The sequence below is a fragment of the Capricornis sumatraensis genome, chromosome 6 (assembly GCF_032405125.1).
Source record: "Capricornis sumatraensis isolate serow.1 chromosome 6, serow.2, whole genome shotgun sequence".
NCBI classification, from domain to species: Eukaryota; Metazoa; Chordata; class Mammalia; order Artiodactyla; family Bovidae; genus Capricornis; species Capricornis sumatraensis.
In genome coordinates, this window is record NC_091074.1 from 72058047 (window position 1) to 72130135 (window position 72089).

The 72089-nt window shown below is 39.6% G+C and overlaps 1 protein-coding gene across 8 annotated transcripts; it reads left to right on the forward strand.

Moving 5' to 3' along the window:
• The first annotated feature begins 7643 nt into the window (after positions 1–7643).
• Positions 7644–41209, forward strand: TGFBR1 (transforming growth factor beta receptor 1). 8 transcript variants are annotated; one of them, XM_068974296.1, is made up of 9 exons: positions 7644–7788; positions 9148–9159; positions 11098–11340; positions 16324–16554; positions 21408–21575; positions 24484–24640; positions 34855–34979; positions 35970–36100; positions 41084–41209. In XM_068974296.1, the coding sequence occupies exons 1-9, from the start codon at positions 7659–7661 to the stop codon at positions 41207–41209; spliced, it is 1323 nt and encodes a 440-aa protein (XP_068830397.1). In that variant the 5' UTR covers positions 7644–7658. The 8 variants fall into 8 exon arrangements, with proteins under 8 accessions (XP_068830397.1, XP_068830390.1, XP_068830391.1 ...); XM_068974289.1 differs by lacking the exon at positions 9148–9159; XM_068974290.1 differs by lacking the exon at positions 9148–9159 and having other exon boundaries at positions 11110–11340.
• Positions 41210–72089: the final 30880 nt, after the last annotated feature.

Consider the following 72089-nt stretch of genomic DNA (forward strand, 5'->3'; position numbering starts at 1 on the left):
TTGAGTGTTACCTTCCATGCATAGCCAGGTTTGCACAGGCATAGCTCTGTCATGTCTTATCTTTCTTCCTAGAGACTGGAATTTTGTGGGGTTTTTCTGACCTTGATTGTGACATGGTATGTAGATTCACACGATGTTAAAAGTGTGGGAAAATGTGCATCTTATAATTGAGGAAGCTGTGGCTACTAATAGAGATTGGGGCACAGAAGCAAAGGGCCAAGGTAGCAGAAGGGCACTCACCAAGGAGTTTAGTTCTTCCCTTTGCTGTCAAGTAGAAAAGTCAGCAAGAAGCTATACTACTGAAAGATTGGAGTTACTTACATACAGATACCAGTATAGAGAAGAACCACACATACTTATTCCTGTTCATGATGATAATTTACTGGGGTTGCGAAGAGTCAGAGGCAACTTAGCGACTGAACATTGTCTAGAGACATTTTCTTATTGAAAAACTCTTTAATAAGAGAATCCCCTTTTTAGCACAGACTGTCTTCAAATTTGCAATACTTTTAAGAGAAAAATACAAGTGTATTTTTCACAGTGTTGAAAGTTGTATAGGCCTGAAAGTAGATATAAAATCTTTGTTCTTGGCTCATTGACAACTATAAACCAAGTCTGCAAATTAAATATAAAGAGAGCTACAAAACCAACAAAATTCAAATTAATACAATTATTCAGTGTGACAGATGATACTTAGGTTTCACAGTAGAAAAAATAGCCTTGGGTCTGATTCCATTTTAAATTTGTATCTATATATTTTAAGTTCAGTGATACTAAAAGCTTGCAAGTGCCGATTCTCAGAGGTAATGTTGTGCAAGGGGGATATGTGTTAATTTCTTCATGGCTTTGTAAGTCCAGGTTTATCAGACCTCATACCTCATCAAACACTTGCCAGCATGCAGTCCTCAAAGGCCAGTTTTAATGAGATGTCAGCTGTCACAGTCACTTGCAGGTGAGGTTAACATTGAAATCTTTAAATGGCTCTCTAGAACAATGCTGGAAGTGAGAATGGAAAAAATGTCATTACAACCACAGTTACTGCTAATGAACTTTTGCAGATTGTACTACAAAGATAGGACCCATGTAATTCTTGTAATGTGTATACGGTATTGGCTTTTGAAAATACAGTAAATATACTGTGATGATTCACGTTCCCTGTACTTTTCACTCTTTCAGTTACAATTACCATTTCAATTACAAAAACCTCTCGCTCACAGTGTTTCTTGAGGACATCTGACCTGAAAGAGATCTTCACCCAGCTGAAAAGCAGCAGTGAAAGCCAACTGACTGGCAGTACTTGTGTAGATATGTATGTATATGTGTTCATTTGCCTACTTGTGTCTAGACTGTTTGCAGCTCTAAGGACTGTAGCCCACCAGGCTCCTCTGTCCATGGGATTTTCTTGGCAAGAATACTGGAGTGGGTTGCCATTTCCTCCTCCAGGGGATCTTCACAACCCAGGGATTGAACCTGCATTTCCTATGTCTCCTGCAGGGGGACTCTTTACTGCTGAGCCACCAAGAGTGGTTACTCATGATCCAGAATGGTTATCATCATCTTTGTTGCTGTTGTTCAGTCGCTGTCATGTCCAACTCTTTGTGAACCCCCAAATTGCAGCACTCCAGGCTTCCCTGTCTTTCACTGTCCCCTGGAGTTTGCTCAGACTCATGTCCATTGAGTCAGTGATGCCATCTAACCATCTCATTCTGTCATCCCTTTCTTCTGCCCTCAATCTTTCCCAGCATCAGGGTCTTTTCCAGTCAGTCAGCTCTTTGCATCAGGTGGCCAAAGTACTGGAACTTCAGCTTCAGCACCAGCCCTTCAATGAATATTCAGGGTTGATTTCCTTTAGGATCGACTGGTTTGATTGTGCTGTCCAAGAGACTCTCAAGAGTCTTCTCCAGCACCAGAGTTTGAAAGCATCAATTCTTTGGCACTCAGTCTTCTTTGTGGTCCATCCCTCACATCCATACATGACTGCTGGGAAAACCATAGCTTTGACTATATGGACCTCTTTCAGCAAAGTGGTATCTCTGCTTTTTAATACACTGTCTAGGTTTGTCATAGCTATTCTTCCAAGGAGCAAGTGTCTTTTAATTTTGTGGCTGCAGTCACTATCCGCATTGATTTTTTAGCCCAAGACAATGAAATCTGATACTGTTTCCACATTTTCCCCATCTATTTGCCATCAAGTGATAGGACCAGGTGCCATGATCTTCGTTTTTTGAATGTTGAGTTTTAAGCCAGCTTTTTAGTCTCCTCTTTCACCTTCATCAAGAGGCTCTTTAGTTCCTCATCACTTTCTGCCATTAAAGTGGTATCATCTGCATATTTGAGGTGGTTGATGGTTCTCCCGGCAATCTTGATTCCAGCTTATGATTCATCTGGTCTGGCATTTCACATGGTATACTTTGCATATAAGTTAAATAAGCAGGGTGACAATATACAGTCTTGATGTGCTCCTTTCCCAATTTTGAACCAGTCTGTTGTTCCATGTCCAGTTCTGCTGCTGCTTGTCTTGCATACAGGTTTCTCAGGAGGCAGGTGATGTGGTCTGGTACTCCCATCTCATTAAGAATATTCCACACTTTGTTGTGATCCACACAATCAAAGGCTTTGGCATAGTCAATGAAACAGTAGATTTTTTTGGAGTGGAATTCCCTTGCTTTTTCTGTGATCCAGTGTCTGTTGGCAATTTGATCTCTGGTTTATCTGCCTGTTCTAAATCCAGCTTGTACATCTGGAAGTTCTCAGTTCACGTACTGCTGAAGTCCTAGCCTGAAGGATTTTGAGCATAATCTTGCTGGCATGTGAAATGAGTGCAATTGTATGGTAATTTGAACATTCTTTGGCATTGCTTTTCTTTGGGATTGGAATGAAGACTAACCTGTGGCCACTGCTGAGTTTTCCAAATTTCCTGGTATATTGAGTGCAGCTCTTTAATAGCATCATCTTTCAGGAGTTGAAATAGCTCAGCTGGAATTCCATCACCTCCACTAGCTTTGTTCATAGTAATGCTTCCTAAGGCCCACTTGACTTCACACTCCAGTATGTCTGGCTCTAAATGAGTGATCACACCATTGTTGTTATCTGGGTCATGAAGATCTTTTTTGTATAGTTCTTCTGTGTATTCTTGCCACCTCTTAATCTCTCCTGCTTCTGTTAGGTCCTTGCTGTTTTTGTCCTTTACTGTGCCTATCTTTGCCTGAAATGTTCCCTTAGTATCTCCAGCTTTCTTAAAGAGCTCTCTAGCCTTTCCCATTCTGTTGTTTTCCTCCATCTCTTTGCATCGATCACTGAGGAAGGCTCTCTTACCTCTCCCTGCTGTTCTCTGGAACTCTGCATTCAGTTGGGTGTATCTTTCTCTTTCCCTTTTGCCTTCCTCTTCTCTTCTTTTCACAGCTATTTGTAAGGCCTCAGACAACCACTTTGTCTTCTTGCATTTTCTTTTTCTTGGGGATGGTTTCGGTCACCACCTTCTGTACAGTGTTATGAACTTCTGTCCACAGTTCTTCAGGCAGTCTCTCTCCCAGATCTAGTCCCTTGAATCCATTCATCACCTCCACTGTATAATGATAAGGGATTCGATTTAGGTCATACCTGAATGGCCTAGTGGTTTTCTGTACTTTCTTCAATTTGAGCGTGAATTTAGCAGTAAGGAGCTGATGATCTGAGCCACAGTCAGTTCCAGGACTTGTTTTTGGTGACTGTGTAGAGCTTCTCCATCTTCGGCTGTGAAGAAAATAATCAGTCTGATTTTGCTATTGACCACCAGGTGATGTCCATGTGTAGAGTTGTCCCTTGTGTTGTTGGAAGAGAGTGTTAGCTATGACCAGTGTGTTCTCTTGGCAAAACTCTGTTAGCCTTTGCCCTGCTTCATTTTGTACTCCAAGGCCAAACTTGCCTGATATTCCAGGTATCTCTTGACTTCCTACTTTTCATTCCAGATGAAAAGAACATCTTTTTTTTGGTGTTAGTTCTAGGAGGTCTTGTTGGTCTTCATAGACTCGTTCAGCTTCTTCAGCCTTAGCAGTTGGGGCATAGACTTGGTTTACTATGATACTAAATGATTTGCCTTGATTGACAGAGATTATTCTGTCATTTTTGAGATTGCAACCAAGTACTGCATTTTGGACTCTCTTTGTTGACTCTGAGGGCTACTCCAAAGGAATTCTTGCCCACAGTTGTGGATGTAATGGTCATCTGAATTTAATTAGCCTATTCCCATCTATTTTAGTTCACTGATTCCTAAAATGTTGATGTTCACTCTTGCCATCTCCTGTTTGACCACGTCTAGTTTACCTTAATTCATGGACCTAACATTCCAGGTTCCTGTGAAGAATTATTCTTACAGCATCAGACTTTACTTTCACCACCAGATACAACCACAACTGAGCTTCGTTTCCGCTTTGGCTCAGCCTCTTCATTCTTTCTGTAGCTATTTTTCCATTCTTCCCCAGTATTGTACTGGATAGCTACTGACTTCGGGCATTCATCTTTCAGTGTCATATCTTATTTGCCTTTCCATACTGATTATTCATTATTCATCTTAGAGTAGGTTTTAAATAAATATACTTAAATTTTTGTACACTATTTTAGACTCTCCTCCTTCTCTCAACATATTTTGACCTCCTGTTTGGGAAACATTTCTTTGGCCAAAAAAACCACCAAAACATATATATATATATTTGGCTGTGTAGAATAGCATGTGGAATCTTAGTTCCTTGACCAGGGATCGAACCTGTAGCCCCTCTATGGCAGCGCTGAGTCTTAACCACTGGACCATCAGGGAAGTCCCTGGCAAATGTTTTTCTGATTGCTGTCATGAGTTCAGAATTCAAAGATGGGAAAAATTTAAAAACCTGGCCATTCCTAATTTAACGAGAGACACTTTAACAGCAAACTGTAAATAGACTGATTTGTGCTAACCTAAACGTATGTAAAGAGAGCTATGAAAAAAAATTGAAAGGAGTCACCCAGTTGTTTTATGGGTAGAGGAGAGATTTAGAGCAAGCACATCATGGAAAAGATCTTGTTTGAATAGGGTCGTAAAATATGAGAGGGGGTTTAAACTAGGCAGAGAGATAGGATCTGTAAAGATCAAGGTCATGAAGTATGACCTTCAGTGAAGTTCATATTTCATTGACTCATGTTTCATGTTCATGAAATATGAACATCATAATGATGAGAAGTGTGTGACTCTGGATAGCATTTGTAATGTGAACAATAAGTTGGAACCCCACAGTAGAAGTTAGACCTACTGTTTCGCTCTTATTTCATACACGCTAAGGGAGCCATGAAGCTACTAGAACAGGGCGATTCTTCATGGCAGTATTTTTATACAGCAATTACCACACTGTATTGTAATGTTTTCCCTCACTGATGATTGGAGCTCTTCAAGGGCTATGACCATGAATTATTAATCTTTGAATACTAAACTTCTGGTGGAGTAACTGATAAAGCTATGCTTAGAAAACATTGGTTGAATGGCTAATCATGAGTAAACACGATTCAGAAGAATAATGACAGTCTTCTGTGGTGGTGGTTTTAAATTTTTGTGGGTGATGGACCACTTTGTAGTTCTGTTGAAAGCTATAAACCTTCTCTTTGAAAATGTAAATACATACAACATTTGGCCTACAGTTTCATAGGATTCGTGTATCCCTGAAGCCAGTCCGTGGATTCCTGGTTCAGAATCCTTCCTTAGGAAATTATACCCAGGGAACCTACAATCGCCACCAAACGACTCTTTCAACAGTCTTTAAATGTTAGAACTTTCTTATACTTTTCTTGAATTATCTTCATGCTTGGGAGGATTTAATTCAAAGAGCTGAACTATCTATGGAGAAAGAAAAGAATTTTTATAATGATTAAGTTAAAACTTTGCTGGTCTTTAAAGATAATAAAGCGTGCTTAATTAAGCCAGCAACCAAGAAGCAGCTGCTAGAGGTGATGCTGATGGTCCCTAAGTTTGGATTTAACAAGTGAGTTGGAGGTCCACATGACCTTCCTCAGGCTTGATGATTTACTAGGAGGACTCATAGGACCCAGAAAAGCTGTTAATACTCATGGTTTTCATTTATTACAATAGAAAGACATGTATTAAAATCATCAAAAGGAAAAGGGAAGGCACACGGGGCAAAGTCCAGGAGAAACCCAGTGCCAGCTTCCAGACGTCCTATCCCAGTGCAGCATCATAGGTGTCCGCGTAACTTAGCAGTCAGGGATGACAGCACGTGGGAAGTGTTGCCAGCGGAGTTCACTGGAGCCTTGGTGTCCAGGGGCTCAGTCACACAGCACTCTTTTCAGGGTGTCAGAGCTCATCTCGCAGGAACTGGCCAAGGACCAGTCCTGAAGACAAGCGTTTCTTGAGGATGTGCAAGGTTTGAGCAGCTTGGACTTGCTGAGTGAACCCTTTCCTGCACACCAAATTAGCTGTTCAGAGTAGCTAGTTTTCTCCTGGCCTGCCTGTCTGCCTAGCCACTGTTTCTAGTTACAGTAGACCTCCCTGGTCTCATTGCAAATGGCCATTCTGCAAACCTGGACACTTCCCTTTTCCTTTACTGATGTGCAGTTGGACTCAAGGATATATCTGTGCTTTTCATGCAATCACAGTGATCTCCCATTCATTTCACAGTTTTTTTAATGTTATGTACCAAGCTTAGTTCTAGATGTGGATTTACAGAATCTGCCCTCAAGAACCTTAGAGTTTCATGAGGGAAAGGAGATAATTCCGGTAAGCAGTGTTTGTTTGCTTTGGGGAACACTTAACCCTTGTTGGCGAGCTTAGTGAAGTTCTGTGTGTATGGGAAGGTGTTGATTATAATTAGAAGACTTCCCTTACGGAATTACTCTTCAAGTTGAGCCATAAAAATCAAATAGATAAAAGTGGGCATGGAGCAAGTGTTTCTCCAGTTATTTCTATAGCCAGTTGCCTTTGTGGTTGGAGTACATATGTCTTGTTACCTTGCTTATGAGAAAGTACTCTAATCCTGATTAGAAGATACATGTCTTTTTTGGAGTTTGCACAGGAGAAGGGAATGTCTGGCTCAATACAAGTCTATTCCCATTACTCTATTACCATAAGCTTACCCTGAGATTTCCAACCTATAGTGAGGAGGAGGTAGGATTTTCACACTGCATTCCCCAGTGGAGGGAGTATATGAGTCCCTAATTTTGGACTGATAAGAATAAGTATAACCTTTGTAAATTTCAGTGTACTGCATTTTAAATGGGAGGACAAATGCTTGCCTTGCACAGATAAAATTGCATGTAACAGTTTTTCTCTACTTGGAAGCCAGAAAGGTTTAGGAAAAAAATCTGGGTCCAAATTTCAACATGTTTGACTCCTACATATATGTGCTTCTTAATAGAATTTGGAACTTCTCAGAATAACAAGAGTTTTGTTTTTTGAACAGTGTAAAAAAAACTGTATAATTATAATATAATCAGGAATGTGTCAATATTAGTACAGACACTATGGGATAATTTAAAATTGTTAACCTTGATAATTTTCTCTGATAGGATCTTTTTTTCTTTTTTTTCCAGCATTACAGTGTTTCTGCCAACTTTGTACAAAAGACAATTTTACTTGTGTCACAGATGGGCTTTGCTTTGTCTCTGTCACAGAGACCACAGACAAAGTTATACATAACAGCATGTGTATAGCTGAAATTGACCTAATTCCACGAGACAGGCCATTCGTATGTGCACCATCTTCAAAAACTGGGTCTACAACATATTGCTGCAACCAGGACCACTGCAATAAAATAGAACTTCCAACTGTTGGTAAGTTGTATAAGATTTTTTTCTTGATACTATAAGAAAAGCTCTTAGACTATCCCAGTTTATTCAGTTTAGAGGCAAAAAGTAACTAGTCCATACTAGTAGAGTCATAAGAGTAGCCAAAATTCTTACTCCTGGGTGTGTGTTGCTTGAGAAGGTGGTACCAAGACAGACTTTCTCTGAGGTCTGTTGTGCCTAAAAGGGTAGGCACATGTAGAGAATCCTGATACAGGCCACCACAGCAGTATATCCTGAGAGTGTCCCTGCTTGTATAATGCTCCAGCCTTTGAAAGCAGTCAGTAATGGATGGGGAATGGAGAGCAACACTTAACAATCCAGACGCCTTCACTTTGTAATTTCACCTTGCTTTATAATCTTCATGTATAAATTGTTACATATGATTCTAGGTTTTTGGTCCTTCACCATAGTTTACATTTTAAAATGTCCTAGGAGAGACAGAAATTTGAAAACTTCATAAACAGTTAGGATTAGATTAAAGATTCTGGTTAAAGATGTTGGTCTGAGCTCATGTATTTAACTCTGCTGTCACTTTTCCCTGGTGGGCTCCCCGGTGGCTCAGATGGTAAAGAATCTGCCTGCAGTGTGGGATTCCCAGGTTTGATCCCTGGGTTGAGAAGATCCCCTGGTGAAGGAACTGGCAACCCACTCCAGTCCTCTGGCCTGGAGAATCCCATGGACAGAGGAGCCTGGCAGACCATGAGGTCACAAGGAATCAGACATGACTGAGCGACTGCATGATGTGATGTGATGATCTGTCACTTTCCCCAAATACCTACTATAATAAAGGAATACAAAAATGAGGAAAAGCTATATTAATGCTAGGAGAATTAATGGAAGAAGTGCCATCTACATGCATGCAGAGTTGTCATACATGCATGTACCCTGCAGTTTATAGTGCAGATGATAATTGTCTAGTGAAGAATTGACTAACTGTAGGAAAAGAAGTAGGTGAAAGAGCTTCTTGCAGAATCCCATCAATACTTTAAGCTGAGAGGCTGGGCGTGAGACTGGGCTACAGGGGCAGACTCTCTCTCTCTCTTTTTTAATATAAATTTATTTATTTTAATTGGAGGCTAGTTACTTTACAATATTGTATTGGTTTTGCCATACATTGACATGAATCTGCCACGGGTGTACATGTGTTCCCCATCCTGAACCCCCCTTCCCTCCCTATCCCATCCTTCTGAATCATCCCAGTGCACCCGCCCCGAGCACCCTGTATCATGCATCGCACCTGGACTGGCGATTCGTTTCACATATGATGATATACGTTTCAATGCCATTCTCCCAGGGGCAGACTCTCAATTCTCCTTTAGGAAGCACAGCTTTCATTGCTCAGAGGGACAGACCCCAGTGCTCAGTTTCCACTCAGAGTTGGTCTAGGCATCATAATAGTTAAAGTAGAAAACTGCTGGAGCTCAGAATAAAAGGGCCAGTCCTGCCAGTTACAGAAGGCAGGCAATCTTCCACCTAGTTCACCTGATGACAGCAAAGTAAAACCAGATCTTCAACATAAAGAAGGTCCTTGTGGCAAAGCTCTGTCAGACTGTAATTTTTCTGACTTTTATATAGTTACTTGCAATTCTAATATGACGAAGAGAATAATAATTTCGGAATTTCCCATTTTTGTTGTTTGAAATGGTTTGAAATATCAGAATGGAGACTCACAAAATCTTATGAAGAACTCAGTTTATTTCTAATGCTAAAATACACAGATCCCTTATTCCCAGGTCCCTGATAATCAGACAGCAAATGATTTTATCAAATGGAAAGATTCCATGGTTTAAAAGAAGTGAACTGAACTGGATAAATGAGAGTAGATGTCATCCTATGAAACAGACTTACCATATGATAGGGAAGAACTTTCAGAGAGTCCAAGGTCTGTTGTCAGTTGTTCACAGTGAAATGAGAACATTTCACAGTTGTTAAAGATTGCTTTCAGATGAAAAGCTCAATTGATAAATTATTTTAAAAAATGCAGTATTGAAAGTGAACAGCAGACTGGATACTGTAATTTTATAATCAAGTGTGAGACAAGCTTAAGGCAAGACAAGCTTGAGAAACTGTTACAATTCAGAAAAAAGACAGTTGGTGAGCAAATTAAGAGATAGAGGACAGATCTAGGTGATCCAGTGTGCTTACTGTAAAACCAGAAAAAGGCAAAAGGATGGACAGAAAAGAGAATACTATGTAAAATTAATGAAGACTTACTTAACCAAATATATATAATGAAAAATCCATCAATTTTCAAGAATAAAGGAAAACTGTGTACACATTCAGCACAAGTGAACACTGGTTCCTTTTATAGGAAAGGAAAAAGTTCAAATTATTTTGCTTTAAAAAAAAAAAACAAAAAAAAATACCAGAAGGCAATGAAATATCATATATTGCTTGTTACCCAAAATTCTTTAGATGAGCCAAGATTTTTCATATGTAAAGGCAACAGCTAACTTTAGATAATCAAGTATTCAGTGTGTACGCACTCATGTACTCCTGAAAGATAGGATTCGTTCTAAGAAATCAGTCCAATAAAGATCTCAATATGATAAAGATGTGATGTGAAGGAAATGGTGGTGGGCTATGAACCAGCAAGTGTCAGAATGAATGCCTAAATAGTCATAATTAATGTGTTTCTGAAGCAATGCAAATTGTTGTTAAATTATAAAAAAATGATCTTGAATTAAAAGGCTCAGTGATTAAAATAAACTGGAAAGTATACACGTGCAAACTCTATTAAAAAAACAGGGTATATTTTTGCATGGAAAAAAAATTGATGGAGGTATATAGATACACAGAACATGCAAATGAATTTTAGCGGGATTGTGAGGCTGTAGATAAATTTAACTTTTGCTTATCTGTATATATACTTCTTAATTTTTTTCTTGCTATGAGTATATACTGGCCTTGGAATAAGATAAGCCAAACTGCTTTTTTAAGAAAAGACAGTGACTCAAGAAATATTTAATGAGAGTTGTTCCAGATTATTGGTTCTTTTTTTAGTAATCTGAGAGTGATGGAAGGCGGGGAGTGGGTGTACAATGTTTGCAGTACCTGGCCTTGTTATTTAGGCTCAAGACTACAGGAAGACTAAGTGGATGTTGACAGAGCTAGTGATCATAAAAGGAGAGCCAGTGGGAGAGGATGAAGTGCTTCACTGGTTATGGGCTTGAGCCCCAGGAGCTGCTGTAATGAGGCTGGGACTAATGGTAGTGACCAACTGCAGGAAGTGTGGAGGATGAGGAAACTGTGGATGCCGCCTATAGTGTTATTGTGTTGTTTATTCCATTTGAGGCCCTTTTACAGGAAAGCCGTCATCTGGCCTCGGTCCTGTTGAACTGGCAGCTGTCATTGCTGGACCAGTCTGCTTTGTCTGTATCTCACTCATGTTGATGGTCTATATCTGCCATAACCGCACTGTCATTCACCATCGAGTGCCAAATGAAGAGGATCCCTCGTTAGATCGCCCTTTTATTTCAGAGGGTACAACGTTAAAAGATTTGATTTACGACATGACAACATCAGGTTCTGGATCAGGTAATGTATTTCTTTCTTTTTCCTAAAATGTCTTTTTAAACTTAACTGTATTTATTAGTTGGCTAAGCCAGTTGGCTAAGTTTGTAAAAATTTGGGCTAGCATCAATACTACCCCAGGTTTGAACCTTAATATAGGTTTTTAAGCTAGGTTTATATATGACTGTGGCTAGTTTAGGAAGGACAAATTAGAAGTGACTGACTTGTCAACATTTCATCAGTAAGTCACTTTCACATTTGCGGAAATTTCAAAGCATTCTCACCTTCTCATGACTGTGTAAGATAAAAAGGATAAGGACAGTTATTCTTCTGTAGCTGAGGCTGAAGTTCAGAGATGTTCAAATAATCTGCAGTTACCCATTCTCTTCAGGACTGTTTAGCAGCTTTATTTTTATATTTGAAAGCAGGTATGACAGAGAGTGTTATGACAGACATAGTTAAAAAAGCTATTTGCTTTTTTAACATGAAATTGCTCTTTGGCTCAGGCCTAGTTCTTGTTGTTTTTATTAAAGTAATGAATTTTTTGTCATTTTCTCCCTTAAGAAAATACCTGACCACCTTTTTATTTAATACAGCTTTACGGATCCATGGCCCTTCTGATATTTGCTTTCCTCAGTTTGTTGATTTATGTGGGATCAGAAATAGATTACCAAATTGCCTGAAGCAAATTAACTTCAAATAAGGGCTAGATTCATGGATACAAAGATTTAAATATATATATGTAATGAAAATTTCACAAATTATATATCAAGTGATTAAAGGAACTTTAAAACAGAAATTATGACTAGGGGAAGCATATGGTTCTGAAGCATAAAATCACACATACACAAAGTTCACATAATGAAAAATGCTTTATTTTAAGAGAATGAAGGTATATTTTATGGGATGTATATGTATATATGTTCATTCATTTAAGTATGAGCAAACTGATTTCATGACCTGAAGTTTTCTTCTATAGAGTTTGACCGTAGATATTCCATGAGTTCTGTCCATGACTACTAGGATGCATACAGGCTTACGAAGGAGCCCACGTCTCTTAAGGCAGCCTTGTAGGGATGCCTGAGACTCCCATGAGGAGGGAGGCAATTAGAAGTTGGATTAGAAGGAGCGGGCTTAGTTCTGAAGATGTGGCACTCTGGGCAGAAATGGTGGAGGAGTGGCGAGAGATTATTTTACGCTTCCCTGGGGTTCCCCTTTGATTCTGAGTTAAAGGGTTCTCAAAGAATATCTGGCTCATTCCAGGAGTTATCCTGGAACAAAAAAATATCTTAAGCAAGGACCAAAGTCACGGAAAATTAGAGTGGTTTTAAATCATTTGGAATTATTCCCTTGGACCTGCTCTCTTGTGGCCAAACTTAAACCCAAGGAAATCAAAGCAGCTCATGCCACCTGGCACAGTGTTATGTATCTGGCTTCCTAAAGGATTAAAAGAAATTGCTGTCTGGATGGCAGTTGATTTCTAAATAAGAATATATTTACCTTTTAAGATACAAATATGAAGTAAAGAATTCTACATTTCTAGATCTGTCAGGGACCCAGCTCCATTGTCTGAAAGCTTCTCTCCTTTTTATGCCTCCTTTTACCATGTAAAAACTTGTCTGCATTGTTTCTCAGCTCTGTGGCTTTGGGCAGTTAGCTGATGTCTCATGCTGGAGTTATTTCATCTTTAAAATGAAAATCATGAACCCTGCCTTGTGTACATCATTGAATTTGTTGTGAGATTCAAATGAAATGATACGTTTATGTGAAATCATTTTAAGCACTTGGTAGATTGTAAAGTTATATCCAAATGACAAGTGTTATTACTCTTATTGAAAAGGTATTTGGGGAAAAAATCTGACATACAGTTATGAATTTGCTGCATTTTTACAAAAAAGCTTAGTTTAAGGCCTCTTTCCCTGTCATAGTTTATTCTGTGCTGAATGACTTCCAGATTTTTCCAGACAGAAGCTATCTTCTGTTGAATGATAGCAGAAAAGTGCTTTTCCTCCTATTTATTATAAAGCCTGAATGCCACTTCATGAATGGAACTCATGCCTCTGAGTAAGTCAGATGTCTATGAATAATACCTTTTTAGTTCTTTCAGTCATTGAGGAAGAGGTAAAACAACATTTTGTTATGAATTCAAATGTTTATTACTCAGTACCATATATGAGGAAGGGCCCTATCTCTCTCTTTCAAAGACTGTACTTTTTAACTTAGGAATTGTGGGAGCCAGCAGAGAGCTGGGTTCTGGTACCCGCCTCTAAACTTAAAGCTAACCTTTTCCCTGTTGCATGAATCTGAACGGCAGGTTGCGTATGTGCCTATTTTTAAGCGTATGCCTCTAAGCAGCCATCAGATTGAAAAGTGTGTGTGGACATGCACATGGGTGTCTCAGTTTTTGAGAATGTGAATCTCTTAGCCCAGTGTTTATTGTGTCTTGTTCATGCTTATGATCTCTTTAATGTATGCATATTGTTCTGGTCTTATTTCCATTGTTCACTGCATGTGAAGGTGCTTGGACCACGCATTTTTCCCTATTGTAGCTTCCTCTCAAGCAGTTCTAAAAGGTACAGAAGCAGAAAACATTGAGATCTAACTTAGGCCTGCTAATTTTTGTCTTTACAAGAAAACTTTTTTTTTTTTTTAAATGCTCAGATACTCATGTGGGTTGTGGTAACCAAATACAGAAAATATGATAAATCTTGACTTTCCCTGATAGCCCAGTTGGTAAAGAATCTGCCTGCAATGCAGGAGACCCTGGTTCAATCCATGGGTTGGAAAAGATCCCCTGGAGAAGGAAAAGGCTACTCACTCCAGTATTCTGGCCTAGAGAATTTGCAGAGTTGGATACGACCCAGGGACTTTCACACTTGACTTTGAATTCTAGTTCTCCATCTATCAGTGGTGAAGGGGAAGACAGACTTTTCCTTGTCCTCTTAGCCTTTCTTGACTGTACCATTTACAAGAGTCTTGAACGTGTCGGGTGTTTCCAGACTTTTCATTTGCTATTCCCTTTCTTTTTTATTTCTTGTCGTTCTAACTTCAAGATCAGCCTCCTGAAAGGAACCTTTTTTTCCTGTGTTTTTAATATTTATTTATTAATACATAAATAAATATAACCCTGGTGGCTCAGACGGTAAAGAATCTGCCTGCAATGCGGGAAACCTGGGTTTGATCCCTAGATCCTGGAGGAGGGCATGGCAACCCACTCCAGTATTCTTGCCTAGATAGTCTCCATGGACAGAGGAGCTACATTCCATGCGGGCTACAGTCCATGTAGTCGCAAAGAGTCAGACACGACTGAGCGACTAAGCACAGCTCATTTAGTTATGGCTGCACTGGGTCTTCACTGCTGCAAGCTGGTTTTCTCTAGTTGCAGCTAGTGGGGCTCCTCTTCATTGCAGTGGCATCTCTTATTGCAAGCACAGGCTCTAGGTGCACGGGCTTCAGTTGTTGTGGCGCATGGGCCTAGCTGCCTAGCAGCATCTGGAATCTTCCTGGACCAGCGGATCAAGCTTGTGTCTCCTGCATTGGCAGGCGGATTCTTAACTGCTGGACCACCAGTCAAGTCCCTGAAATGAACTCTTAGGTATACTTTACACCTTTTTAAGTATGTGGTGTGGCCCTGTTCAGAGGCTTTAGTGTCTACTGTATGTACTGTCGATATGTTAAGTGTCTGCTGTAAACAACATAATTAGGAATTGGTTAGTCATAATACAAATGAGCTCCTTCATTTAATTTCTACAGGTTTATTTTTAACTAGCAGTCTCCTTGTAAAAACAACTGTTTACAGTTAGACTGCTACTTTGCAGGAAGTGGCGGGGGGGCCGTGGATGGCTAGAGCAAGGGAAAGGAAAGACCTATTTGAGAAGCTTAAAGATGAAAAGAGACAAAGATTTAATGTTTGTATTTATAAGCATTTCACACTAGAAACCAAAGAGAGCAGATAATTTTATTTACCCTGTTGGGTTAATTTGATCTGTAGTAGGCAACTCAATATAGATTACATGTGACACGGATTTATGCATATTAGACTATATAAACAGTGTAGAACATGGTGTACACTGATATTTTAATTGTCAGTGCCAGTATAATTTAAGGTGACAGTTCTTAGTCCATGAAATATTAAGTGAATTAGAATAGTAAAAAATACAGTGTTACTTAAATTTTATAGGTAGTTAAATACTTTTATATAAATGAAGTGTGGTAAAATATTGAAAACTCTGTATGTTATAATCAAGCAAGTTCATTTGGTGAGAAAACTGCCAAGATCTCATCACCAGGGTAAGTTACTTGGCATCATTCTTTAAGATATTAGTGTAATGGAAGCCAGTTCCTAGCACATAAATTAGTAAATTGCTTGTCTGAGATGGTTTTTGTGGTCATTTTTAAAGTTAGACCAGAAGTCACTTCTCTTGTTTCTGGTGTTTACATATTTTTTCCCTCCCATTCTTAAAACTTACCAGACTCATCTTTCTGAAATAAGATTTTTAAATCATTTCTTCCCATTCATGGCCCCTTTTCTGCAATGTTTACCGGTTCCTCTTTCCCCTACAGCTCTTCACTGGTCACCTTGAGCTTGGCACTCAGTACGCCTCACATTCGGACGCAGCTTCCCTCCTGTTCTACTGTTTTACTACACACGTCCCCGTTCTGCTTATCTAAGCTGGCTCCCTAAACATGTATCATCCATTTCCTTCCTTCTACTTTTGCTTGTATATTCCTCCGACCTAAACACCTTACCTTCTCTTCTTCTTTAGTCCTATCCCTTCTGTAAACCCAGTCTAAATTCAGCTTATCTTTTAAAGCCTACCTTGACTCTTAGGCAGGAGTTTCTGGATCCTTTTATTAGTTTCCTTTTTATCATGAATTACTGATTTCGCAAATTTACTCTGTATTTCCTCAGTGAGATTTTAAGTTTCTGGGTCATTCTTTAACACCTATCCTGGTTTAGAAACAGACTAATATTTTGTATTGAATACTGTTTATTTTTATCCTTAGGTTTACCATTGCTTGTTCAGAGAACAATTGCGAGAACTATTGTGTTACAAGAAAGTATTGGCAAAGGTCGTTTTGGAGAAGTTTGGCGAGGAAAATGGAGAGGAGAAGAAGTTGCTGTTAAAATATTCTCCTCTAGAGAAGAACGTTCATGGTTCCGTGAAGCAGAGATTTATCAGACTGTCATGTTACGTCACGAAAACATCTTGGGATTTATAGCAGCGGACAATAAAGGTCAGTGACATTTGCTTCTCCTGAGTGTAACAAAATATATTTTAATTCCTTCAACAAATAAGACTATTAAACACTGTCATATTTGATGAGAAATGGATATTTGTCATATTGATTAGACCTATTAAGTAAAACAATACATTAGAAGCCTTTAGAAACAGGAACTTCTAAAAGATTTTTTTGATTCTTGACATGTTCCTATACCTCTAATTACTTCATAAAGTATAAAGAGCTATTTAAAAAAACAAAAAATGAAACTATATACTTTTGTTAATTTGGTTCTGGGAAGTTAGATATCGAATATAGTCATAAGCTCTAGTTGCCCAGAGTTCTGAGATAGACTAGAGCTCAGATATGTTTCCTTTTAATCTCCTCCTGACCATTAGGGCATTCTAGTATTTCCTAATGAGCTTATTTATAGGGAGAATAAAAATAACTTCTCAAGTGTATTCTGTGTTTAAATTTCTAGGGCTAAATAGATTAGTCTTTTAAATAAACTCACTTAGAGAAATGGTTTCTCTAAAACCACCTAGATCTTGGTAACCATGTGGATGAACCCTTTCTTGCCTGTGGTACACAGGTGATTGAGGCCAGGGGTCAGAAGCAAGTGAGGAAGCCATGTGCATAGACAGTCAGGATGAGCGGTGACTGAAAAGTCACTTCAGACTGTACTTACTTTTTTCGCTTCAGTTGTTATAGCAGTGCCCACAATCCCACCTTTATAGCTTTTGTCAGAGACTTATATTAAACTCAACTCTCATCATACTTGCTTTGAATCAGATTTATTCCCCAGCATTGCTATTTGTTTTTTTGGAAAAATGCTTTCATTCTTTTTTAAAGGCCATAACCACAGTCATATTTTTACTCTTGTCCCTTCCCATTTTCTTCAACAATATTTATTTCTTCAGAATGTTAATAGTGTTTAACCTTAGTTGATATTCATGGGTGATTTTGATTTTTCTTGTGGTTTCTCTGTATTTTCAAATTTATTTACAATGAACATTACTTGTTTTTTTAAACTTTTATTTATAGAAAATTTCCAGTATACACAGAAGTCGAGAATAGGATAGTGGATTCCCATTACCCAGCTTCAAAAATTATCAGCTCATTGCAAATCATACTTGAGTTCTGATTCCATCTACTCTGCTCCTTTGAATTATTTGAAGCTAATCCCAGCAATACACCTTTTCACTATTAATATTTCAGTTTGCATCTTTAGATTATAGGGAATCTTTTTTATGAAACATAACCATACTACCATTATCAATTTAAAGGATGCCATCAAATATCTAGTCCATTTCATATTTCTGCAATTGTCTACTTATTGGTTATTCACTTTAGGATCCACTGCATTCGGTTGATATTTATCTTAAATCCTTTAAAAACACTAGGGTTTTAAAAAACACTAACAGTAGGGTGCCCCCCTGCCCTTTTTTTCCTTCTTGCAGTTTATTTGTTAAAGAAACTGGATTGTTTCTCATATAGAGCTTATCATATTCTAGATTTGCTAATTGAATTCGTACAGTATCTCTGAACTTGCTCCTTGTATAATCTGAAAACTGGTAGTTACAATTAGAAACTGAATCTGATTATTTTATTGGTTTTCTGACTGAAAATATATACTTTCTACATATTGTATTCTTTCTATTGCACCTCATCAGGGGGCATATATAATGTGATTATCTACTTTTTGTGACCTAGGGGTGATGATGGATGTAAGCAGCTGTTACCAATAGATACTACCAAATTGGTAGTATTTAAAAATAAAACAAATAAAACTAGTACTTATAGTCTGACCAAGTCCTTAGTTTTCATTTTCTTCTTTCTTAGACACCATTTTTCTTCTTCCCCAATGCTTTAAAACAGTCTTTATTATTAATATATTCTGTGACTATGGAGGTTTTTAAAAAGTTTTTTTATTGAGGGATAATTGCTTTACAGAATTTTGTTTTCTGTCAAACCTCAAGATGAATCAGTCACAGGTATACATATATCCCCTCCCTTTTATCCCACCCTTCTAGATTGATACAGAGCCGTTTGCGTTTCCTGAGCCATACAGCAAATTTCCACTGGCTATCTATTTTACATATGGTAATATAAGTTTCCATGTTACTCTTTCCATACATCTCACCCTCTCCTTCCCTCTCCCCACGTCCATAAGTCTATTCTGTTTCTCAACTGTTGCCCTATAAATAAATTCTTCAGTACCATTTTCTAGATTCTGTATATATGCATTAGAATATGATCTTTTCTCTGACTTACTTCACTCTGTATGATAGGTTTTAGGTTTATCCACCTCATCAGAACTGACTCAAATGCATTCCTTTTTATGGCTGAGTAATATTCCATCGTGTATATGTGCCACAACTTCTTTATCCATTCATCTGCTGATGGACGTCTAGGTTGCTTCCATGTTCTAGCTATTGTAAATAGTGCTGCACTGAACAATGGGATTCATGTGTCTTTCAGTTTTGGTTTCCTCAGCGTATATGCCTAGGAGTGGGATTGCTGGGTCGTATGGTGGTTTTATTCTTAGTTTTTTAAGGAATCCCCATACCGTCTTCCATAGTGCCTGTATCAATTTACATTCCCACCAACAGTGCAAGAGCGTTCCCTTTTCTCCACACCCTCTCCAGCATTTATTGTTTGTAGACTTTTTGATGATGGCCATTCTGACTGGTGTGAGGTGATACCTCATTGTAGTTTTGATTTGCATTTCTCTAATAATGAGTGATGTTGAGCATCTTTTCACGTTTGTTAGCCATCTGTATGTCTTCTTTGGAGAAATGTCTGTTTAGGTCTTTTTCCCACTTTCTGATTGATTAGGTGAGTTTATTTCTTAATAGGTGCTTTTGTTTTCTGAAACCCTTCTTAACTCATATGAAGGCTCTAATTCTACAAACAGTAATTTCTCCCTCAAAGAAGTCACCCACATTTTTGGTTTCAAATTCAGTGGTGGCAGTGACTTTGAAAACTGCAGTTTGAGGCTCTTGGCGGGCCCAGCATGTTTTAGGCTTGTTCTAAGTTGTTAACATGCTGACTGACAAAACACGCTCCTGCTACTGTGCCCTGAGCTCTTCTTTCGCTCAAGCAGCAGCCAAGCTAGTGCTGTCACCTAGTGGTCACTGTGGGAACTGGTGACCCTGCCGCCTCGTCCTACTCTTTCTTCTCTGTCAGGGTCAATGGACTCTGCCTAGAATCTAGATCTGCCCCTCCCCCACCACCTTCACCTCCAGCCCGCTATTCCCTTTTCCTTTGTTTTCCTCCTAATTTAGTTAATTCCAACTCAGACAACCCTTTATGTGGGCATAGCCTCTAGTATATCCTTCCACCTCTCTTGTCAATTACCTTAGAAAATCTCCCAGTCTTCCATCTTCCTGTGTTCCGAATTTATTTCTTATTGTGAACCTTCCAGAATTCAGCTATGGTTAATCATGCAGATGTACTTAGTGATATACCTGTATCAAGGAAAAGGAAAGGCACAAGTCTGAACAGAATCAGTTTATAAAGTTTATGAATGAATTTATAAAGAACTAGTATCGTGAATATCTAAATCCTTTCAAAAATACTCAGCAACCTCCTCCAGAATCTTCTGAAAACATTTCATTCTTTAATTTCTTCTAATCAGGGGTGCTTTCTTTCAAGTAACAACTTTCAAAATAAAATGTTTTGTCACTTTGAGTTTCTTTCATTTTACAACAGGGAAGGAAACAGCACATTTTAGTTCTTGTGTGCCATGCTAAATCCTTTTTAAAAACCTGTTATCTTATTTTTAAAATCTTCTTTGTGGTCTTGAAAAGTTAAGGTATTCTTGTAGTGTAAAAGAGGAAACAAAGGCTCACTGGTTTCTTAACTAGTCTAAGGTCACGTAGTTAGTAACAGCCAGGCCCTGGATTCCAACCTGGGTCAGAATGACTCCAAGTAAAGCATCTTTTACTGAAATGCCCTGCCTCCTAGTATTGTTGTAATACTGCTTTGCTATCATGATTTTGTGAAATATATGGTTCTCCAGCTACTTCTAGGTTAAATGGACTCTTGTGGACCAGCCTAGCCTAGAAGCCCAGCCAGAACCTTTACCATGGTTCCTGAGGGAAAATACATTTTCATTTCACATATTGGTTTACAGTTAATAGAACTTTTGAAAAAAGGCACATTCTTAGCTAGTGAGGTTTAAAACTACCTTGTGTCAAATTAAATTCAGTCCCAGCCTTTTCCCCTCCTGACATTTTTAGTTCCTATCTCAGCTTCCCCATGTGTCAGTGATACTACTGTTTATATATTTTTCTAAGCTGTAAACCTTGGAATTGTAATAATCTTACTTGGCTTCCTGTTGAACTATATACACAGTTTGTCATTAAAGCTTGCATTTCTCATTTAAGGTCTCGCTTGGTTTGTCCCATAATATTCCATTCCCACTGTGGCTGTGCTAGGTTCCAGGTATTTCTCTTCTTCCTCCTCCCTTGTTTCTCTCCCAGCTTCCAGGAACAATCACTGAGCACCTCACCTGGACCAGGCTTTGTTCTGTGTATTAAACAGTCCCATCCCTGCTACTGTTCGTGTGGACGCGAGATCACCGTCTTTACACTGTGATTCTTTGTCTCTTGAATGGACTAGTTGTCTTTGCCTCAATTTCAAGGATAGGGGACTTAATTAAAGGATATAAACATAAACGTATAAGAAAACTGAAAATATATGAACAAGAAAAACAAGAAAATATGAAAGAAATCTGTACAAATGTACGGTACCAACGTGTTGCAGTTGTGTGATTCAGGACTGAGTAAAAAGTGATAATGTTTGAACAGATAAATCATAAATGTTCTATAGCCTATCTGAAATATTGTTTTTCTACTTGGCAGACAATGGCACATGGACTCAGCTCTGGTTGGTGTCAGATTATCATGAGCACGGATCCCTTTTTGATTATTTGAACAGATACACAGTTACTGTGGAAGGAATGATAAAACTTGCTCTGTCCACAGCAAGTGGACTCGCCCATCTTCACATGGAGATAGTCGGTACCCAAGGTAACTCAAAGCAGTCCTGTTATTTAAGCTTTAAATTCCTATGGGTCTAATGTCTATTCAGAAAATTTTTGCAAGAAGTCAGCCAAAGTGGAAATGTTTAAAATGAGTTTTTATATGAGAACATTTTAACTTTCTGTTGAAAATCTAACATAGAGTTAGGAATCTAGGAATTTGATTAGAGATTCTCTAGTTGTTATAACAATACTGATATTTTGGTAAGTTCTTAAAAGTAGTGTTTAGTCTTGTGATTTTGAGGATCTTGATTTCGGCATTTATGTATAGTACCAAATGAAATGTGAAGATGCTCTGTAAACATCCAACATGCTACATAAATGTTACCTGACCATCTGATAATTGTGTTTGATCCTAGGATAAGGAGATTGCACGAGTTAGTATTGTGCTATATAAGATATCAGATGCCAGTGTAGTCTCTGCTCTAATGATTATCCACTTGCTAACCCCATTACCAGCTTTACTATATACGTCACACATGCTGTTTTAGTAGTTCAGTCAGCCCCATCTTTGCAAAATCAATTGTTGATTATAATAGCTTTATTGAGTTATAATTCATACTATGTCACATACAATAAACTGGAAAATTCTGAAAAAGATGGGAATACCAGACCACCTTACCTATCTCCCTAGAAACCTGTATGCAGATCAAGAAGCAACAGTTAGAACTGGACATGAAACAAAATAGACTTCAAAAACAACAGGTTCAAAATTGGGAAAGGAGTACAGCAAGGCTGTATATTGTCACCCTGCTTATTTATATGCAGAATACATCATGTGAGATACCAGGCTGGGTGAATCACAGCTGGAATCAAGACTGCTAGAAGAAATATCAACAACCTCAGAATGATGGTAATGACAGAAAGTGAAGAGTAACTAAAGAGCCTCTTGATGAAGGTGAAAGACGAGGGTGAAAAAGCTGGCTTAAAAGTCAACATTCAAAAACAGAAGATTGTGGCATCCAGTTACATCACTTTATGACAAATAGAAAGGGAAAAAGTGAAAGCAGTGACAGATTTTCTTTTCTTGGGCTCCAAAATCACTGTGGACGGTGACTGCAGCCATGAAATTAAGACACTTGCTCCTTGGAAGGAAAGCTATGACAGGCCTAGATAGCGTATTAAAAAGCAGAGACGTCACTCTGCCGAGAGAGGTCTGTGTAGTCAAAGCTGTGTTTTCCAGTAGTCATGTATGAATATGAGAGCTGGACCATAAAGAAGGCTGAGTGCCAAAGAATTGATGGTTTCAATATGTAGCACTGGAGAAGATTCTTGAGAATTCCTAGGACTGCAAGGTGATCAAACCAGTCAGTCCTAAAAGAAAACCCAGAATATTCATTGGAAGGACTGATGCTGAAGCTCCAATACTTTGGCCACCTGGTACAAAGAGCCAACTCACTGCGAAAGACCCTGGTGCTGGGAAAAATAGAAGGCAAAAGGGAAAGGGGGTGGCAGGGGATGAGATGGTTAGACAGCACCACCAACTCAATGGACATGAGTTTGAGCAAACTCCAGGAGACAGTGAAGGATAGGGGAGCCTGGCCTGCTCCAGTCCATAGGGTCGTAAAGAGTCAGATATGACTTGGTGACTGAACAACAACAAATTGAGTTGTAATTCACATACTATAATTTACCCATTTGGTGTACAAATCAGTGGTTTTTAGTATAATCAGTTTTGTATAGCTATCACCACATTTTAAGAACATTTAAGAACATTTTCATCACCTCAAAAGAACCCTGTAGTTCTCAGCAGTCACTTTCCATTTCGCTCTAAACTCTCTAGCCCTAGGCAACCTCTGATTTATTTTCCATATATTGTTCAGTCACTAAGTTGTATCTGACTCTTTATGACCATCTATAGATTTGCTTATTCTGGACATAGCATATGGAATCATACAATATATATCTTTTATGACTAGCTGCTTTCTCTTAGTATAGGTTCAAGGTTAAATAATGCAGCATTATCAGAAACTCATTCCCTTTTATGTCCAAGCAATATTTCATTATATGGATTTAGCACATTTTGGGTATCCATTCATCAGTGATGGACATTTGTTTCCACTTTGGGTTATTATGAATAATGCTGCTATGAACATTGATGTACAAGTTTTAGTGTGGATACATTTCCATTATCTTGGGTATATGCCTAGAGGTGAAGTTACTGGATCAGACAGTAACTAATGATTTGTGAAACTTGCCAGACTTTTTTTTTTTTCCTAAGAGCCTGTACTATTTTATTGTACATTCCCACCAGCAGCCTCTGAGGGTTCCAAGTTTTACACACTATAATTATTTTATAATAGCACTTTTTCTACTAGTTAGTATTAAAGGCTGCAGTCCATAGGGTCGCTAAGAGTCTTCCCTTTCACTTTGCACTTTCATGCACTGGAGAACGAAATGGCAACCCACTCCAGTGTTCTTGCCTGGAGAATCCCAGGGACGGCAGAGCCTGGTGGGCTGCCGTCTTATCGGGTTGCACAGAGTCGGACACGACTGAAGCAACTTAGCAGCAGCAGGAGTATTAAAGGTACTATACATTTAATGAATATATTCCAGTTGATAGGCAAAAGAGGTGATCTAGATTTTTGGCTCTTGGATTGGAATATGAGTACCTAGGAGTCCTATAAAAAAAGATTCATAGGGTATCAACAAACTAGTATCTTTAACCTCCTGGTTTTTGAGTGTTAGACTTATATTTTTTTAACATCATCTATTTTCTTTGAAATGTAATTTCATCAACTTTTTGTGCACTGATTCATGTAAGTTGGTTTAGTAAGGGCCCAGATATTGCAGTGATGGGGATAAAATGCTTTTGACACTGGGATGGGAGGACCTAGGTGAGATTTGTGATTGGTATTACCCTTTAAGCAACCATGTTTAACTTTCTTTTTCTTTAGGAAAACCAGCCATAGCTCATAGGGATTTGAAATCAAAGAATATCTTGGTAAAGAAGAATGGAACTTGCTGTATTGCAGACTTAGGACTGGCAGTAAGGCATGATTCGGCCACAGATACAATTGACATTGCTCCAAACCACAGAGTGGGAACAAAAAGGTATACTTATCACAGAGTGAACACAGTTATTTTTATGTTCTGAAGTTGACTTCTTTTCCTTCTCATTTCTAGATACGTAACTTTTATGAAGCTCAACCTTGTTCTTTATTAGATTGCTCACAGGTAGAAGATCTCATGGTCTTGCCTGCTCTGAAATCATGGTTGCTGCTAAGTCGCTTCAGTCGTGTCCGACTCTGTGCGACCCCATAGACGGCAGCCCACGAGGCTCCCCCGTCCCTGGGATTCCCCAGGCAAAAACACTGGAATGGGTTGCCATTTCCTTCTCCAGTGCATGAAAGTGAAAAGGGAAAGTGAAGTTGCTCAGTCGTGTCCAACTCTTCATGACCCCATGGACTGCAGCCTACCAGGCTCCTCTGCCCATGGGATTTTCCAGGCAAGAGTACTGGAGTGGGTTTTAGCTAACTTACAAAGGTTACTGCTGATGAAAGGTAGCCTTTCCAGAAAACACTACCATTAGTTATGTTATCATAAGAGTAGTTAATATTAACGGGGTACCTACTGTGTACCAGTCATTTTAATGTGTCTCATGTATATTACATCATTTAATGTTCTCTTCAAATGTGCTGTAGTTAGCCCAACTGTTTTTATATTTTTATTTCCTGAAAACATAGCTTTCTCTCTTCAAACTTTCACATGTGCTATATCCTAGAGCAGCAGTCCCCACCCTTTTTGGCACCCGGGACTCATTGTTTTGAAGATAATTTTTCCAAGGACTAGGGGTGGGGAAGATGGTTTCAGGGTGATTCAAGTACATTACATTCACTGTGCACTTTATTTTTAATCTAACGCTGCCACTGATCTGACAGGAGGTGCAACAGTTTGTGGGCCTGACCTCTGTCCTAGAGCATAATTCCCCCTCCTGTTTCCTTAACTTGTTACTCAGTCTTCCTTTCTCAGAGAAGTCTTTTTCTGGACTGTTAGGTGTCCTTATCACACACCCTCATTGCATGCTAAATCTGGACCACTTAGCACATTATAACTGTTCACTTATCTGTATATTCCATTGGATTGTAAGCTGCTTGAGAGAAGCCTTGTATTCCCAGCATCTATCACAGTGCCTAGAACATAGTAGGTCCTCAATAAGTATTTGTTGAATCTATGAGTACTCCCCTGGTAGCTCAGTCAGTAAACAATCTGCCTACTATGTAGGAGGCCCAGGTTCTGTTCTTGGGTCAGGAAGATCCTCTGGAGAAGGGAATGGCAACCCACTCCAGAATTCTTGCCTGGAAAATCCCACGGACAGAGGAGCCTGGTGGGCTACAAGTCCATGGGGTCACAAAGAGTCGGACACAACTGTGTGACTAACACACACACGAGTACTCAAAGAACCTAAGTAGGTAAGTATCACTACCCTCAATTCACAGATGAGGAAACCACCCTGTGAAGGTTCATGTGGCCAGCCAGCCTCATGGATGGTAAGCTGAAGAGCTGAGACTTGAACCTGGGCCTTTCTGACCCAAAAGGCTTTGCTTTGTGTATAACAGCATTTTGCCACCACATACCTTCAAACTGCTACACTGGACTTGAATAGAGCTGAGCTTTATTCAGTCTCAGCTGTGTTTATGGTTTCAGTGGGGACTCTCAAATCTCTTGACTCAGGGTTCCAGGCAGTGGCTGCTGCAGGTCTTTGTGAGTCCTAATCTGTAACCTTAGTAGGATTTTTGAAACCTCAGAACTGTGCAATATGGTATCATTAAGGACTGGCATTCATTTTTATCTATTATTTTGTTCCCTGGAGTATGTTCTTGCCTTTCCTTTTATCCTGTTTTAGTGAGAAGACTTCTAGACTGAAATACATAGTCCCTGCATAGTACACAGCAAAGTAGGTGGTGTATAGTAGGACGCCTAGAATGTGGGTCATTAGAAACAAAGATCATAAGGCAAATAGCATAAAATTGCAATTTCAGCTTTTCATGGGGTTTGGAGTAAACCAGTGGAGATACTTTTCTTGAGTCTAATATGATCTCAGTTATGCGTGGAGGCTCAGGCTTCAGAAATCAGACCTGGGGGAGACAGGGGTGGGATGTATAGAAACAGTCAGAAGGGGTTAGAGTCTGATGTGACTGCATCTGAGGGTGTACACAGAGAAAGCCTGGGCTGCCTTAGAGGCCAGGCGCCATCATGTGGGCCGTGTGTGAGGGGCGTTTTCCCCTGCATTAGCTTTCAGGTGGCAGGACACCACCTCCAGGAACAATCATGAGCTGCTACCACTGCCAAGAACATGAGGACCAGGTATCTGCATACCCTTTATCAAAGGGGTAATGACCAGAACGTGCCGAGAGGAGAGGCGACAGGCATCCATACTAAAACAGCCCTCGCACCAAAAATGCTAAACCCACACAAGGTACACAGGGGGGCTCCCACCTATAAATAGTCCTCAGAGACCATCGTAGATAATTGTTTCTCCTAAATTCACAAGATGATGCTGTGAAAGTGCTGCACTCAATATGCCAGCAAATTTGGAAAACTCAGCAGTGGCCACAGGACTGGAAAAGGCCAGTTTTCATTCCAATCCCAAAGAAAGGCAATGCCAAAGAATGTTCAAACTACTGCACAATTGCACTCATCTCACATGCTAGCAAAATAATGCTCAAAATTCTCCACACTAGGCCCCAACAGTATGTGAACCATGAACTTCCAGATGTTGAAGCTGGATTTAGAAAAGGCAGAGGAACCAGAGATCAAATTGCCAACATCTGTTGGATCATTGAAAAAGCAAGAGAGTTCCAAAAAAACATCTACTTCTGCTTTATTGACTACGCCAAAGCCTTTGGCTCTGTGGATCATAACAAACTGTGGAAAATCTTCAAGAGATGGTAATACCAGACCACCTGACCTGCCTCTTGAGAAATCTGTATGCAAGTCAAGAAACAACAGTTAGAACTGGACATGGAACAACAGACTGGTTCCAAATCAGGAAAGGAGTACGACAAGGCTGTATATTGTCACCCTGCTTTTATGCAGAGTACATCATGCGAAATGCCAGGCTGGATGAAGCACAAGCTGGAATCAAGATTGCTGGGAGAAAGATCAATAACCTCAGATATGCAGATGACACCACCCTTATGGCAGAAAGTGAAGAAGAACTATAGGAGCCTCTTGATGAAAGTGCAAGAGGACAGTGAAAGAGCTGGCTAAAACTCAACATTCAGAAAACGAAGATCATGGCATCTGGCCCCATCACTTCATGGCAAATAGATGGGGAAACAGTGAGAGACTTTTTCTTGGGCTCCAAAATCACTGCAGATGGTGACTGCAGCCATGAAATTAGAAGATGTTTGCTCCCTGGAAGGAAAGCTATGACCAACCTAGACAGCATATTAAAAAGCAGAGACATCACGTTGTCAACAAAGGTCCATCTAGTCAAGGCTATGGTTTTTCCAGTAATCACATATGGATGTGAGTGTTGGACTATAAAGAAAGCCGAGTGCTGAAGAATTGATGCTTTTGAACTGTGGTGTTGGAGAAGACTCTTGAGAGTCTCTTGGACTGCAAGGAGGTCCAACCTGTCCATCCTAAAGGAAATCAGTCCTGAATATTCATTGGAAGGACTGATGTTGATGCTGAAACTCTAATACTTGGGCCACCTGATGGGAAGAACTGACTCACTAGAAAAGACCTTGATGCTGGGAAAGGTTGAAGGTGGGAGGAGAGGGGGCAACAGAAGATGAGATGGTTGGATGGCATCACCGACTCAATGGACATGAGTTTGATTAAGCTCAAGGAGTTGGTGATGGACAGGGAAGCCTGGCATGCTGCAGTCCATGGGGTTGCAAAGAGTCAGACACGATGAGCAACTTAACTGAAACTCACAGAAGAGAAATATAAGTAAAATGAAGAAGAGGAGGAACCACTCCCAGTTGAAAGACCAAGAGAATTCCTTTGAAAGAGCAATGAAACAGACCTATTCAGTCTAGTAGGTACTGATTTCAAAAAGACGACTGAAAATACTGAAGGAATTAAAAAAGGCTATCAACAGAAACACAGAGTACTATAAAAAAGGAATTAGAAACTATAAACAGGAACCAAGAAAAATTAGAAAACTCACTTGCCAGGACAAAAACTGAAGTAAAGGCAATGAATAGCAGAATAAATAAGAAGAATGAATATCTGACCTGGAAGATTGAATATGAAAACTGCCCGATTAGGGCAGCAGACAGAAAGCCAAATGAAAAAAAGGGACCTGTGGGGTAAGATAAAGTATGCCAATCTATGTGTAATAGGAATTCCAGAAGGAGAAGAAAGAGAAAAAGAGGTTGAAAATGAATCTGAAGAAATTATGAAAGTTTCCCACACCTAAAGAACGAAACACATATTCAGTACAGGAAGCACTGAGGGTCCCAAACAAGGTAAACTCAAACAGGCCTACACCAAGACACATTATACGTAGCAGAAATTAAAGAGAAAAATTCTAAAGGAAGCAAGACAAAAGGTTAATTATAATGGATTCTGCCATCAGTTGTTTCTACTACAGAAATGTTGCAGGCTTGAAGGAAGTGGCAAGATATATTCAAAGTCCTAAAAGGGAAAAATCTGCAACCTAGGATCCTCTACCCAGCAAGGTGATTGTTTAGAAAGAGATGAATTTCTCAGAAAAGGAAAAAACTCAAAGTATACAGTAATACTAAACCTGTCCTAAAGGAAATACTGAAAAGTCTTCTCTAAATAGAAAAGGAGTAATATTCTATAGGGGAAAAAAAGGGGGAGGAAAAAAATCACAATTGGAAAGCAAATTACTGAAATAAGCCTGAGATTAAAAAAATTTTTCCTTTTGTGAAAGGGATAACCACAATGAACAGCAAAAGAATGAACATGAAGATATAAAAGTGGACATCTAAATCATAAAATATGGGGGAGGAAAGTAAGATGTAGAGTTTTTTTTTCTTTCATTTCCTAGATATGTTTGAGCCTGTATGCCTACCTATCTAAGGCAAGTAGATATAGGATGGGATGATTTGAAAAATAGAAAAACCACCAATGAAAAACATAACAATAGATTCACAGAAACCAAGAAGAAAATAAGTATGACACAAAAGAAAATCATCAAAGGAAAACAAAGAAATAGAAAGGGACAAAGAAGAAATATAAAGTCAATGGGAAAACAAAGTTAAAATGGAAATATGTATATATCAATAGTTACTTTAAATGTCAGTGGACTAAATACTCAGTCAAAAGACAGAGGGGCAAACATTTGCACAGCAAAGGAAACCATAAACAAAACCAAAAAGACAGCCATCGAATGACAGGAAATATTTGCAAATGAAGTGACCAACAAGGGATTAGTCTCCCAAATTTACAAACAGCTCATGTGGCTCAATATTTAAAGAAAACAACCCAATCAAAAAATGGGCAGAAGATCTAAGACATTTCCTCAAAGACATACAGATGGCCAAAAAAGCACATGGAAAGGCGCTCAACATCACTAACAGAAAAGCCCAGACCAGAACTACAAAGATGTATCGCCTCAGACCTGTCAGGTGGCCATCATCATCAAAAAATCTACAGACAAACGCCAGAGAGGGTGTGGAGAAAAGGAACTCTCCTACACTGTTAGCGGAAGTGAAAACTGTACAGCCACTATGAAGAACAGGGTGGAGGTTCTTTAAAAAACTAAAAATGAAACCATCATATGATCTAGCAATCCGACTCTTAGGCATATATCTGGGAAAACAGGCACCCCAGTGTTCACTGCAACACTGTTTACAATAGACAATCCAGTCCAGATGAATGGATAAGGAAGATATGGTGTATGTATACACACACACACACACACAATGTTACTCACCCATTAAAAAAGAAAATGCCATTTGTGGCAAGACTGGTGGACCTAGAGATTATCATACTAAGTAAAAGTAAAACAGAGAAAGACAAATAACATGTCACTTACATGTGCAATCTAAAAAAATGACACAAATGAACGTATTTATTTATGAAACAGGTTCACAGCCTTACGGTTACTAAAGGGGAAAGGTGGAAAGGAGGGATAAAGTATGGGTTTGCGATTAACATACACACAATGGGCTTCCCTGGTGGCTCAGCTGGTAAAGAAGCTGCCTACAATGCAGGAGACCCTGGTTCAGTTCCTGGATCAGGAAGATCCCCCGGAGAAAGACAGGCTACCTACTCCAGCATTCTTGGGCTTCCCTGGTGGCTCAGACGGGAATCTGAGCTGCAGTGCAGGAGACCTGGGTTTGATCCCTGGGGTGGGAAGATCCCCTGGTGGAGAGCATGGCAACCCACTCCAGTATTCTTCTCTGGAGGAGAATCCCCATGGACAGAGGAGCCTGGTGGGCTACAGTCCATGGCGTCACAGAGTCAGACACAGCACATACATACAATACTATATATAAAATAGATACTCAACAAGAACCTACCATATAGTATGGGAACTAACTCAACTCAGTACTTTGTGATAACCTATGTGAGAAAACAATAGATACATGTGTGTGTGTAAATGAATCACTTTGCTGTACACCTGAAACTAACACATAAATCAGCTATCCCCAAATAGAAAATAAAAAATGAGAATAAAGATAAACTCTCAAAGAGAGTAGATCTCTCAATATTCTGTGGTAAACCTTAATGGAAAAGAATGTATAACTGAATTACTTTGCTGTACAATAGAAACTAACATTGTGTATCAATAATACTTCAATAAAATAAAGACAGGGTGGCAGATGTATTGTTTTAATCCAGAGCCTACAACATGCTGCCTATAAGACCCACTTTAGGGCAGAGGACACACATAGATCAAAAGTGATGGGACGGAAAAATATTTCATGTAAACTGAAATGAGAAGAAAGTGTGGAATCACTCATGTGAGACAACACAGACTTTCAAACAAATACCATAAAAAAAGATAAGGACACTATATTGAAAAAAGGATCAATTTAGGAAGAGGATCTTATACTCATGAGCATATATACACCTAATGTAGGAGTATCTAAATACATAAAACAAATACCAACAAACAAAGGGAGAAATCGATGGCGAAGTAAGAGTAGGAGATTTGAACACACACGTCAATGGATAAATCTTCTAGACAGAAAACCAGTAAAGCAAGAGATCCTAAACAACACAGTATTACGGTAAATTGATATTTTCTGGGCATTAAAAAAACACATTCTTTTCAACTGCACCTGGAACATTCTCTAGGATTGATTACCGTCTCAGGCATAAAACAAGCCTCAACAAATTTAAGAGTGTAGAAGTTATCTCACACATTTTTCCTGACCATAATAGCATTAAACTAGAAATCAACCACAGAAAAAGAAATGAGGGGAGAAAATAAGTTACACAGAGACTCAACAACAGACTACCAATACTAAAAAAACCAATGGGTCAATGATGAAATCAAAGAGGAAATTTTTTTTTTAAATATTTATTTTTGACTTTGTTGTTATGCACGGGCTACTCAATGTGGTGACTTCTCTCCTTACGGTGCATGGGCTTGGTTGTTCCCAGGCACATGGGCTCTTCCCAGACCAGGGATCCAACCAGTGTCGCTTGCATTGCAAGGTAGATTCTCAACCACTGGACCACCATGGAAGCCCCAAAGAGGAAATTTAAAAATACCTTGAGACAAATGATAGTGAAAACAACCATAAAAAACCTATGGAATGGGACTTCCGTGGTGATTCAGTGGCTGACTCCAAGCACCCAATGCAGGAAGCCCAGGTTCAATCTGTGGGCTAGACCCTGTGTGCAGCAGCTGAGAGCTGGCACAGGTATTTTCAAAAAAGGAACCTATGGGATGCAGCAAAAGCAGTTCCTAGAGGGAAGTGCACAGCGATACAGACCTTGCTCAGAAAACATGAAACACATCAAATAAACAACCTAGCCTACCACTTCTTTATCCTTATGGCTTCCCTGGTGGCTCAGACGGTAAAGCATCTGCCTGCAATGCAGGAGACCCGGGTTCGATCCCTGGGTCGGGAAGATCCCCTGGAGAAGGAAATGGCAACCCACTCCAGCACTCTTGCCTGGAGAATCCCATGGATGGAGGAGCCTGGTAGGCTATACTCCATGGGGTCACAAAGAGTCGAACACGACTGAACGACTTCACTTCACCACTTAATTATAGAATAAACAAAACCTAAAGTCAGCAGAAGGAAGGAAAAAATAAAGATCAGAGAGGAAATAAATAAAATAGAGATTTTTTTGGGGGGAAAAAAAATTACAACTGAGACCTGGTTCTTTGAAAGGGTAAAAAAAATGGCAAATCTTTGGCCAGGCTCACCAAGAAGAAATGAGAGAACCCAAATAAACGAAAAAGACATAACAACTGACTTAAACATAAGACATGACATCAAAAACTCCTTGAAGAGAGCATAGGCAAAACGTTCTGACATAAATCATACCAGTGTTTTATTAAGTCAGTCTCCCAAGGCAGTAGAAGTAAAGAAACAAATGGGACCTAATCAAACTTACAAGCTTTCAGCACAGCAAAGGAAACCATTCAAAAAAGGAAAAGACAACCTATAGAATCGGAAAAAATAATTGCAAATGATGCAACTGATAAGGGCTTAATTTCCAAAATACGTAAACAGCTCATAGAACAACAACAAAAAGACAGCTTAATCAAAAAAGGACAAGAGACCTAAAATGGCATTTCTCCAAAGAAGAAATACAAATGGCCAATATGCACATGAAAAGATGCTCAATATCACTAATTATTAGAGAAATGCAAATAAAAACTGCAGTGAGGTACTGCAGTGAGTGGCTGGTTAGAATGGCCATCATTAAAAACTGTACAAATAACAAATGCAAGAGAGGATATGGAGAAAAGGGAACTCTTACACTGTTGGTGTGAATGTAAGTTGGTACAACCACTATAGAAAACAATGGAAAAAGAGAAGAATAGAATTACCGTATGGTCCAGCAGTCCCACTTCTGGCTATATATCCAGAAAAAACTCTAATCCAAAAAGATACATGTACCCCCTATGTTCACAGCAGCATTATTTCACAATAACCAAGACATGGAAACAACCTAAATGTCCATCGACAGATGAGCTGATACAATGTGTTGCATATATCCAATGGAATACATCTCAGCCATAAAAAGATGAAACTGCCATTTGCTGCAACATGGATGCAACTAGAGATTATCATAAGTGAGGTCAGTCAGAAAGAGACAGATAGCATGGTATTACTTAATGTGTGAAATCTAAAATATGACACAAATGATCCTATCTGCAAAACAGATTGAGGGATAACAGACTTGTGGTTGGTAGAGGGGAGGGTGTTGGGAGAGGGATGGGGTGGGAAGCTGGAGTTAGCAGATGTAACCTATTACATATAGAATGGATAAACAACAACATCCTACTGTACAGAACAGAACTATATTCAGTATCTATATAAATAATAATGGAAAATAATATTTTAAAACTAATGTATATATACATATAACTGACTTTGCTGAACAGCAGAAATTAACGATATTATAAGTCAACTGTACTTCAATTACATGAAATTTTTAGACGCTTACTCCTTGGAAGAAAAGTTATGACCAACCTAGATAGCATATTCAAAAGCAGAGATATTACTTTGCCGACTAAGGTCCTTCTAGTCAAGGCTATGGTTTTTCATGGTCATGTATGGATGTGAGAGTTGGACTGTGAAGAAGGTTGAGCGCTGAAGAATTGATGCTTTTGAACTGTGCTGTTGGAGAAGACTCTTGAGAGTTCCTTGGACTGCATGGAGATCCAACCAGTCCATTCTGAAGGGAGATCAGCCCTGGGATTTCTTTGGAGGGAATGATGCTGAAGCTGAAACTCCAGTACTTTGTCCACCTCATGCGAAGAGTTGACTCATTGGAAAAGACTCATGCTGGGAGGGATTGAGGGCAGGAGGAGAAGGGGACAACAGAGGATGAGATGGCTGGATGGCATCACTGACTCGATGGATATGAGTCTGAGTGAACTCTGGGAGTTGGTGACGGACAGAGAGGCCTGGCGTGCTGCGATTCATGGGGTCGCAAAGAGTTGGACGTGACTGAACGACTGAACTGACTGACAACTTGAATAAATTTTTTTTTAATTTAAAAAGCAGCAAAACCATAGTGAAAGGAGGAAAGGTCAAAGTTAATATTGCTTCCCACCCCCCTGACCTCCCCGCCCAGGAGTAAAAGATGAAACAGTTTAAAAAGTAATGTTACTGTTGCATAAAATGAAGTGCTGACTTCTTTTTTAGGTACATGGCCCCTGAAGTTCTAGATGATTCCATAAATATGAAACACTTTGAATCCTTCAAACGTGCTGACATCTATGCAATGGGACTAGTATTCTGGGAAGTAGCGCGACGATGTTCCATCGGCGGTAAATTTCTCTCCCTTCCCCCAATATATAGTCACAAGCAAAAGCTGTCTAAGAATTGTCTTTTTTATTGAATGAAATTGTTTACCCAGTGATGAATGAGAGTGCCAGAGATGACACAGCATGCTTTATTCTTGTGCAGGGCTTTATCCTAATACACAGCTTTATTCCAGTGTGGTCTGTTTCTAGTTCCACTTGAATTTTGGGAAGCAATAGAAACCACCCCCTTGTTATCTTGCAGTATAGATATTTAGAATGAATGACTGCTTCTGAGGCCACCCAGGAAGCTATTTATAGCATGTACCGGAGTCAAACTGATTTTTTTTACTCTGAGATTGTAGTGATTTTCTCCATCGTGATAGTGGAAATTACATATGCAAATACACTGTCATTGCATTACTTTTTAAAGTACGTTTGTGCTAGATTGAGAACTTTCAATGTTTACTTGAGAAACAGTCTTATCCTTGAGAACCCAGGCTCACCTGAGACTAGTGCCTCAGGTCTAGGCACTAGTTTTTTTTTGAGGCAGTGAGGGGTGGAGTAGCAAATAGGACAGGTTACTAACAGACACAGGTAGAGGAAGGGACTTGCGCCTCAGGCTTGCCATGTAGGAGCCACACCTTAGTGAGAGTGTACAGCCCCTTACCGCTGAGGCTGTGCACTTGCAGAATAAAGGCTTTCACTTCCCGCACATTAGGGCTCTAGGAGAAAATGTCTATCTGGTCATCACAACTCACAGTTAACCATTATTAAAACAGCCTTTGCTGATTGTATTGCAGAATTTAGTTTCAAAGTGTGGGCTTAGTACTGACTCGAGGTGGGTTGTTGATGCAGACATGCATAAGAGAGCAGGCTGTTCCACTTACCTGTTTTAGTAATGGGACACTGTAACAGGATTTCCAGCTTTTCCTTTTCTGTCTGGTCAAAGATTGTTCTGACATTATCTGAGTTAACCTTTCAAAATAGGTTTTTTAACATTCTTTACCAACGTAGGAATTCATGAAGATTACCAGCTGCCTTATTATGATCTTGTACCTTCCGATCCATCGGTTGAAGAAATGAGAAAAGTTGTTTGTGAACAGAAGTTAAGGCCAAATATTCCAAACAGATGGCAGAGCTGTGAAGTGAGTATTTATTTTGGATATTATACAGTTTTCTAAACTGCTTCTGGTTAGTATGTAGAAATTTGCTACTTTTATTTAAGGAAAACAGAAGAATTCCCATTCTTTTTTCATAGCTAATTAAATCAATGAGTAAAAACAGAGTAATTTGGTTTTTATGTTCAATTTCAAGCACATTGCAAAGGCAATGGAACATTTTCAGTGGCCATCCGTTTATTAGAGCAGTGTTTAGATCTGCCAGTGAAACAAGGCTCCTGCATTTTAAACTAAAGCTTCCTGGCTTTCCCTGGTGGCTCCATGGTAAAGAATCCGCCTGTCACTGCAGTTAACACGGGTTCAATCCCTCATCTGGGAAGACCCCCACAGGCCACAGAGCAGCTAAACCCATGCACCACCACTTACTGAGCTCTAGAGCCTGGGGGCTGAAACTTACTGGAGCCCGCATGCCCTCAGAGCCTGTGGCTCTGCAACAAGAGAAGCCACCACAATGGGAAGTCCAAGTGCCACAACTAGAGAAAAGCCGGCGCAGCAATGAAGGCCCAGCACAGCCAAAAACTAAATATATATATATACATATATATATATATGTGTGTATATTTTAAAGCCACCTTTCAACCAGGGCAGCCCTGAACAGTGGGCTGTGTGCTGGCTGGAATCAGGAGGCCTGTATTTTAGATCCTGGCTACCATATGTTTCAGAATCTGACTTCTGGCAAAGCACTTCAGTTCTTGGGACCTTAATATGCCTTTTTGTAAAATAAGGGATTTGGATGATTGTGAAGATGGTTCAGATGATTTTATATTTTATTCATTTCACTGCTCATATGACTATTCATCAGGAATTTGTGGAAACTGCTTTTCAGCAGTATCTGAGCTTTTCAACCCCAGCTCTTTACAAAAAGTTTTAGAAATACTTTTGTAGTTATACTTTTAAAGAATTTATAAGAAAAATATTATTTATCCTTAATTGCTTTTACTAACGGAAGTAGAAGGTATTAAGAATACATAGAAAAACTGTACAGAAAAGGTTTTAATGACCCAGATAACCAGGATGGTGTGACCACTCACCTGAAGCTAGACATCCTGATGTGTGAAGTCACGTGGACCTTAGGAAGCATTAGTACAAACAAAGCTAGTGGAGGTGATGGAAATCCTAAAAGATGATGGATGTTGTTAAAGTGCTGCACTCAGTGTGCCAGCAAATTTAGAAAACTTTTTGAGCAGTGGCCACAGGACTGGAAAAGGTCAGTTTTCATTCCAGTCCCAAAGAAGGGCAATGCCAAAGAATGTTCAAACTACCACACAATTGCACTCTTTTCACATACTAGTAAGGTAATGCTCAAAATCCTTCAAGCTAGGCTTCAACAGTATGTGAAACGAGAACTTCCAGATGCACAAGTTGGATATAGAAAAGGCAGAGGAACCAGAGATCAAACTGCCGACATCTGTTGGATCATAGAAAAAGCAAGGGAATTCCAAAAAAAACTTCTGCTTCATTGACTACAGTAAAGCCTTTGACTATGTGAATCACAACAAACTGGAAAATTCTGAAAGAGATAGGAATACCAGACTACCTTACCTGCCTCCTGAGAAACCTCTATGCAGTCAAGAAACAACACTTAGAACCAGACATGGAAACAGCGAACTGGTTTAAAATTAGGAAAGGAGTACGTCAAGGCTGTATACTGTCACCCTGCTTATTTAGCTTATATGTAGAGCACATCATGCGAAACGCTGGGCTGGATGAACCTCAAGCTGGAATCAAGACTGCTGGGAGAAATACCAATAACCTCAGATAGGCAGATGATACCACCCTAATGACAGAAAGTGAAGAGGAACTAAAGAGCCTCTTGTTGAAGGTGAAAGAGGAGAGTGAAGAGGCTGGCTTAAAACTCAACATACAGAAAACTAAGATCATGCATCCAGTATCATCACTTCATGGCAGATAGGTGGGGAAAAAATGGAACAGTGAAAGACTATTTTCTTGGGCTCAAAAATCACTGAATGGTGACTGCAGTCATGAAATTAAAAAAGATGCTTGCTCCTTGGAAGAAAAGCTATAACAAACCTAGACAACATATTTAAAACAGAGGTATCACTTTGCCAACACAGGTCTGTATAGTCAAAACTATGGTTTTTCCAGTAGTCATGTATGGATGCGAGAGTTGGACCATAGAAGCCTGAGTGCCTAAGAATTTATGGTTCCAAACTGTGGTGCTGAAGAGTCCCTTGGACAACAAGGAGATCAAACCAAGTCAACCCTAAAGGAAATCAACCCTGAATTTTCATTGGAAGGGCTGGTGCTGAAGCTCCAATACTTTGGCCACCTGATGTGAAGAGCTGACTCATTGGAAAAGACCCTGGTGCTGGGAAAGATTGAGGGCAGGAGGAGAAGCAGGTGACAGAGGATGCGATGGTTGGATGGCATCACTGACTCAATGGACATGAATTTGAGCAAACTCTGGGAGATAGTGAAGGACAGGGAAGCTTGGCGTGCTGCATTCCATGGAGTCAGAAAGAGTCAGACACAACTGAGTTAACAACAACCATCATTATGATACTATTATAATATTGGTAAAACAAAGCATTTCCCTTTGGAGTTGATGTTTTGTAGTTTAGGAAGAATAATAAGCTGTTCACTTAAGTAGTTTATTTTACATCTTAAGAGTAGGACACGACTGAAGCGACTTAGCAGCAGCAGACTTCATTAGATACCTGTGAGATCAAGAGAGTTCCTTGGCTGCCTCCAATGAAATCAAGTATGCAGGCCCAGACAAAATATATTGTGTGCTCACAGAACCTGCATGTTTAACAAATGAAATTGGCCTAGATTTTGTCTTTGAAAAATTTCATCTTGACACTACAAACTGGAATTATTCATGCACTCATTCAATAAGCAAATTAGAGCAAATTAATATTAAACATGGCTAATTAAGCATGAAGTTAGTAGTTAACGTTAAAAACATACATGCAAGTTGCAATTATTGTCGCAGCATGTTGAATTAATGCCATCACTGTCATTTTAGATTTTCTCTCGATTTGGCTAGTTTTGTATCACTAACTTAATCTTTCACTTTTCTTGGGTTTTACAAATCTCCCCTCAGTAGCTGAAACATTGAGAATTTGAAACTGATAGGATGCCTACGGAAGTGTTTTTCAGAGCCCTCTGACCTTTTCCAGTCTGAAAAGCTGGCTCTAGGCCAGCTTTCATCTTGGGATATCCCTCACCTTTCACCTGTGATCTCTCTTGCCTCTTCTGTGGTGACTGCCTTTCTGAATCCCATGTCTTCACGTTTCTTGGTTTGCTCATTTATCCCCCTCTTCCAGCTCTTTGCTCAGATGTTACCTTGTCAGTGAGACGTTACCTGTCAATCTATTTAAAATAGCACTTTTTCCCCCCTGGCATATTTTATCTCCTTCCCTAAATGATGTTTCTCCTCAGCACTTAGCACGGACAGTCCATGCATTCTGCTTATTTATGATATGCTCTAGCCCTCTATAACGTAAGCTTTATGAGAGCAGAGATGTCGTCTGTTAGTTCGCTGCTGTGTCTGTTACTGTATCCTACCAGATACATGTAGGATGGTATCTGGATTATGGCACTCAGTTTGCTGGATGATTTTATGCATGTCCTGAACCCTTGGTCATTTTTACCTGAAAACAAATGTTCATTTCTAGGAAATTTTCCTCAAGTATTCCCTTCCATTTTCCGTTCTTTTTCTTCAACTTTGGTTATGAATGTAGACATCCTGAACAGGCATTCTGATTTTCTTGTGTTTTCCTTCCTATTACCCATCTCTTTGTTTTCTTTTCTCTACTTTCTGGGAAAGGAATCTGCCGGTATCTTTTGGTCTTATTATTATTATTCAGGTTTATCTTGTGGTTCTATAAAACTTTCCCCAAACCAAACAAAACCCCAAAAAAGTATTGATAAGTCCAGTATCAGTATTTTCTTTTATCTCTTTGAAGATATTAATGATGGATTGTTGATATTGTCTTCTATACACCTTTTGGTTTTTCCAAGGTGTTTTTTTCTGTGTCAGTTTCTGCATTTCATATTACTTTCCTGAAATGTTTGATCAAGCTCATGCTCTGTATAAAAGCAGCACTGAAAGCTGATAGGAAGCTTTGTGCACGTGAATGGAGCTTATCTTCCACTGCAGTCTAAGGGTGAAGTAACTGGATTGCTTCCTTGGGGAACCACTGATGTCTCTCTTTAGGCTTTTCTTCTTGGGCTGAAGACTCTTCTGGTCTCTTACCTGGAGGACTATGTAAAGTCACTGGCCATGTTCTGGGGACAAAGTTTACTGTCTTAGCATTTAGTGTGTTGTCAGTGTGGAATTTTGCCCTTATTTCCCCAAGACGGGAATCTGTTCTGCTCTCTCAGATTGAAACCTCTTGTCTTCTGTTCGGATGGGGTGGGATGGTCGCCCAGCTGTGTGAAGTTGGGGCAGGGCAGGTATCTGGGTTTCCAGCTTCTTTGGCTGATTCTATTTTTACCCTGAACTTCACCCCAAGGATACAGGATATAAGTTAATTCCTCAGTTTTGGGGGCCATTTCATGTGAGTCAGGTTCTCTTTGCTTTGCACAGCTCTGTTTGAGGATTCAGGTTTCTCAGGCTGCCAAGTAAATCCTCCTTTCTCCATCTGCTTTCCAGCTGCTGGCACCAGTATCCTGCTGATGGGAATTTAGGTCATCTTTACTCATTTGCTATTACAAATAATGCTGAAACAGAAATACTCGTATGTCGTTTGAAAAGAAAATTTACAGGTAGATGAGATGGCTGGATGGCATCACCGACTCGATGGACGCGAGTTTGAGTGAACTCCGGGAGATGGTGATGGACAGGGAGGCCTGGCGTGCTGCGATTCATGGGGTCGCAAAGAGTCGGACACGACTGAGCAACTGAACTGAACTGAAAGATTATTATCCAGGTCGTTGAAACGTGGTGCATGCATTAATGATCTTTCTTTCCTTTTCTTGTAGGCCTTGAGAGTAATGGCTAAAATTATGAGAGAATGTTGGTATGCCAATGGAGCAGCTAGGCTTACAGCTTTGCGGATTAAGAAAACATTGTCACAACTCAGTCAGCAGGAAGGCATCAAAATGTAAATTCTGTGGCTTTGCCTGAACTCTACTTCTTCTTCAGATCTGCTCCTGGGTTTTAATTTGGGAGGTCAGTTGTTCTACCTCACTGAGAGGGAACAGAAGGATATTGCTTCCTTTTACGACGATGTAACAAGGTGAACTAAAACATCCCAGGATTTCTTCAGACCCAGGAAACCGCCATGTGGGGTCCTTTCTGTGCACTATGAACGCTTCTTTCCCAGGACAGTTACAAAATGTTGCGTAGTCTACCTTTATTTTTTATTAACACAAAACTTGTTTTTTTAAATGATTGCTGGTCTTAACTTTAGGTAACTGCTGTGCTGAAGATCATCTTTAAGGGTAAAGGAGCTGGATGGCTGAGTTATATGAAACATTTCTTATTTTTAAAGAAAGTGATTTCTCCTGGTTAGTACATTCTCAGAGGATTCTGAACCACTAAAGAGTTTCTTTGATTTAGACTTTGAATGTACTGTTCTATAATTTTCAGGATCTTAAAACTAACACCTATAAACTCTTGAGTCTAAAAATGACCTCATATAGTAGTGAGGAACATAATTTATGCAATTGTATTTTGTATATTATTGTTCTTTCACATATTCAGAACATTACATGCCTTCAAAATGGGATTGTACTATACCAGTAAGTGCCACTTCCGTGTCTTTCTAATGGAAATGAGTAGAATTGCTTAAAGTCTCTCTGTGTGTTAAACCTGTCATGTTTTAATTCAAAAGTTTATTTACCTGGATAACCCAGACTTACTCTGTTTTGTTTTCTGGAAGAGTTTTTCTGGTATGTTCTTTGGTATTCCATTTTGAAAATGCCTTTCTCCTACCAAAATGTGCTTAAACCACTAAAGAAATGAAATGGCATTAATTGGTAAATGGTAATCATGGTCATAATTAAGTATTCTCATCCAGTTTTTGCATTTTAATTGTATTGTCTAAGTACACTTTAAAAAAATCAAGTGGCACTCTTGATGCTTATAGTACTTTAATAACTTAAAATCTGTAGCATACAGACAAATTTTTCTAAAAGGGAAAATTTGTCTAGCTGCTTGTGAAAAGTTGTGTGGCATTCTGTAAGCCATTTTTTTCTTTATCTGATCAAAGTGTTATTTTTTTAAGAAATGAATTATGTTTAAAATTAGAATATGGTTAATGTTAAATAGGCTTTTTTCTAGGAAGGTAAAGGTAGTTGATAATTTGAATAGTAACAGGTTTTGAGAGTCACACCGTTGTGTAGGAGTCACTGTTCTGTGGACTTTGTCTTCGTAGCTAAGGTTAGAGTCAGTGTGGTTTTGAGGTCGCACTACACTTTGAGGAAGGCAGCTTCTAATTCAGTCTTTCCTTCTCTGTGCAGATATTGCAACTGCCTAATTTATATGGCTATGGAGTGAATTTGGTGCACCCTCAATATCTGGGAAAGTGATAGCTAAGGCATATTCCAAGGATAGATTCTCCATTTACAGATGTTTATGGTGAAATTAAGTGTTTAAAGCAAATCTGTCATGGCCTTCTCACATTAAGGTGAAAGTAGCTTATAATAACTGGTTTTACTTCCAGTGCTAAAAGTCTTTGCAAGATTTTTACAGTTTTTCAAAGTCCTCTTTATCACTGTGATCTTAATCTGAGGGAGGAAAGTCTATCATAGCTGTGAGGCAAGAAGTCCTTATAGAGCTATCAATTTCCTGATGAAAGGGTCAGAATAATTACCTTTACAGTATTTTGGTCAGTAAGAGATAGTGGCCATTTATGCTCATTGAGCTGCATTCTGATAATGTCTTATTTCTTATAAATAGAATAAATTTTAAAGACTATTTGGTCTTAAAGCCAAAGTAATTTTAGAATGAATGACATACTTCATAGGAATTTAGTGTCAATTTCACGTGTTTAAAAACAACATGGGGAAAATATTGTTTAGAGGTTAATATTTTGAGTCCAAATTTGAGTTTTTTCTGTAGTTACCATGATTTCATCAAAGCAAATGAGTGAGTTTGAGAGGTTTGTTTTATAATTGTGTTACGTTTCCTGTTTAATAATCTCTAGCTCTATGATCAGGTACTTTTACTTTTCTTTTTTTTTTTTTGGCCATTTACAAGCCTACTAGATCTGCTTTATGAAATCCAGGGGACCAATGCATGTAATCACTAAAACTATTTTTATATAATTTTAAGAACATACCAAAAGTTCTTGTCTGATTTAAAGTTGTGATACATGATTTCTCAGTTTCATATAAGGTAATCAACTTTTGCTGAAGATATTCTTTATTAAGTAAAAAAAAAAAAAAAAAGACAATTTTACTGTTCAGCCTAAATGGATAAAATCTACTTTTGATGAATCAGGGAACTTTTTAAAAGTTGGAATTTAGTTCTAAATTGAGTTTACATGTTACGCTAGCTGATTCCTTTTTTTTTTTCCCCCCCAACTAACAATGGTTTGACAAACCCCAATTGGCTAGTATTGAAATGAAAGTGAAAATATTTATGGATCATGATTGCTGTGGCTGTTCCTGCAGAAAAATTTGACTGGATAATAAAAACACAAGCCTTTGTGTTTATACTATCTTCAGATGCTCACTTTCCAAGGTTCAGCTTGGCTAAAGTATACCTTCAGGCAGATTGTCTGTCAGTACCCCCAGAGGAACGGGGATGAGGGGTGCATACGGCTTACTGGGGTGTAGACATCCCTGGTCTTTTCTTCACACCCTTAGCTCACTCTCTCCCAAACTGCCTTCCTGCTGGTCCTGCCTCTGAGTGGGCTGGCAGCAAGGGGTAGCTCTGGCAGTGGGAGCTGTGCCAGAAGCAATGGCCAGTTGTATCTTCCGTAGGACAGGGTAAGGTCCAAAGAGCTGAGCCTGTGGTTATGCTGTAATGATAGTGCTCAGGAAGTGCCTTGAGTCAGGATACAGTGCCATGGTCAGCAAGAACTCCAAATTTCTATTCTTAAAGGACTTCAGTGGTCACTTGGCCATTCTGCTGCTCATGCCTGAGTTACCTTTGTTCCCCCTCTACCTTAAAGAACTGTCACATACAGAGTATTTTGTTAAACAAGATGGCGAAGTGCTAATTAAAACTCAAAACAACATGAGGATCCCATTAGACATGTCATATCAAGAGTTTATTTTTACCCCTCCAATGAAAGAGTGATTGTTAGTAAACTATTTCTTGACCATGGCAGTGTTCTGGCTCCAGATGGTGAGAGTCCAAATAATGGTTCTGTCACAGCTTGGCAGAAAAATGCCAGTTCAGATGTTTTTGAGATTCTAAAAAATAGCTCATGATGTGTCCTGCAGCATCTTGTGTCTGTTTTGGAATGCTGCGATTCCCATGGGCCCTCTCCGGAAATGCTGGACTTCTAGGACATTCTGAGGATTGTCAGTATATTTAAACCTTTAACCCTATTATGCAGTCTTATTTGTAACTGTAAACTTAAAAAAAAGTGGTTAACAACATTCAACCAGTTTCTTAAAAGCTTAAAAAGAACTTCAGTGAATGTTTTTATTTTTAAACAAGATTTGTGAATTGAGTATCGAACTGTGTTTTGATATCCCTTTTTCACATTGTGCCAATGGAATGGGGTGTTTGATATTTCTTTATATGTCAAGGAGATGCTTCAAAACGTCAATTGCTTTAAACTTAAATTACCTCTCAAGAGACCAAGGTACATTTACCTCATTGTATATATGATGTTTAATATTTGTCAGAGCATCCTCCGGGTTTGCAGTTTTATTTCTATAAAGTATGAGTATTATGTTGCGAAATTACTCAAATGGTACTGTATTGTTTATATTTGTACCCCAAATAACATCTATACTTTGTTTTCTGTATTTTATTGTATTTGTGCAAATTCTTTTGGCTTTATCACTGTAATCTCTGCCCCTTTAAGATGTGTACAGAAAATGTCCATATAAACTTTCACTTACGTTGGATGATTTTGAGAAACCTGTAAAGAGGTGAGGAAAACAAAAACTGCAGTTCCCCATAAGTCTTTTAAAATTGTATACTGTATTTGTTGTAATATTCTGAATGAACTGTAAATAGGAGGTAGAAGAATAATGCTATGTCAAGTCCTAACACTACAGTAGAAAAATGGAAGCAATGCAAATAAATTACTTTTTTTCCCAAGTGCTAGTGGCTTAATTTAAAATAAAGGGTGTATATTGGAGAGAGTCCTGCTATTATGAAATGTAACTGATAGAAATACCGACTAGAATCTTTGGATGACTGCTCGGTACAAGTTACAGTATTAGAGTGTGTTTGAGACTTGCCCACCTGTCCAAGGGTGCATCTTTCTGTGTAGAAGCTTCTTTCCACATGCTTGTGGGTGGCTAATCTGTTGGTGGACACGAAGTGACATGTCTACACGTGAACTGCTTTGTCTCTGGCTCAGCAATCTGCTAAGTTTGTGTTAAAGTTTTTCAATGATTTCCAAAGAAAATTTAAAGTATTTTCATCTTCTTTCCAAATTTTTCCTAAATTAAGGATTGTGAGAAATAATTTGTAGAAATAAGTTTTTTGTTTTTGAGTTTGTTTGAACAGTTAGTCTCCTGAGAGTGAGAACTTGACTGATAAGAGAACTGAGGAAGTAGTGATAGGAGAGGGGAGATGGCATCCCCAAGCCCACAACATACTTTGGGTGAGGTTTTGCAGATTGGATTGTTCTTGCATTAAAGACTAGTCACCTCAATTCAGAGACCAGATTTAGCGATTTTATTTTTCTTCATAATAAAGGCAGAAGTAGAGCTTTTTCCAGAAGAAAGTGAGATTACTTTTAAAACATCATAGATTCAGAGAAAACAGAACTAGCTTTGTCTTTTCATCACCTCTTCAGCCCTTGGGGTTTTCTGATTTGGAGAAAGTGATACTACCTATATGGTCCAATGGACAGATCCTGCAACTCTGTGCTTTATTTCATAATTGAGAACTTAGAAAACATTGGAGCTATTCTGAAAAGTGAGTAGAAAAATTTGATGTTATCAGAGCGAGGGCTCAGTCATGTATGACTTTTAAGGGTTAGAAAATATTCAATTAAATAATATTAAATCATTGTGAAAAAGTTCTTAATGTGAGATGGAAAAAAAGAAACTTAAGATGACTATTTTCTTTCCTAATACAAAAGAACAGAATTATATTAGGACATTGGCAACTTAAGTATTTCAAAGAAGAGAAAGGAAACAAAGGCTGTCGAGAATGATAGAATTTGGATACAACTAAACCAGCTCTCAAAAATAAAGGTGGGGAAAAAAAGCAGCACACATGAAAAAATGAAATTAAGATCATTCCTTAACGCCATACACAAAAATAAGCTCAAAATGGATTAAAGACCTGAACGTTAGACCGAACACTATAAAACTCAGAGGAAAACATAGGCAGAACACACTATGACATAAATCACAGCAACGTCTTCAATCCATCTCCTAGAATAATAGAAGTAAAAACAAACAAATGGGACCTACTTAAACTCAAAAGCTTTTCCACAGCAAAGGAAACAATAAGCAACACGAAAAGACTACCCGCAGATTGGCAGAAATTATTTGTAAGTGATGTTACTGATAAGGGATTAGTCTCCAAAATTTACAAACAGCTTATGACACTTAATAGCATCAAAACAACCCACTCAAAAGGCAGAAGCCCTGAATAGACATGTCTCTCAAGAGGACATATTGATGGACAGCAGGCACATGGAAAGGTGTTCAACATCGTTCCTTATCAGAGAAATGCAAATCAAAGCTACAATGAGAAATCACCTCACCCAGGCAGAATGGCTATCATCAAAAACTCACAAACAACAAATGCTGGAGAGGGTGCAGAGCAAAGAGAACCCTCCTGTCCTGTTAGTAGGAATGTAAACTGGTACACGAACTATGGAGAACAGTATGGAGGTTCCTTAAAAAGCTAAAAATAGAGCTACCATATGATCCTGCAATCCCACTCCTGAGCATATATCCAGAGAAAAACATGACTCAAAAAGATACATGCACCCCAATGTTCACTGCAGCACTGTTTACAACAGCCAAGAGAGGGAGACCACCTAAACACCCACTGGACATTCAGGCATGGCGGCTCACTCCGTGCGCCTGGAGAATCCCACGGGCAGAGGAGTCTGGCATCAGTGGTCCCCAGGGACACAAAGAGCTGGACACAACTGAAGTCACAGCACACACGCACACGATGTATATTACAATAATAGCACAAGAGAGTGGGTAGGAGATGGAGCTATACTGGAACAAATACTCTGCTTTTCACTGGAATTACACTAGCATTAATCTGAAGATTGTGGTTAACTAAACTACTGCAGTCCCTAGAACAACCACTAAAACACTCAAAATACAGTTTAAGAAATCTAAACAGCACACTAGAAAAGTTTTAACACAGAAGAAGGCAGCAACAGAAAAATGGAGATGCGAAAACATACGAGACATTTGGAAAACAGTAAAATGGTAGCCATAAATCAAACCATGCCAATAATTTCATTAAAAATGACTGGACCAAATACTTGAACCAAAAGAAGAAATTGTTACAATGGATAAAAAAAAAAAGCAAGACTTAACTATATGGTGTCTACAAGAGAAACTTTGGATTCAAAGACAAATAGCACAAAAGTAACAGTATGAAAAATATACACCATGCCAATAGTAACCATAAGCCAGAGCCAGAATGGATATACTGATGTCAGACAAAGTGGGACTGGAAATAAACTAGAAATAGAGGACACTTCAAATGACAAAGGGTCAGTATGTCAGGGAGATATATTACTCTACCAAACGGGTTCACTCATGCGCACTCAGTAAAGCTAATCTAGTGACAGTAGGTTGTGGTGAAGAAAATTCCAGTGTTTATTCCGAGGCACCCACTGTGGGGACAAGTAAGAATGGTAGCTCATGCCTGAATGACCCAAACTCCCCAATGGATTCTAAGGAGGACAAAGTGAGGGAGAGGGTCACAGGATTATTGATCAGCTCATAGACAGTTCTGGTTGGTTAGTGGTCAGCCAACAGGGTGATGTTTGGGGACTCTCCATCATCAACTTTCTGCTTCCAAACTGTCTGGCGCCTACATGCCTGTGGTCAGCATGTAGTTAACTTCCTCCAACTAGTTGTTGTGAAAGTGAAAGTCACTCAGTCATGTCCGACTCTGCAACCCCTTTGGAATTCTCCAGGCCAGAATACTGGAGTGGGTAGCTGTCCCCTTCTCTAGAGGATCTTCCCAACCCAGGCATTGAACCCAGGTCTCCCACACTGCAGGCAGATTCTTTACCAGCTGAGCCACAGGGGAAGCCCAAGAATACTGGAGTGGGTTGCCTATCCCTTTTCCAGTGGGTCTTCCCGACCCAGGAATCAAACCAGGGTCTCCTGCTTTGCAGGAGGATTCTTTACCAACTGAACTATCAGGAAGTCCTAGATATTAATGTACCTAAATAGCTGCACCTAAAAACAAATATGTGGAGGAAAAAGTGACAGAATTGAAAGGAGAAATGGATAATTCACCAATAACATTTGGAGATTAATACCACATTCTCAATAACTCATAGAACTTGAAAAAAAGCAAAAAAGAAAATGTCATCGCCCAACCTGTCCTGACATTTGTAGATCAACCACCAAAGCAAAACATAACATTCATTTCAACTCCACAAGGAACATTCTCCAGGGAAAGACCACATGCTGTCTCGCTCTAGGTGAGTGTGAGTGATCACACCATGGTGATTATCTGAGTCGTGAAGATCTTTTTTGTACAGTTCTTCTGTGTATTCTTGCCACCGCTTCTTAATATCTTCTGCTTCTGTTAGGTCCATACCGTTTCTGTCCTTTATTGAGCCCATCTTTGCAGGAAGAACATGCAAAGACACATTTTAATCAAACTCATAAAAATTAAAGACAAAGAAAAATATTAAAGGCAATAAGAGAAAAAAAAATCAACAAATAATGTACAAGAGAATCCTCATAAGGCTATCAGCTGACCTTTCAGCGAAAACTCTGCAGGCCAGATATGAGTGGCACACTATATTTAAAGTGATGAACGGGAGAAATATTACAACCAAGGATACTCCACTCAGCAAGGCTCTCATTCAGATTTGACAGAGAAAGCAAAAGTTTTACAGACAAACCAAAGCTAAAAGAATTCAGCACCACCAGACCAGTTTCACAACAAATCCTAAAGGTGGGATTGTTCTTCCCAACAGAAGGTTGGAAAACTTCTCTAGGTGGAAAAGAAAAGGCCACAGTTAGAAACACAAAAAAATTACAAATGAGAAAGCTCACCACGAAAAGCAAACATAAAGACAGGAAATCATCCACACACAAATATATTAAAACCAGCAATTCTGAGGAGAGTACAAATGCAGAATACTGGAAACGCATTGTAAATTACGAAATCAGCAACTTAAAACCAATTCTGTAGATACATAGACTTCTGTATCAAAACCTCATGGGAACCACAAACCAAAAATCTACAATAGATACACACACACACACACACACACACACACACACACACAAATGCAATCCAAATACAACAAGATAAATGTCAAATCATAGGAGAACAGAATAAGAGAAGAAAAAAGATCTATAAACACAACAAAATGACAATAAGAACATACATATAAATATTGCCTTAAATATAAGTAGATTAAATTTTCCAACCAAAAGACAGAGACTGGCTGAATGGATACAAAAACAAGACCCACATACATGCTACCTCTAAGAGACCCACTTCAGATCTAGGGACACATACAGACTGAAAGGGGAAGGGACAAAGGTATTCCACGCAAATGGAAATCTAAAGAAAGCTCAAGTACCAACACTCACGTCAGACAAAATAGACTTTAAAATAAACATCGTTATTAGAGACAAAGAAGGACACTACATAATGATCAAAGGGTCAATCCACGAAAAAGATATAACAAGTGTAAGTATATATGCACTCAAAGGAGCACCTCAATATTTAAGGCAAATTATAACATCCATAAAAGGAGAAATTGACAATAACACAGTAATAAAGAGGGACTTTTAACACTTCACATTCATGAATGAACAGATCATCCAGAGAGAAAGTCAATATGGAAACACAGGCTTTAGATAACATAGTAGATTTAAACTTAATTGATATTTATAGAACATTCCATCTGAAATCAGCAGAATACAATTTCTCCTCAAGTGCACAGAGAACATTCTCCAGGATTGATCACATCTTGGGCCAGAAATCAAGCCTTGATAAATTTAAGAAGACTGAAGTCATACAAAGCATCTTTCCAAACACAGTGATATGAGATTAGAAATCAATCGCACACACAAAAATGTAACTAACAACATGTGGAGGCTAAATAATGTGTTGCAAACAACCAATGGATCACTGCAGAAATCAAAGAGGAAATAAAAAAAGATACCTAAAGACAAATGAAAACAAAAGCAGGACGATCCAAAACCTATGGGACTCAGCAAAAGCAGTTCTAAGAGGGAAGCTTATAGCAATACAATGTTACCTCATGAAACAAGAAAAATCTCAAATAAACAACCTAACCTGACACCTAAAGCAACCAGAGAAAGAAGAACAAACAAAACCCCAAATTAGTAGAAGGAAAGAAATCATAAAGATCACAGCAAAAATAAAAGATAAGAAACAATAAAAACATCAGTGAACCTAAAAGTTGGTTCTTTGAAAAGATAAATGAAATGGATAAACCTTTAGCCAGACTCATTAAGAGAAAGAGAGTACAAATCAATAGAATTAGAATTGAAAAAGAAGTTACAATGGCCACCACAGAAATATAAACAAGCATAAGAGACTACTACACGCAACTAGATGCCAATACAGTGGACAACTTAGAAATTGACAAATTCTTAGAAAGCTACGATCTCTCAAGACAACCAAGAAGAAACAGAAAATATGAACAGATCAATCGCAAGTACCGAAATTGAAACTGATTTTAAAACTTCCATCAAACAAAAATCCGGGACCAGATGGCTTCACAGAAAAGTTCTATTAAACATTTAGAGACTATGTAACAGCTATCCTTTGGAGAAGGCAATGGCACCCCACTCCAGTACTCTTGCCTGGAAAATCCCATGGACGGAGGAGCCTGCTGGGCTGCAGTCCATGGGGTTGCGAAGCAGACACGACTGAGCAACTTCACTTTCACTTTTCACTTTCATGCACTGGAGAAGGCAATGGCACCCCACTCCAGTGTTCTTGCCTGGAGAATCCCAGGGACGTGGGCTGCCATCTATGGGGTCACACAGAGTTGAACACGACTGAAGTGACTTAGCAGCAGCAGCAACAACTATCCTTATGAAGCTATTCCAAAAAAAACTATGAAAACTTATAAACCTGTTTCAAAAGCAGAGGAAGGAACACTCCCAAACCCACTCTATGAGGCCACCATCACTCTGATACCAAAACCGGACAAAGATACCTCAAAAAAAGAAAATTACAGGTCAATATCACTGATGAACACAGACACAAAAATACTCAACAAAATACTAGCAAACTGAATCCAACAATATATTAAAGGGATCATGCACCATGATCAAGTGGGATTTATCCCATGGATGAATGGATTTTTCAATACCTGCAAATCAATCAATGTGATACACTACACCAACAAACCAAAGAATAAAAACCATATGATCATTTCAACAGATGCAGAAAAAACTTTTCACAAAATTCAGCACCCACTTACATAAAAAACTCTCAAGAACGTGGGCATAAAGGGAACATACCTCAACATGTTGTTCAGTTGCCAACACCTCAACAGAATAAAGGCCACATATGACAAACCCACAGCTGATATTATACTCTATGGTGAGAAGCTGAAAGAATTTCCTCGAAGATCAGGAACAAGACAAGGATGCCCGCTCTTGCCACTTTTATTCAGCATAGTTTTGGAAGTACCAGGCACAGCAATCAGAGAAGAAAAAGAAATAAAAGGAATCCAAACTGGAAAGGAAGAAGCAAAACTGTCACTATTTGCAAATGATGTGATACTATACATAGAAAATCCTAAAGATGCTGTAAGAAAACTATCAGAGCTCATCCATGAATTTGGTAAAGTTGCAAGATAAAAAACTAATCCATGGAAATCTCTTGCATTTCTATACGACAATGAAAGATCAGAAACAGAAATTATGGAAACAATCCCATTGACCATCACAACAAAAAGAATAAAATACCTAGGAATAAAACTATAAGCAGGCAAAAGATCTGTACTCTGAAAACGATATGACAATGAAAAGACAACTCAAAATCTATGGGCTGCAGCAAAAGCAGTTCTAAGAGAGAAGTAAATAACAATACAACCTTATTTTAGGAAAGAAGAAAAGTCTCAAATAAACAAATCAGCTTTACACTTAAAGAAACCAGAGAAAGAAAAAACCAAACCCAAAGTTAGTAGAAGAAAATAAAGATCAGAGTAGAAACAAATGCAAATAGAGAAAGAAAACAGAAAAGATCAATGAAACTAAAAGCTGGTTCTTTGAAAAGGCAAACAAATTTCATAAACTTTTAGCCAGACTCAAGGAAAAAGGGAGAATGCTCAAAGTAATAAAATCAGAAATGAAAAAGAAGTTACAACTGACACCACAGAAATACAAAGGTTGTTAAGAGACTACTAAGAGAGCTATATACCAATGAAATGGACAACCTAGAAAAAATGGACAAATTCTTAGAAGGTACAACCTTCCAAGGGTAAACCAGGAATAAATGGAAAATATGAACAGATCAATCACAAGTAATGAAATTGAAACACTGATTTAAAAACTTCCAACAAACAAAAGTCCAGGACCAGATGGCTTCATATGAAAATTGTATCATATTTAGGGAAGAGTTACACCTATTTTTCGGAAACTCAAAAAATTTCAGAGAAAGGAACACTCCCTACCTCACCCTATGAGCCCATTACCCTGATACCCAAACCAAGCAAGATGATACAAAAAAGAAAATTATTGGCCAGCATCACTGATGAACATAGATGCAAAAATACTCAAAAAGATACTAGCAAACCCTGAATCCAACAATATTAATACATTAGAGTTCCAGAAAAACATCTATTTCTGCTTTATTGACTATGCCAAAGCCTTTGACTGTGTGGATCACAATAAACTGTGGAAAATTCTGAAAGAGATGGGAATACCAGACCACCTAACCTGCCTCTTGAGAAACCTATATGCAGGTCAGGAAGCAACAGTTAGAACTGGACATGGAACAACAGACTGGTTCCAAATAGGAAAAGGAGTACGTCAAGGCTGTATATTGTCACCCTGCTTATTTAACTTATATGCAGAGTACATCATGAGAAATGCTGGACTGGAAGAAACACAAGCTGGAATCAAGATTTCTGGGAAAAATATCAATAACCTCAGATATGCAGATGACACCACCCTTATGGCAGAAAGTGAAGAGGAGCTAAAAAGCCTCTTGATGAAAGTGAAAGAGGAGAGTGAAAAAGTTGGCTTAAAGCTCAACATTCAGAAAACGAAGATCATGGCATCTGGTCCCATCACTTCATGGGAAATAGATGGGGAAACAGTGGAAACAGTGTCAGACTTTATTTTTTGGGGCTCCAGAATCACTGCAGATGGTGACTGCAGCCATGAAATTAAAAGACGCTTACTCCTTGGAAGAAAAGTTATGACCAACCTAGATATTATATTCAAAAGCAGAGACATTACTTTGCCAACTAAGGTCCGTCTAGTCAAGGCTATGGTTTTTCCAGTGGTCATGTAAGGATGTGAGAGTTGGACTGTGAAGGCTGAGCACCAAAGAATTGATGCTTTTGAACTGTGGTGTTGGAGAAGACTCTTGAGAGTCCCTTGGACTGCAAGGAGATCCAACCAGTCCATTCTGAAGGAGCTCAACCCTGGGATTTCTTTGGAAGGAATGATGCTAAAGCTGAAACTCCAGTACTTTGGCCACCTCATGAGAAGAGTTGACTCGCTGGAAAAGACTCTGATGCTGGGAGGGATTCAGGCAGGAGAAGAGGATGACCAAGGATGAGATGGCTGGATGGCATCACGGACTCGATGGACGTGAGTCTGAGTGAACTCCGGGAGATGGTGATGAACAGGGAGGCCTGGTGTGCTGCGATTCATGGGGTCGCAAAGAGTCAGACACGACTGAACAACTGAACTGAACTGAAAAGGATCATATACCACGTTCAAGTGGGATTTATCCTAGAGATACATGATTTTTCAATAAATGCAAATCAATCAGTGTGATACACCACATTAACAAACAGAAGAACAAAAACAATATGAACATATGATCATCTCAATAGATGCAGAAGAAGCTTTTGGTAAAATTCAGCACTGATTTAGGATAAAAACTCTGCAAAAAGTGAGCACAGAGGGAACTTACCTCAACATAATAAAGACCATATATGACAAACCCACAGCTATCATTATCAGTGATGAAAAGCTGAAAGCAGTCCCTCTAAGATCAGGAACAAGCAAGGATGTCCACTTTCACTGCTTTTATTCAGTATAGTTTTGGAAGTCCTAGTCATGGCAAACAGACAAGAAGAAGAAATTAAAGGAATCCAAATTGGAAAAGTAAAATTGTCACAGTTTGCAGAATACAAGACACTATACATAGAAAATCCTAAAGATGCTATCAGAAAACTATTACAGTTCTATAAATTTTGTGAAGTTGCAGGTCACAAAATTAATACACAGAAATCTCTCACATTCCTACACAATAACAATGAAAGATCATAAAGGGAAATTAAAGAAATAATCTTACTTAATCATTATATCAAAAATAAATAAATTAATTTAAAAAATACCCAGGAATAAAGCTACCTGAGGAGGCAAAAGACCTATACTCTGAAAACTATAAGATGCTGGATGAAAGAAATTAAAGATGACACAAACAGATGGAATGACATACCATGTTCTTGGATTGGAAAAATCGATATTATCAAAATGACCATGCTACCCAAGGCAATCTACAGATTCGGTGCAATCTGTATCAAGTTATCAATGACATTTTTCACAGAACTTGAATAAAAAATTTTACAATTTGTATGGAAACACAACCCCACCACCCCAAATAATCAAAGCAGTCCTGAGGAAGAAAAATGGAGCTGGAATAATCATGCTCCCTGACTTCAGACTATACTACAAAGCTATAGGAATTAAAACAGAAATATAGATCAATGGAACAGGACAGAATGTCCAGAAATAAACCCATGCATCTATAGTCAATTAATCTATGACAAAGATGGCAAGACCACACAGTGGAGAAAAGACAGTATCTTCAATAAGTGGTAATGCAAAAACTGGACAGCTACATGTAAAAGAATGAAATTAGAACATTCTCTTAACACTATACACAAAAATATACTCAGAACAGATTAAATGTCTAAATGTAAGGCTGGACATTATAAACTTAGAGGAAAACATAGGCAGAACACTCTGACATAAATCTCAGCAAGATCTTTTTCGGTTCACCTCCTAGAATAATGAAAATAAAAATGAACAAACAGTAGCTACTTAAACTGGAAAGCTTCTGCACAGCAAATGAAACCTAAACAAACTGAAAAGAATGGAATAAGATATTTGCAAATGAGCAGTCAACAGGGATTAATCTCCAAAATAAACAGCTCACACAGCTATATGTAAAAAAAAAACAAAAAAAAAAAAACAGAAAAATGGGCCTAAGATCTAAATAGATATTTCTCCGAAGAAGACATACAGATGGTCAAAATATACATGAAAAGGTGCCTCTACATCACTAATTAGAGAAATGCAAATCAAAACCGCAATAAAGTATTACATCTCACCAGTCAGAATGGCCATCATCAAAAAGTCTATAAACAATAAATGCTGGAGAAGGTGTGGAGAAAAGAGAAACCTCCTACACTATTGGTGGGAAGGTAAATTGGTTAAACCTCTGTGGAAAACAGTGTGGGGGTTCCTTGAAAAATGTATCTGGAAAAAAAAACATAATTCTAAAAGACACATGCATCCCGATGTTCACTGCAGCATTATTTACAATAACCAAAACATGGAAGCAATCTAAATGTCCATGAACAGATTCCTGGGAAAAGAAGACGTGGTACGTATATGCAACGGAGTATTATTCAGCCATCAGTTCAGTCGCTCAGTCATGTCTGACTCATTGTGGTCCCATGAATCGCATAAGAAAGCAAAATAATACCATTGGCAGCAACACTGATGGGTCTAAAGATTATCATACCAAGTGAAGTCAGTCGAAGACAAACATGATATTGCAGCAGAGCAGGATGAGCACAGTCCTTAGCAGGCAACAGCCATTGCTGGGCCTCCTTACTCTGCTCACTGTAACTGGGCAGCAGGTCTCGCTCAGCCACTGCTCAGTGCCTCAGTGGGCCCCGCCCACTAGCAAGCATCAATGAGGAACCAGTGGGAAGTAATTCAGTCAAGGGTCGATGGTGTGGGGGTCATCAGGTAGAGAATGAGGCAAGAGGCAGATTCAGGCCTTCTCCTGGAGGCCCTCCAGCTTACTCAGCCCTGGGCCAGGGGGTGAGCTGGAGGGCCCAGGGAACAGACTGGGGACTATGTCCTTGAGGGCTCCCAAGTCCTTACTAAGGCCCTCCACTAGCCGTGGCCCAGGCCTTGTGGTGGCGGTGGACCTCTCACCCATCCCTGTCTCTGCAACCTAACAGCAATGGCTGTCTGGGTCACAATCTGTGACCTGAGGAGGCTGAGGGTCAGCTGGGCTGCGTGCATGGCTCCCTCAGGGATGACAGCTGGGCAGGATGTGGGAACCTGGCTCTGAAGGAGCTGCCAGCTGAGATCTGCCTCCTCTTAGCCAGGCCTGGGACCTTGGAGGGTGAAAGCTGTGCCTTGGGACTTCGCTCTTTCCCGTCAGGACAGCGAACAACATTTATCCGGTAGAGATTTATAGGAACATTGTTACTTGACCACAACTGGACCTCAAGAACAAAGGATCTGACACCAAGAAGTCTGCAACAACTAACCATGTCCATCTCTCACCTTTCGCTTTTAAGGGACTTGACGAGGGCATTTAGTAACTAACTTTGGGGTTCTCAGGGGATGAGCCACCCATCTCCTTGTATGAATCTTTAATAAATCTTTCTCTGTTCCAAACTATAATGTTTAGTATTGATGGGCCTCACTGTGCAGTTGACCACATGGACTTGCGATTTCAGTAACAGTATAATTCATAGGTGGAATCTAATTTTAAAACATGATACAAATTAACTTATTTATAAAACAGAAACAGACTTACAGATTTTGAAAGCAAATTTATGCTTACTGAAGGGGGACCATGGTGGTGGAGCACAAATTAGGAGTTTGTGTACACATATTATATCTGAAACAGATAACCAACCAGACCCACTGCTGCACAGCACAGGGAACTCTACTCATTATTCTGTAATAACGCATCTGGGAGAAGAATCTGGAAAAAAATGAACATACCTATATGCATTACTGAATTGCTTTGCTGTACACCTGAAATACAACATTGTAAATCAACTATACTGCAATGGAATTTTTAAAACTTACTGTTAAAAATTGACCAAAGATTGAGCAAAAAAGTTTGCAAATCATATATCTGATAAAAGAGAATTCCTGCAACTCAAGACAAATGATCCAATTTAAAAAGTCTTAAAAAATCTGGTATTTCCCCAAGATACATGAATGGCTAATAAACAACTTATGACTATCAATAAAATTAATACCATAATAAACAACCACTCCACACTAGAATGACTATAATAGTTTTTTTAAAAAAGACAATGTAGGTGTTGGTGAGGATCAAAAACTAGAATCTTAATACATTGCATGAGTGAGTGCTCAGGCATGTCCAACTCTTTGCAATCCCATGGACCATGTCCTGCCAGTCTCCTCTATCCATGAAATTTTCCAAGCAAGAATACTGGAGTGGGTTGCCGTTTCTTACGCCAGGGGATCTTCCCATCCTAGACATTGAACCTGTGTCTCTTGCATCTTAATATTAATACACTGACAGAATGTAAAATGGTACACAGTCCCTTTGGAAAAGTTTCACTTTTGAAGAACAGTTCCTTCAAAAGTTAAATGTAGATGGATGAGATAAGGATCAAGATAGAGTAAAATGATGTAAAGCTCACCTTCCCCCATGAACACATCAAAAATACATCAACATATATAAAGTTTTTCAGGGAAATCTACCTAAAAACTGGCAGAAGAACTACATGATCAAGGCTTAAGGAGATTCCCAAAGTAACTGGGTAGGACAAGGAAAAAAGCACTGGGTTGGGACCAAGGCTTCTGAAAGGAGTCTAAGAGGAAAAGAAAGACTACACAGGCAGACTCTTGTTCTGAAGAGTGAGTGGGTGGAGCCAGAGTCTGGGTATCTTAGGCTTGGGGTCCTACACAGAGGAGACAAGCACCTTTGCTGATGAGAAAACCATTGGGACAGACAGAAAGGTTGGAAATCCTAGACTCTCCTTGCTAGGAGTGCAGATGCTGGCTTGCCGAAAGACAGGGCAAAGAGAGTCCCGCCCTAGTGGTTGCTGCCTCTCTGCATTCCCCAGTCTGAGCTGTGCAAAAACACTTGCCCTACTCACTCCACACATAGCTTAGCAGAGTATCTAGGGTGACCAGGTCCTGGGAAAATACTTTATCTAGTGACACAGAGGTGGCCTGGGATGTGGTCCAGGAGGGGAGGTGGTGGCCACTGTAGTCACTCAAACAGCTCCAGGAAAGCAGTGCTGACTTCCAACAGTGGTGCAAGCCACTTTCTTGCAACCACAATGCCCCAAGCCCTGGTCCCAGCCTAGAGAATGCTCTGGCTCTGCTCACTCCATGACATGACCTTGCACTAAATCTGGGGAAACCACAAAGAGCAAAAGGCATGACTTTGAGCTATGACTGAGCAGAGTCTAAAATACCTACACAGGCAGCACATCCAGCTCTGTAAGCACACGAACGTCACCGAGTTCACTGTTCCCTTCCTTTGGACCAAAGGCCCCAGTGTGGGGAGAAGGGAAAACACTTAAAGGCAACAGATCCTCCCTTAGTCTGAAGTTGACCCATACCCCTGGCAGGGCTGCAGGAGACGTTGAGCAGAGAAGTCCCACCTCACATCCCGAACAGGATTTTAGCTCCTCCAACACTAGTCACACTCTCTCAAAGTGACAGTGGCCAGCAGATCCTGGCCAGGAAAGATGTGACTGGTGTCCACATCGAATCAAGACTTCACACCACTGACACCAGCACATGCTGTCTACATAGGGATATTCCCATACGAAAACACTTAGACCACAATAAATGTTTCACCTGAATTCAGAGACACAGAGAAAAGAGGATGAAAAGGCAGAGGAACTACTCCCAATAGAAAGAGCAAGGGAAAACCCTGGAAAACAGGGATAATCAACCTACCAGACACTTGAGTATAAAACAGTTAGTAATAAAAATGCTAACTGAATTAAGACTATTTATAAAAACACAGGTCATTTTAATGAGGAACTAGAAACTACAAAGACAACCTAATCAAAAATAGGTTATTCAGTTCCTGACATAAAAGCACTCTAGAAGCAATGAGGAGCTGACTCCATGACACAGAAGAATGCACAAGGCATTTTTAGGAAGAAAGCAGAAAGGGAAGTCACCCAATTACAACAGAAGATAAACAAGTGGGGAAAAAATGAGAGCAACGAGATGTATGGGGTAATATGAAATGTGCCGACATATGCTTAACAGGCGCTCCAGAAGGAGGAGAGAGAGAAAGAGGGAAGGGGATATAAAACTGTTTCAAGAAATTTTGACTGAAAACTTCCCAAACCTAAAGAAGGAAACAGATATGCAGGTCTAAGAAGCACAGAAGATAACACATAAGATGAACCCAAACAGGTCCAAGACATATCATAATTAAAACGGCAAAAGTTAAAGAGAGGATTCTAAAGGCAGCAAGGGATAAACAGAGTTAATTACAAGGGAACCTCCATAAGGCTATCAGCTGATTTCTCTGTAGAAATTTACAGGCCAGAAGGGGATGGTATGATACATTTAAACTCCTAAAAAGGAAAAACCTGCAACCTAGGATATGCTATCCAGCAGTATCATCATTTAGACTAGAAGGGAAGACAAAGAATTTATCAGACAAGCAAAAAACAAAAGACTTCAGCAATAGGACTGGGGAAACACTCTTGGAGGGCACCAACAAAACCTCATGTGCACCAGGACCCAGGAGAAAGGAGCAGTGACCCCACGAGAGACTGACCCAGACTTGCCTGTGAGTGTCCAGGAGTCTCAGGCGTGATGTGGGTCAGCGGTGGCCTGCTGCAGGGTCAGGGCACTGAGGGCAGCAGTGCCTGCAGTGAGACACTTTGAAGGACGAAACCATTATCATTACCTCCACCATAGTTTGGCCTCAGGTCAAACAACAGGGAGGGAGCACAGCCCTGCCCATCAACAGAAAATTGGATTAAAGATTTCCTGAGCATGGCCCCGCCCAACAGAACAAGACTCAGTTTCCCCCTCAGTCAGTTTCTCCCATCAGGAAGCTTCCATAAGCCTCTTATCCTTCTCCATCAGAGGGCAGACAGAATGAAAACCACAATCACAGAAAACTAACCAATCTGATCACAGGGACCACAGCCTTGTCTAACTCAATGAAACTAAGAGCCATGCCGTGTGGGGCCACCCAAGATGGCCGGGTCATGGTAGAGAGTTCTGACAAAATGTGGTCCACTGGAGAAGGGAATGGCAAACCAGTATTCTTGCTTTGAGAATCCCATGAATAGTTTGAAAATGCAAAATGATAGGACACTGAAAGATGAACTCCCCAGGTCGGTAGGTGCCCAATATGCTACTGGAGATCAGTGGAGAAATAACTCCAGAAAGAATGAAGAGACGGAGCCAAAGCAAAAACAACACTCAGTTGTGGATGTGACTGCTGATGGAAGTCAAGTCTGAAGCTGTAAAGAGCAATATCGCATAGGAACCTGGAATGTCAGGTCCATGAATCAAGGCAAATTGGAAGAGGTCAAACAGGAGATGGCAAGAGTGAACATCGACATTTTAGGAGTCAGGGAACTAAAATGGACTGAAATGGCTGAATTTAACTCAGATGACCATTATATCTACTACTGTGGGCAAGAATCTTAGAAAAAATGGAGTACCCATCACAGTAAACAAGAGAGTCCGAAATGCAGTACTTGGATGTAATCTCAAAAACAACACAATGATCTCTGTTATTTCCAAGGCAAACCATTCAATATCACAGTAAATCCAATCTTTTTGTCCTATCTTTTTGCATTTTCAAGCTATTCATGGGGTTCTCAAAGCAAGAATACTGAAATGGTTTGCCATCAGGGCTATGCCCTGATCAGTAATGCTGAAGAAGCTGAAGTTGAACAGTTCTATGAAGACCTACAAGACCTTCTAGAACTAACACCCAAAAAAAGATGTCCTTTTCATCATAGGGGACTGAAATGCAAAAGTAGAAAGTCAAGAGATACCTTGATTTCAGTATTCTTACAGGCAAATATGGAGAGACTATCCTAGGTTGCCAGGAGTAACAGGCAAATTTTCCCTTGGAGTACAAAATGAAGTAGGGCAAACGCTGAGTTTTGCCAAGAAAACACACTGGTCATAGCAAACACCCTCTTCCAACAACACAAGAGAAGACTCTACATGTGGACATCACCAGATGGTCAATACAGAAAATCAGAATGATTATATTCTTCGAAGCCAAAGACGGAGAAGCTCTATACAGTCAGCAAAGACAAGACCAGGAACTGACTGTGGCTCAGATCATGAACTCCTTATTGCAAAATTCAGAGTTAAATTGAAGAAAGTAGGAAAAACCACTAGACCATTCAGGCATGACCTAAATAAAAACCCTTATGATTAGACAGTGGAAGTGACAAATAGATTCAAGGTATTAGATCTGATAGAGTGCCTGAAGAACTATGGATGGAGGTTTGTGACATTGTACAGGAGGCAGTGATCAAGACCATCCCCAAGGAAAAGAAATGGAAAAAGGCAAAATGGTTGTCTGAGGAGGCCTTACAAATAGCTGAAAAAAGAAAAGAAGCTAAAGGCAAAGGAGAAAAGGAAAGATATACCCATTTGAATGCAGAGTTCAAATAGCAAGGAGATAAGAAAGCCTTTGTAAATGATCAATGCAAAGAAATAGAGGAAAATAATATAATGGGAAAGACTACAGATCTCAAGAAAATTAGATACACCAAGGGAATATTTCATGCAAAGATGGGCACAATAAAGGACAGAAATGGTATAGACCTAACAGAAGCAGAAGATATTAAGAAGAGGTGGCAAGAATACACAGAAGAACTATACAAAAAAGATCTTCATGATCCAGATAATCACGATGGTGTGATCACTCACCTAGAGCCAAATATCCTGGAATGCAAAGTCAAGCAGGCATTAGGAAGCATCACTATGAACAAAGCTAGTGGAGGTGATAGAATTCCAGTTGAGCTATTTCAAATCCTGAAAGATGATGCTGTGCAAGTGCTGCACTCAATATGCCAGCAAATTTGGAAAACTCAGCAGTGGCCACAGGACTGGAAAAGGTCAGTTTTCATTCCAATCCCAAAGAAAGGCAATGCCAAAGAACGTTCAAATTACTGCACAATTGCACTCATCTCACACATTAGCAAGTAATGCTCAAAGTTCTCCAAGATAGGCTTCAACAGTATGTGAAGCATGAAATTCCAGATGTTCAAGCTGGATTTAAAAAAGGCAGAGGAACCAGAGATCAAATTACCAACATCCGTTGGATCAATGAAAAAGCAAGAGTTCCAGAAAAACTTCTACTTCACTGACTATGCCAAAGCCTTCGACTGTGTGAATCACAACAGACTGTGGAAAATCCTTAAACAGATGGGAATACCGGACCACCTGACCTGCCTCCAGAGAAATCTGTATGCAGGTCAAGAAGCAACAGTTAGAACTGGACATGGAACAACAGACTGGTTCCAGTTGTCACTCTGCTTATTTAACTTCTACGCAGAGTATATCATGTGAAATGCTGGGCTGGATGAAGCACAAGCTGGAATCAAGATTGCTGAGAAAAATGTCAATAACCTCAGATACGCAGATGACACCGCCCTTATGGCAAAAAGTGAAGAAGAACTGAAGAGCCTCTTGATGAAAAGTGAAAGAGAAGAGTGAAAAAGTTGGCTTAAAACAATATTCAGAAAACTAAGATCATGGCATCTGGTCCCATCACTTCATGGCAAATAGATGGGGAAACAATGGAAACAGTGAGAGACTTTATTTTGGGGGGCTCCAAAATCACTGCAGATGGTGACTATAGCCATGAAATGAAAAGACGCTTGCTCCTTGGAAGAAAAACTATGACCAACCTAGACAGCATATTAAAAAGCAGAGACATTACTTGGCCAACAAATGTCCATCTAGTCAAATCTATGGTTTTCCATGTATGGATGTGAGAGTTGGACTTCTCCGACCCTTTGAGACCCCATGGACTGTAGCCTATCAGGCTCCTCTGTCCATGGGATTCTCCAGGCAAGAATACTGGAGTGGGTTGCCATTTCCTTCTCCAGGAGATCTTTCTAACCCAGGGATTGAACCCGGGTCACCCGCATTGTAGGCAGACGCTTTACCATCTAAGCCACCAGGGAAACTCCCATAAAGAAAGGTGAGCGCCGAAGAAGTGATGCTTTTGAACTGTGGTGCTGGAGAAGACTCTTGAGAGTCCCTTGGCCTGCAAGGAGATCCAACCAATCTATCTTAAAGGAAATCAGTCCTGAATATTCACTGGAAGGACCAATGCTGAAGCTGAAGCTCCAATACTTAGGCCACCTGATATCAAGAACTGACTCACTGGAAAAGACCCTGATGCTGGGAAAGATGGAAGGCAGGAAGAGAAGGGGACGACAGAGGATGAGATGGCATCACTGACTCTATGGACATGAGTTTGAGTAAGCTTTGGGAGTTGGTGATGGACAGGGAAGCCTAGAGTGCTGCAGTCCATGGGGTCACAAAGAGTCGGACATGATTGAGCGACTGAACTGAACTGAAACATACCCTAAAAGAAATCCTGAAGGATATTCTCTAAATGGGAAAGCAAGAACCTTTAGAAAAGGAAAAACCCCAGTAAGAAAGGTCAATATATACTAGGGATTGAAGACCACTTAAATAGCTAGTACACTGATTGAGAAACAAACAAAAAAATTGAAAAAGCAACTATAACTACAATAAACAGTAAAAGGGTAAATGTGAAGATGTAAAATATGACATTGAATACAATGTTGGGGAGGGCAGTAGAAAATGTAGATCTTTTAGAATGTGTCTGAACTTAAATGACTATCAGTTTGAAGGAGACAGATATAATTATGGGTCAAAATATACGAATCCCATGTTGACCACAAAATCTAAAATCTACAAGAGATACACAAAAACCAAAAAGAAAAGAACTCAAACATATTACAAAAGAAAATCAAACCACAATGGGGAAATAAAAAAGAGAACAACTGGAAAACAAGAAATAAAATGGCAGTAAGTATATCCCTGTAATTTAAGTGCCAATGGACTAAATAAATGCTCAATCAAAAGACATAGGATGGGATTTTAAAAAAGATCCATCAATATGCTGTCTACAAGAGACTCAATTCAGGGTGGAAGATATACACAGGTTAAAAGTGAGACAGTGGAAAAAGATATCCAGGCAAATGGAAACAGTAAGAAAACTGAGATAACGATATTCGTATCAGACCAAATAGACTTTAAAACAAAAGCTACAGAAAAGAAAAAGGGCATTATATAATGATAAAGGGATTAATAGAAGAGGAGAGTCAACTCTCTAATATACATGCAATCAATACAGGAGAACCTAACCATGTAAAACAAATGAGAACAGATATAAAGGAGGAAATGAATACAGTAACAGTAGGAGACTTTAACATCTCACTGACATCAATGGACAGACCATCAGATAAAAAGCAATAAGGCAACAGAGGTCCTAAATGACACACTAGACTGGCTGGACTTAATCGATATCTACAGGATACCGTATCTAAAAAAGAAAACATTCTTTTTAAGAGTGCATGAAACATCCTCCAGGATCAATCATACATTAGGTCACAAAACAAACCTCAACAAATTTAAGAGGGTAGTAATTATATCATCTTTTCCAATCACAATGGCAAGAAACTAGAAATCAACTGGAGGACAAGAAAAGAACAAACGTGGAGAGTAAACAACATGCTGCGAAGAAAAACCCCAATGGTTCAACAGTAAAATCAAAACGGAAATCAGAAAATGCCTTAAGACGAAAATGGAAACACAACGTTTCAAACTCTATGGGATGCAGCAAACGCAATTCTGAGGGGCGTTCATAGTGATACACGTCTTTCCAAGAGACAAGAAAATTCTCAAACAACCTAACTTTCCACCCAAAAGAACCAGAAAGGGAACAAAGGCCAAAGGCAGCAGAAGGAAAAATCAGAGAGAAAATAAAATGAGATAAAAAAATAGAAAAGATGAAACTAAGAACTAGTTTCAAGAGCTAAAGTTTTTTTAAAAGAAACAAAATTGATAAACCTTTTGCCAGACTCACCAAGAAGAGAGCAGACTCACATGAAATAATAAAGAGGAGAAATATCAATGCTGTAGAAATTTAAAAAAATCATTAAGTAAATATTATGAACAGTTATATGCCAACAAAATGGACAACCTAGAAGAAAAGGACAAATTTCTAGAAACAAACGGCCTGCCAAGACTGAGCCAAGAAGAAACAGATAATTTGACTAATTATTGAACAGACTAATAATCACTGGAAGTGAAACAGAATCCACAATAATAAAACAACGCAAAACTCCCTACAAACAAAAGTCCAGGACTGGACTGCTTCACTGGGGAATTCTACCAAACATATGGAGAACTTCAGTTCAGATCACTCGCTCAGTTGATTCTGACTCTTTGCGACCCCATGAATCACAGCATGCCAGGCCTCCCTGTTCATCACCAACTCCCAGAGTTTATTCAAACTCATGTCCATCGAGTCCGGGATGCCATCCAGCCATCTCATCCTCTGTCGTTCCCTTCTCCTGACCCCAATCCCTCCCAGCATCAGGGTCTTTTCCAATGAGTCAACTCTTTGCATGAGGTGGCCAAAGTATTGGAGTTTCAGCTTTAGCATCAGTCCTTCCAATGAACGCCCAGGACCGATCTCCTTCAGAATGGACTGGCTGGATCTCCTTGCAGTCCAAGGGACTCTCAAGAGTCTTCTCCAACACCACAGTTTAAAAGCATCAATTTTTCGGCACTCAGCCTTCTTTAGAGTCCAACTCTCACATCCTTACATGACCACTGGAAAAACCATAGCCTTGACTAGACGGACCTTAGTCGGCAAAGTAATGTCTCTGCTTTTGAATATACTATCTAGGTTGGTCATAACTTTCCTTCCAAGAAGTAACCATCTTCTAATTTCATGGCTGCAGTCACCATCTGCAGTGATTTTGGATCCCAAAAATATAAAGTCTGACACTGTTTCCACTGTTTCCCCATCTATTTCCCATGAAGTGATGGGACCAGATGCCATGATCTTTGTTTTCTGAATGTTGAGCTTTAAGCCAACTTTTTCACTCTCCTCTTTCACTTTTAACAAGAGGCTTTTCAGTTCCTCTTCACTTTCTGCCATAAGGGTGGTGTCATCTGCATATCTGAGGTTATTGATATTTCTCCCAGCAATCTTGATTCCAGCTTGTGCTTCTTCCAGCCCAGCGTTTCTCATGATGCACTCTGCATATATTAAATAAGCAGGGTGACAATATACAGCCTTGACGTACTCCTTTTCCTATTTGGAACCAGTCTGTTGTTCCATGTCCAGTTCTAACTGTTGCTTCCTGACCTGCATATAGGTTTCTCAAGAGGCAGGTTAGGTGGTCTGGTATTCCCATCTCTTTCAGAATTTTCCACAGTTTATTGTGACCCACACAGTCAAAGGCTTTGGCATAGTCAATAAAGCAGAAATAGATGTTTTTCTGGAACTCTCTTGCTTTTTCCATGATCCAGCGGATGTTGACAATTTGATCTCTGGTTCCTCTGCCTTTTCTAAAACCAGCTTGAACATCTGGAAGTTCACAGTTCATGTATTGCTGAAGCCTGGCTTTCAGAATTTTGAGCATTACTTTACTAGTGTGTGACATCTGTCCTTCTCAAACTATTTCTAATAAAACTGAGGAGGAGAGAATACTCCCAAAATCATTATATAAGGACACCATTATATAAGGACACCCAAACCAAACACAGCACAAAAAAAAATTACAGGCCAGTATCCTTGATGAATATAGATGCAAAAAATCCTCAAAATATTAGCAAATTGACTCCAACAATACATAAAAAGAATCATTCACTATGATCAAGTTGGATTTATTTCAGGGTCACAAGGATGGCTCAACAATCATAACAACACAAAGAGCAATTTTATACCACATAAACAAAAGGATAAAAATCATATGATCTCAACAGATGCAGAAAAAGCATTTGACAAAATTCAACATCCATTCATGATAAAAATTCTCAAAGTGGGTATCGAGGGGACATCACCATAATAAACAGTGTGTGACAAATCCTCATCAATATAACGCTCACAGTGAAAAGTAAAAGCCTTCCCCCTAAATTCAGGAACAGGAAAGGATGTCCACTCACTACTTCTTTTATGTGTGTGTGCATTTACATAAAAAAATTAATTTAAGATAAATTAATTTTATTTAGTTACGATATTGTGATGCTTTTTTGCCATACATCAACATGAACTGGTCGTAGGTATACATGTATTCCCCCATCCTGAACCCTTTCTCCCACCTTCCTCTCAAACAGGACTCACTCACATCCCAAACAGAGCTCACTACTTCTATTTACCATAGCACTGGAAGTCCTAACCATAGCAATCAGATGAGAAAAAACCAAAAACCGCACCCAGACAGGAAGGGAAGAGGTAAAACTGTCACTACTTTGCAGATGACATAATACTTTACATAAAGATCCTTAAAGTCTCTGCCAAAACTATTAGGATAAAAGAATTCAGCAAGGTTTCAGGATATATGGTTAATATACAGAAATCTGTTGCATATCCATACACTAATAATAGGAGAAAGTAAAACAATCCTGTTTAAAATTGCATTAAAAAAACAGAAATAAACTAAAGAGGTGAAAGATGCATACTATGAAAATTATAAAACACTGATAGAGAAAGCTGAAGATGATTCAAATGAATGGAAAGATAGCCCACGCATTTGTCAGAATGGCTATCGTCAAAATGTCTGCAAATAGCAAATATTGGAAAGGATGTGTGGAGGGGAACCTGGTCCCTGCTGTTAAACTTTTTGAAGGTAAATTCAACAAGTTGAGAAATATGCATTCCTAAAGCCCCTTCCACCTTTTGCACGTTCCTGTCAGGGATGTTCTGACCAATAAAAGTCATATCAACCATCTTCAAATTCTCTCGCACCCCAGGGACTGCATTTGTATGTGCCTATAGGCTTACTAGAAACTCTGAATGATCCTCATTTGGTTTCTGTATTCCCTCCTGTGCTTTATTAAGGTGTCTTTGTTTTGGCCCCGTCTTCACAACCATGCAACAATGCAGCCTTGGGCCTGTCCCCAGCATCACATCCCAAACAGGACCCACTGTGGGTTCAGCTGCGCTTGTAGCAGCCTGTATCTAGTTACCAGGGGCTTCTGAATGAAGCCCATCTGCCTCCTCCCAGGCTTTCCAGCACCTTCTGCGTTCTGAAGTGAGGAGGGTGGTTAACAAATTTTGAACATCGGCTTAGGTTGGGTAACAGGTTGCAAAAAATTAATGAAAAAAATGTCCAACTCTTTGGGTCATCTCTATAAGTTGGCATATTGTTCTTCCAATTAAATAAATCTGAAGGTGGAAAAGGAAAATGGACCAAGGTCAACCCCACCAGTTGCCCAGTTTCAGCATTCACCTCCCTCGTTGGAGACTTGCCTTAAGGGATTTTGCCCCACTTGAGTTTGAGTAGCTTCCTGGCCAAATGGAGTACCCTGGCAGGTATAAGAGGGGAAGACCAGTCCTATTTCCTATTTCTCCACCCACAGACACCAGCAGGGACTAGAAGGGGATTGAGGAGAGCCTGAGGCAGCAGCAGCACCAGCATGTGGGCCTGGGGAAGGAGCCGTCCAAGTATTAGAATTAATAGCAAGCCCTCCTTTTCTTTAGAATCAAGTGAAATAACAGGTTTCTTTTCCTGCCCTTCCTGTTGGGCCATAATCTTGCATTGTGTTTGCACAGGTTTATTCTGACACAATAACATAAGACTATATAAAAGATATTTTATCTCATTTTCCTTCCCATTTACAAAATAAATCAAGTTGTGAGATTTTATTGTAATTTATGGATCCATTTTCAGGCCATTTTGCTCTGGAGTCTAAAGGATATTGTGGTTATACAGTGTTACAAAAAATACCATCTCTTTCTCTTCCACGGATTCATAACCCACAGTCATCTAACTCCGAAGAATGTAGGTTAGCGGGCTGTGAGAGGGAACTGAACCAACATTTCCCGTTAAGAAGGGGCTCTGCTTCCGGGTGGTTATAATAACGAAATCTCTCTACAGGTCCTCTCTGCTTGGTGCTTCTTGGGCACCAAGAAGCTCAATCCCTAATAGCCATTTCTTAACAATTAACTCAGACCGACCTAGACAAACATAGGCAAACAAGAGCAGAACAAACAAGACCAAAAAAAAAACAAAAAAAAAACCCAAACAAAAAAGAAAGAAAAACAGTCCTGGGCCTTTCATTCAGGTACCTCAGTCAGCAGCTGTAGCCTTCTGTATTGCCTGCCCACATCCCACCAGGCAGGCCTCCAACCCACGATTCAATCAAGATCACAGAAAAAACCTGTGCACAGGTGCGTTTCTTTAACGAGATTACTCACCCCAAACGCATCTTCCAAACCCAACCCCCGAAAACCATTTTTTCGCTGCAAAACAAAACTTAGGCGCCGAAGGTCAGTGGCATCTCACCTGGGAATTCCAAAGGACAGTCCCTGGCACTAATGGACCAGGCCGCTGCCTGGACTCACCCACAGGCTCTCAGTACCCGCGAGGGGCCGATGAACCACTGGCAAAAGCTCCGTTTCGACTTACCTCCTGGCTGGCTCATCTTGCCGGACACGCAGGAAACCAATATCCTGAGACACCGAGGCTTGCAGCGAAAAGAGGGCTTATTTCATAGGCAGCCAAGCAAGGAGGTCGGACGACACATCTCAAATTTGTCCTCCCAAAGGCAAGAGGCTGGGAAGCTGGAGGTATAACTAAAGAAGAAACAGCCGGGGCGGCGGGGGTGCGAGGGGCTGAGGCTCGGGAGCAGTAGTGCTATTCGGCGCAGGCAGGTGTAACTACGTAAGCCTCTGCGTGGTCAAAACGTCACGCTCGCTCATGCTCAGTGGAAAGGCTGATGGGCCTATCTGGTTTAAACTGGCTTAGCTTTAACCAGACACAGCTGACTACAAGCGCCTAGAAAATAACTCAGGCAAACATCTTTTTTTTGGACCACTTGCCACGTGGAAAACATGCAGGTGTTTAAATGACCTTGATTAGAGAAGGCAGATAAAATGGATTTAACTCACAGTTTCAGTCATCTGCCTTTACTTGCTAAACCTGGCACCCTAATTCAAGAAAAATGAAAACATCCACACAAAGAATCCTAGGTGAATGTTCATAGCAGCACTGTTCATCACAGCCAAAAACAGAAGCAATCAGAATGTCTACCACTGATACTGATTTTTTTTAAGTGTTATATTTATTCAATGGGTTACTATTTAGTGATCAAAAAGGATGGACCACTGGTACATGATGCAACGTGAATGGACCTCAACACCATCATGGCTAGTGAAACAAGCATGACCAAAAGACCGCAGATGGGCACCAGAGGACTTCTTGCAATGATAGGAATGTTCTAAAACTGGATTTGGGTGATGAATTCACTATTTTATAAATTCAGTAAAATTCAATTTTATAGATTCAGTAATATTCATTAATTACACACATATAGTGGGTAATACACATATACTGTGTAAATTATGCCTCAATAAATCTATTTTTATTGAAGCTTCCCTGGTGGCTCAGTTGGTAAAGAATCCGCCTGCAATGAGGGAGACCTGGGTTCCATCCCTGGTTTGGGAAGATCCCCTGGAGGAGGGCATGGCAACCCACTTCAGTATTCTTGCCTGGAGAATCCCCATGGACAGAGGAGCCTGGCGGGCTACAGTCCATGGGCTCACAAAGAGTGGGAGACGACTAAGCACAAATCTATTAAAAAAAAAACAAAAACACCTCTCCTGCCATTCTTACCCCCAGTGTACTTTATGGGCCAGCCCTATGGAGTCACCCTCATGTTTCCCAGCACACCCTGCTTTTTCCGTCTTTGCTCAGGCTCTGCTGGGCTGCTGGGACCACAGATGCCCCTTCCTCTGCCTTGCCAATTGAATCATCCCCAAGGCCCAGCTCAAATGTCGTTTCCTCCACATTCAGTCGTGCTGCCTGCTAGTAGGTCACTGATCTCGGCAGTATTTCTGTCATTTGGTTCAGCTTCTAACTGCACCTCTTTACTGATTTAACCTCCCTGGGGATATTTAGGACTCTCTCTCTCTTCACATTGAAGCAAGAAGATGGTGTTCACACTTTTCCCTTTCCAAGTACCTCACATGAGAACTAACAAAATAGATTGCAGGATTATTTGGATGCTAACTCCCTGGTGACTCGGATGGTAAATAATCTGCCTAAAATTCAGGAGACCTGGGCTTGATCCCCGGGTTGGGAAGATCCCCTTTAGCAGGGAATGGCTACCCACTTCAGTATTCTTGCCTGGAGAAATCCATGTACAGAGGAGCCTGGGGGCTACAGTCCATGGGGTCACAGAGACGGGACACTGAGTGACT

What these genes read in the sequence shown, in the direction of transcription:
- TGFBR1 (XM_068974296.1), top strand. Translation starts at nt 7,659, where the DNA reads ATGTGTATAGCTGAAATTGACCTAATTCCACGAGACAGGCCATTCGTA. An exon ending in GGAGATAGTCGGTACCCAAG is followed by an intron (nt 21,576 to 24,483) that starts GTAACTCAAAGC and finishes CTTTTTCTTTAG; the next exon opens with GAAAACCAGCCATAGCTCAT. An exon ending in GCGACGATGTTCCATCGGCG is followed by an intron (nt 34,980 to 35,969) that starts GTAAATTTCTCT and finishes TTACCAACGTAG; the next exon opens with GAATTCATGAAGATTACCAG.